This window comes from Theropithecus gelada, chromosome 3 (assembly GCF_003255815.1).
Source record: "Theropithecus gelada isolate Dixy chromosome 3, Tgel_1.0, whole genome shotgun sequence".
Taxonomy (NCBI): Eukaryota; Metazoa; Chordata; class Mammalia; order Primates; family Cercopithecidae; genus Theropithecus; species Theropithecus gelada.
Window position 1 is genome coordinate 107,355,171 of NC_037670.1, and position 72,089 is coordinate 107,427,259.

Sequence of the window (72,089 nt, forward strand, 5' to 3'; positions counted from 1 at the left end):
TGAAAAAAATAACTAGAACTTTTTAAGACATACGCAGTATAATAAGATATACATAGAAACAATAAACAGTTAAAAAGTGGGAGGATAAAGTTAAAGTGTAAAGCTTTTATTCGTTTTCTCTTTGCTTGTTTATGCAATCAGTATTAAGTTGTCATCAGTTTAAAATAATGGGTTATAAAATACTATTTGCAAGCCTCATGGTAACATACATGGTAACATACGATGGCTACAAAAAAATAAAAAGCAAGAAACTAAATTATATCACCGGAGGAAAAAACTTTCACTAAAAGAAAGACAGGAGGAAAATTAAAAAGGAAGAGAAGACCACAAAACAACTAGAAAACAAATAACAAAATGGCAGGAGTAAGTACTTTTTTTTTTTTTATCAATAATTACATTGAATGTAAATAGACTAAATGTACCCAATGAAAAGATTCATTGATCTGTCACCCACAAGAAACACAAATAAAGACAACTATAAAGACACACATAGGCTGAAAATAAAGAGAAGAAAAAAGATATTCCATGCAAATGGAAACAAAAAAAAGGAGTAAGAATAGTTATATCAGACAAAATAGATTTCAAGACAAAAACTATAGGAAGAGACAAAGAAGGTCACAGTATGATAAAGGGGTCAATTTAGGAAGAGGATATAACATTTTAAGAGGACAATAAAGTTGAAAACCTAGAAGAAATGGTTAAATTCCTAGATGCATAAAACTTACGAAGATTGAACCATGAAGAAATCCAAAACTGGAACAGACCAATAACAAGTAATGAATTCAAAGGCGTAATAAAAAGTCTCTCAGTAAATAAAAGCCCAGGATCTAATGGCTTCACTGTTGAATTCTATCAAACATTTAAAGAAGAACTAATACCAATTCTACTCAAATTATTATGAAAAATAGAAGGGAAGGGAATACTTCCAAACTCATTCTATGAGGTCAGTATTGCTCTGATACCAAAATCAGAGAGATACATCAATAAAAGAAAACTAACAAAGGGCTAATATCCAGAACCTACAAAGAACTCAAACAAATTTGTGAGAAAAAAACAAACAACCCCATCAAAAAGTGGGCAAAGCATATGAACAGACATTTCTCAAAAGAAGACATGCATACAGGCACATGAAAGAATGCTCATCATCATCGGCCATCAGAGAAAAGCAAATCAAAACCACAATGAGACAGCATCTCACACCAGTTAGAATGGCAATCATTAAAAAGTCAGGAAACAACAGGTGCTGGAGAGGATGTGGAGAAGTAGGAACACTTTTACACTGTTGGTGGGATTGTAAACTTGTTCAAACATTGTGGAAAATAGTATGGCGATTCCTCAAGGATCTAGAAGTAGAAATACCATATGACCCAGCCAACCCATTACTGGGTATATACCCAAAGGATTATAAATCACGCTGCTATAAAGACACATGCACATTTATGTTTATTGCGGCACTATTCACAATAGCAAAGACTTGGAATCAACCCAAATGTCCATCAGTGACAGACTGGATTAAGAAAATGTGGCACATATACACCATGGAATACTATGCAGCCATAAAAAAGGATGAGTTCATGTCCTTTGTCAGGACATGGATGCAGCTGGAAACTGTCATTCTCAGCAAACTATCACAAGAACAGAAAACCAAACACCACATGTTCTCATTCATAGGTGGGAATTGAACAATGAGATCACTTGGACTCTGGAAGGAGAACACACCAGGGCCTATTATGGGGAGGGGGGAGGGGGGAGGGATGGCATTGGGAGTTATACCTGATGTAAATGATGAGTTGATGGGTACTGACGAGATGGTGGGTGCAGCACACCAACATGGCACAAGTATACATATGTAACAAACCTGCATGTTGTACACATGTACCCTAGAACTTAAAGTATAATAAAAATAAATAAATAAATAAATAAATAAAACTAACTACAGGCCAATATCTCTGATGAATATTGATGCAAAAACCTCAACAAAATACTAGCAAATCAAATTCAACAAAACATTGGAAAGATCATTCATCATGACTGAGTGGAATTTATCCCTAGTATTCAAGGATGGTTCAACATATGCAAATCAATCAATGTGATACATCATATCAACAGAATAAAGGATTTAAAAACCCATATGATCATTTCAACATCCCTTCATAATAAAAATATTCAAAAAACTGGATACAGAAGGAATATACCTCAACATAATAAAAGCCATATATGGCAAAAGCAAATTAAGTGTTCATTAACAGATGAATCAATAAAGAAAATGTAGTACTCACATACAATGTAATACTACTCAACCGTAAAAAGAATGAGATTCTGTCATTTGCAACAACATAGATGGAACTGGAGGTCATTATGTTAAGTGAAATAAAACAAGCACAAAAAGACAAACTTTTCATATTCTCATCTATTTGTGGGATCTAAAAATCAAAGCAATTGCACTTATGGACATATAGAGTAGAAGGATGGTTACCAGAGGCTGAGAAGGTTAATGGGGGGTTGGAAGGGGTGGTGGGATGGTTAATGTGTACAAAAACAATTAAAAAAAAGAATGAGTAAGACCTAGTATTTGATACCATAACAAGGTGACTATAGGCAAAAATAATTTAATCACACATTTTAAAATAACCAAAAGTGTATAACTGGATTATCTGTAACACAAAGGATAAATGCTTGAGGGGATGGATCCTCCATTTTACATAATGTGATTATTACACATTTTTTGCCTATATCAAAACATCTCATGCACTACATAAATATATACACATATTATATACCTATTAAAAGTTAAAAAAATTATGATGACCAGGTCACACTTAAAGGCAAATAATGACCTCTGTGGCATCAGTCTTATTTGGCACACCACATGTAAACCCAAAAGGTAGCCAAATTTAAGAACTGCTGTTCTACACTCCTGCAAATCAAAGTATGGTCTGTGGTTCAGCAGCATTGTTATAACTTGGAAGCTTGTGAGAAAAACTGATCTCAGATTTATCATATATGCAGATGACTTTGTTACATTAAAGTTTTAGTAGCACTGCTTCCACAAGGGGTTTCAGCCTTGTAGCTTAGATCCTAAACTTTGAGACTTGTTATTTTGCTTACGATTTTAATTCACGTAGTGGGGAGCAGTGACAACCCTAGGGAGTAATTCCAAAGATTTGTTTCAAAAAAGCATCTGGACTTTTCAGGAAGCCACATGTCCCTGCAGGGATGTCATTTCATCCCTTTTGCTCTTGCTAACTTTATTTTTACGTTTTTGTTGTAGTTCTTTCATTTATTTTGTTCCTGGTCTTGCACATGTTTGGTGACTACAACAGGTTGAGGGAAAATATGATGCTAAGTGAGATGTGAGGCAAGTGAAAGCCTTCATGCACTTAATCTAAAAATGAAACAACACCCTATATATAAAGTGTGAATTGCTTGTAGATGCGCTGACACCCTGAGGTGTGGGAGGAGAAGGAGGCAGTAACCACAGTACTCACCTGAGCAGGCTGGCTCAGCTCCCTGTTGAAACAATGGGATCCCCTAATGGCAAAATCACACCTGAGCCTCCTCTAACACTCCAAAAGCAGCAACCTCCTCATGAGCAGGGGGAGTTGTTCTTCAAGAAGCATAGAGACCTGATAAATAATGTTTTCATTTAGGTTGAGTCAGTCATTTAGCATTGAAATAGCTTTCTAGATATGATAGGTATTTTTAGAATTTGCATTAATTCTATCAGCATTATGGCTAAGAAATGGGCTTAGCAATAGCTAGTAGAAGATTGGCTAAAAGTCTACAAGGATTTCTCCTTGCTTTTAGAATCTCCCTATCTCCCCAGTTGCAGCCCCAGGTTTGTCCTGCATCCATGTGACCTGTGTAAATGCCTTACACCTTACATCCCTTCCTGCCCCCACTCCCAAACACATGCATAAACTGGGAATCCCCTGTGCCCCCTTTCTAAGAGTATCTCTCCTAGCTAATAGTGGAATGTTGGAAGGGGACATCCTGAAAGACTCAGCATAATTACTAATGTGGCTAATATTTATCAGGTCCTTTCAATTTGCCAAGCACTTAACAAGCATTATTTCATTTCATTCTCATAACAATTGTCTGAATTTAGTATTACTATTTTTATCCTGATTTTGTAGAAGAAAAAACTAAGTAACTGACCTAAGATCCCACAGCTATTCAAAGTCAAACCTGGCAGGATGCAAACTCAGGCATTCTGTCCCCAGAGCCCATGCTCTGACCCACTTGACCCACTACACTAAAATAGCTCCCTAAATGAGACTCTCTTGACAAAATGGGGAACTTAAACTTGGCTTATTATGAAAATCCTAAGCAAGAAATTTTAGACTAATACAATGTACTCCCATATGTCTACCACCTAGATTTAGCAACCATTAACTTTTCGTCTTATTTATTTCATCCATATTTATTTTTACTGAGTCACATAAAAGTAAATTTTAGATCTTCTTATATGTCACCCCTTTAGTAGATAGAATGGTGGTTCCAAAAATGTATAGCCATGCCCTAATCTCCAGAACCTATGAATATTACCTTATATGTTAAAATATGGTATATTACCTTATTTGGAAAAGGAGTCTTTGCAAAAGTAATTAACTTAAGAATCTTTAGATGAGGAGATCATCCTGGCTTATCCCAGTGAGACCTACATCCAGGGATAAGCATCCTTGTAAGAGAAAGCCAGAGGGACATTTGACATACAAGTTCCTTGGCAGCTGTGAGCCAAGGAATGCCAGGAGCTAACACAAGCTGGAAAAAGCAAAGATAGATTCTCCCCTAGAGCCATCAGAAGGAGCACAGTCCTGCCAACATCATTTCAGTCAAAATTCTAGTTTCTAGAAGTTTGAGATAATAAATTTCTGTTATTTTTAAGGCACCAAGTTTGTAGTGATTTGTTACGGCAGCCCTAGGAACAAGTACAACCTTTCAATGATTGAGTATGCATCACCAACAAAGTCAGGATATTCTTCTATATATAGACAATAAAATGATCATATCTAGCAAAAGTAACATGGATTCCATATATATTTATATAAACAAGTATATACAAATATATATTATAAACAAGTACATATTTTGTATAAAATAATATATTTATATAAACAAGTATATACTTATATAAAAATATATTTATAAGTAACATATACAATATACACATATAAATATGTTATATGTATCTATACAAATTTATATATTTAATAAATTTATATATTTAAATATATTTATTTAAATATATTTTTATTTTATTTATAATTAATTTATATATTTAATATTTAATATATAAATTCATGTAATTTAAATATATAGATAGAAGAAAAAGAAGATGATTCAATTCATTATTATAAGGAATTGGCTCATGCAATCATGCAATTATGAAGGTGATGTCCTACAATCTGCTCTCTACAGTTGGTACCCATGAAAGCTAGTGGTGTGGTTTAGCCTGAATCAGAAAGCCTGAGAAGCAGGAAAGTCAACGTTAAAGTTCCAGGATGAATCTGAAGGCTTGAAAACCAGAGAAATTGATGGTATAAATCCTAGTCCAAAGGCAAGGGAAGACTGATGATCCAACTCAAGCAGGTAGACAAAGAAGAGAAAATGTTTCCTTTCCTTTGCTTTTTGTTCTGTTCAGGCCCTCAGTGGATTGATGATGCCTACTCACATTGGGGAGGTCAGTCTGCTTTACTGAATCCAGCAATTCAAATGCTAATTCTATCCAGAAACACCCTCATAGACATACCTGGAAATAATGTTTAGACAAATACCTGGCACCCTGTGACTCAGATGAATTGAAATAAAATTAACCATCACAGATGTCAAGACTGGACTGACCCCAAAGCATTCGTATTCCATGCAGAGCTCACTGTGGCTGGAACTTCACCTTTTGAAATGTCTGTATTTATGTAAGTTTTCCCTGCTTCCTTTGAAAATGCCACGTTTCTAGACAGGTGCATTAGATGACTAGCACAGCGGTATTAATTGATTTCTTGATCTACATGGCTTTTCCACCGATCAGATAGTCAAAGGGGATTTGAGGCTAATAGGTGTTTGACAAAGAAAACCTTCACCTACTTTCTAATTTTTCCAAGACTGATGCAATGAACTGGAGGAATAGAGGGGAGAATTGCCAATACTCAGGAGTCAGGCTTCACATTGATCATGCAGCTAATAAGAAAGAAGGCAAAGGTTCCAAGCCCCTTGCCATATGAGAGCTTCCATTAACTTTGGCAGAAGATAGAAAGGAAAGTAATACTACTATTTAGAAACTGCCACTGATGTTTCTTGACTTCTGAGTCGACTACTATTTTCCCCTCAATGATTCAAATACAAGAGAAATTTTTCTCATCACTCTGTGTCTCAAAGCTCTGAAATAAGGCATCCTTTCCTGCCTTTTATTTGATTTAAGGCCAGCTTCAAGCATTTATTGAACTGATTAGCACATTAGTTTTATTATTTTTTTTCCATGTCCTTTTATGTTCTGGTGAGTTTATTAGGTGAGGCCAGTTTCCTTCAGAGAATTTAATCCAAAGGCCTTTACTAGAAGGCTGGCATGTTTCCTTTTCTCATAAAGATAAGGAAACATCAATAGGCATAACACATAGCAGAATGTCTAGCCTAAGTTATGGAAAAGGCTCCATCCCATGCTCCCTGGTGAGGCTGACTTCACACTTACTGGCTTACTTCTCCCAGTACTTGGTTTACAAGTAAGACAAGTAATCCCCTCTGGGGGTGTCTGGTCATGTTTCTTTGTTTACTCTGGGGGTCATTTTGCCACTAACAGCTATACTGGCTCTATGCAGAACTTCAAACCTGAGCCTGTCTACCTGAGCTATAGGGAAGAAGAAGCTACAGAGTTCCCGTTAATAAGACATCAGCAATATGTTTAGTGGCTAGGGAAGATGGGTCACACTTAGGAATACATGGAGAATCTGTTTTAAAAGAGAGAGAATCCAAATGTATTGTACTCCTAATCAGAGGTCCCTAGACTCCAAATCCATTTCCTAATACAGTTTCTCAAACTTTTTATTTCAATAATGTATGTATTTGGTAATGTCTGATGAATACTTATACTTCATTTTTTTGTTGTCCACTCGTTCATTAACATCTGCAGTGGTGTCTTGGATGGAGGGCGAACTGGAGAAGCACTGAAAAGGAAAGAGAGTGATATTACAAAGTCCCTGAAGTTGGAAACACACAAGCAGCCTGAACACACTTCTGTCCTCACCAATGGAAAAAGCTCAGCTGCTCTTTCATTTTGCTTCTACATTCCCCAAACCCCAGGCTTCCCTACAATCCTTTTTTATATCTTTTAAGACAATCTTTTACATTGAGGAAAGATTGAACAAAGGTATTGAATCATCCAGAACAAAATGGAAACTTCCAATTTTGGAATTGTGAAGCCTACCAAAGCTTCACAATTCAACTCATCAATTATGTAGATGCTGCAAAGACTAATTTTTAAAGAGCATTTGATATTGCTTACTTATACTTCATTATTACTTATCTGCTGCTGGTGCTTATTATCATTAAAGAAAAAGAAAGCAACTTTCAAGTTTTCCTGGACAGCTCTTCCAGGACAATCAATCTACTTCTATTCCATATTTTCTTAATTATAACAAGACATAATTATGTACAGTAGATTCCCATTGGTGGGAACATAATGAAAACAAATTTTATACTGGTCATACTTAGTGTGTTCATGTAAGATGGGTCAAATCTGGAGCAGACCTCAGAGGGTGTCCTGGAAGATGATGACATGTGGAGTGACACCACCAAATCCAACTGCCCCAAAACACAAAGCCCCAAACTGTCAAAATCACTCAACATGTAAATAGATACATACAAATATAAACAGGTAAATAAATAGGCCTCTAAACAGGTATGCAAAAATATAAATTAAAAAAACATAACATAGAGTGAGCATAATAGATAATGGGAGGGAAGAGGAATCAAGGAGACTGACTAGATACAAAGAGTACATGTGCCCTCCATGGAGAGGAACCAGAATAGTAAGCAGATACTCACACTTCAAACAGATCATCGAGGAGAGAATTCACGGAAGACATGGGAAGCACCAGAAGTAAGTAAGAAGAGGGTTTGGTACAGCTTGCTGGCAGGGGGCTGAGAGCCAGGAGAGGCTCCTGGGTGCGGGGAAACCCTCAAGGCTCTGAAATGGGTTTTTACAATCTTGGCTGCAAGAGAATCCCTCAACCCACTAGGGCCTCAGGCCTGACACACAGAGGTGCCTAACGATTGCTCAGAGACATTGCTCCAGAAAGGGAACCCCACATGCCTCCAAGCCAAGAGCAGCCTCAGCTGGGCACCATTCTGAGAGTGTAGATACTAGGGATCTACAGACATGGCTGCTGCTGCTGCTGCACTGATTCTAGGAGACAGACGGAGAGGCTGGGTACTCCCATGCACCCCCTGGGAGGGTCCCTACTGCTCTGCCACAGGCTGCTGTTGAGACTGAGATGTGAGTAGACTACACTTGCACTCCCCCTAGCATCTTGCCCACACTGCTTGCCTAGGAGGTCGCCACCCTCCCTGGACCCTGGACCCAGGCCCAAAGCACCATTTTGAGTCTAATGCTGGGTTGTGTCCTGCCCTCAGGCTAAGTTCAGGCTGCCATGACTGCAGCTGCTGCTAAGGAGGATCAGGGAAAGTAGGCTCTCGTATGCATATCTAGAATAATACCACTGTTCTGGAATGGGTGGCATAAGGCTGAGACACAAGTGGACCACACTCCCCACAGCTTCTTGCCCACGCTACCTGCTTGGGAGAGTCCTCATTGCCCTCACTAGTTGCAAGACCAAGGTGCCATTTTGAGAGTTTAATGCTAGGCTGCCCTCTGCCCTTGGGCAAAGTTTGAGCTGACATGGCTGCACCTGCCACCCATCTACAGGAAGAACATGGGAGACCAATCTCTCCTGAGCACACTTAGGACGATACCCACTGCCCTGCTATGGGTGGCTGTGGGATTACGGACTAGGCTTCTCAGCCTGTTGCAGCTTCCAGCAACACCAACACAGACTGCTTGGGTCCCGGTGGTTTCTTTTCTACTGTTACTTTCATCACCCACACCACACTAACTGCCCAGAGGTCTGAGAACCCACCCACATAGCTGGCCCACTGCTCCCACTACTAGCTTCTAAGCAAGCTTCCTGGAGGCTAAGAATAAGCCCTCTAGAATCCAGTAACATGGTGCCAGTGTCAACTGCTCTGGGGCCTAAAACAGGCACACTCACTCCACTGCTGCCAACAATGGAGCCCAAAGACTGACTCATGTGCCATCCAACTCCCTGGATAAACTTCACCACAACCTCAGCTAATAGCTATACCTTAAGTCACTGAGGAAATCACAGATATCACTGATCCTGTGTACCGCTGAAGAAGTTATACAAAGACAACACCACTGCCGGCACCCAAAGCCAAAACCAAAGTATCTGAACAACATACATACATACTTAGGAAAAAATTCTTTCCTACAAAAACAATTTCAAAAAAAATAGAACAAACAACTGCTACACTAGATGTGCAGATATCAATGGAAAGACACAAGAAATATGAAAAAGCAGGGAAATATGATGCGACTAAAGGACCACAACAATTGTCTGGAAACAGTTTCCAATCAAGAATTCCTTGAAATGCCAGAAAAAGAATTCAAAATATTAATTTCAAAGAAGCTCAATTAGATGAAAAAGAAATCTGAAAACCAATACAAAGAAATCAGAAAATCAATTCAGTATATGAATGAAAAATTTACAAGAAGATAGATAGTTTGTTTTTTTAAGACATGGTCTTTGCCCAGGCCAAAGTGCGGTGGTATAATCATGGCTCACTGCAGCCTTGAACATCTAGACTCAAGCAATCCTCCCACTTCAGCCTCCTGGGTGGGTAGGGTGAAGTGGGATGCCAGCCACACCTGGCTAATTTTTTAAATTTTTGTAGAGATAGGTTTCACCCAGGCTAAAATAGATATCTTTTAAAAAACTGAGCAGAAATTCTAGAAATAAAAGATTCATTGGAGGAAATACAAAATAAGTGTAAAAGCTTCAGTAACAGACTGGACCAAGCAGAGGAAAGAATGTCAGAAGCTGAAGACTGGTCTTCCAAAATAATCCATTCAGACAAAAATAAGGAAAAACTAATAAAAAAGAATGAACAAAGTCTTTGAGACACTGGGACTACATAAAGTTGCTGCACTAATGAGTTATTGGTTTTCCTGAAGGGGAAAAGAGATCAAAAAGTTTATAAAATCTATTTCAAAAAATAATTGATGAAACTTCCCAAACCCTGTCAGGGAGTTAGACAGCTAGATACAGGAGGCTCAGCAATCCCCAGGCAAGTATAAAAAGTACTTCCCTACAGCATGTTATATTCAGAATATCTAATGTCAAAGTGAAGAAAAGAATTTTAAGAGAAAAGCATCAAGTCACCTGTAAAGGAAATGGATAAATTCTGGGAAACATGCAACTTCCTGAGATTGAAGCAGGAAGAAATAGAAACTTCTGAACAGATCAACAATAAATAGCGAGATTGAATCAGTAATAAAAAAAAAAAAATCTCCCAGCAACAACAAAAAAGCCCAAGATCAGATGGATTCACAGCTGAATTCTATCAAACATACAAAGAAGAACTAATAATGATCCTTCTGAAACTATTTTTAAAAAATGAGGAGGGGGAAACTCTTTATAACTCATTCTATGAGGCCAGTATCATCCTGATACCAAAACCAGACAAGGACACAAGAAAAAAGAAAACAAGAAACCAATATCCCTGATGAACACAGGTACAAAAGTCCTCAAAGTAACACTAGCAATTTGAATCCAACAGCATAATACACCATGATCAGGTGGAATTTATCCCAGGGATACAAGGATGGTTCAACACATACAAATCAGTTAATGGGACACATCACATAAACAGAACTAAGGGCAAAAAATATAATCTCATATATCATATATTCTGCATCTGGATAGCCACATGCAGAAAAAGTATTTGATAAAATCTGGCATTCCTTTATGATAAAAGTACTCAACAAACTAGGCATAAAAGAAACATACCTCAACATAATAAAGGCCATATATGACAAACCCATACCCAACATCATACTTAATGGTAAATGTTGAAAGCATTCTAAGAACTGGAACAGGACAAGGATGCCCACTTTCACCACTCTTATCCAGCACAGTACTGGAAGTCCTCACCAGAGCAATCAGGCAAGAAAAGGAAATAAAAGGCATCCAAACTGGAAAAAAGGAAGTCAAAGTATCCCTGTTTATAGATTCGGTGCTATTATATCTAGAAATCCCTAAAGACTCTACCAGAAAATTATTAGATTTGATAAATAAATTCAGTAGTTTCTGTCCAAAATTAATGTACAGAAATCAGTAGTGTTTCTATACAACAATGATCTAGCTGAGAACCAAATTAAAAAGGTGAGTCCACTTATAACAGCTACAAAAAAAGAGGAAATACCTAGGAATTGATTTAATCAGGGAGGTGATAGAGCTCTATAAAAAGAATTATAAAACACTGATGAAAGAAGTTGTAGATGATATGAACAAATGAAAAATCACGCCATGCTCATGGATTGGAATAATCACCATCATTAAAATATCTAACTGTCCCAAGCATTCTACAGATCCTATGCAATTCCTATCAAATTACCAATGACATTTTTCAGAGAATTAGAAAAAAATCCTGAAATTTGTATGAAACCAAAAAAGAGCCTGAATAACCAAAGCAATCCTGAACAAAAAGAACTAAGCTGGAGGCTTAGTAACCAAAGCAGCTTAATACTGGTGTAAAAGTAGACACATAGACCGGGCGCGGTGGCTCACGCCTGTAATCCCAGCACGTTGGGAGGCCGAGACAGGCGGATCACAAGGTCAGGAGATCGAGACTATCTTGGCTAACACGGTGAAACCCCGTTTCTACTAAAAAATACAAAAAACTAGCCGGGTGAGGTGGCGGGTGCCTGTAGTCCCAGCTACTCGGGAGGCTGAGGCAGGAGAATGGTGTGAACCCAGGAGGCGGAGCTTGCAGTGAGCTAAGATCCAGCCACTGCACTCCAGCCTGGGCGACAGAGCCAGACTCCGTCTCAAAAAAAAAAAAAAAAAAATAGACACATAGATCAATGGAACAGTAATAAAGACATATGACTACAACAAACTGATCTTTGACAAGTCAGTAAAAATAAGTAGTGGTGATATGACATGCTATTCAATAAATGGTGCTGGGAAAGTTGGATAGCCATATGTAGAATAATGAAACTGGACCCATACCTCTGACCACATACAAAAATTAAGTCAAGATGGATTACATAGCTAAACATAAGACCCAAAGCTATAAAAATCCTAAAAGAAAACCTAGGAAAAACTATTCTAGACATTGCCTAGGCAAAGAATTTATGACTAAGTCCTCAAAAGCAAATGCAACGAAAACAAAAATAGGCAAATAGGACTTAACTAAACAAAAAAACTTCTTCACAGCAAAAGAAACAATCAACATAGCAAACAGGTAATCTACAGAACAGGGAAAAAATTTTTGCAAACTATGAATCTGACAAAGGGCTAATATCCAGAATTTTCAAGGAACCCAGACAACTCAACAAAAAAACAAACACTGAAAAAAAAAAATTGAAAAGTGGGCAAAGGAAATAAACAGATATTTTTGAAAAGAAGACATACCAGTGGCCAAGAAACATGAAAAAACGTTCAGCAGCACTAATCATCAAAGAGATGCAAATTAAAACCACAATGAGATACCATCTCATACCAGTTAGAATGGCGATTATTAAAAAGTCTAAAACCAAAAAATGTTGGCAAGGATGTGAAGAAAAGAGAATGCTTATGTACTCTCGGTGGCAATGTAAGTTAGTACAGTCTCTATGGAAAATAGTATGGAGGTTTCTCAAAGAGCTGAAAATAGAAGTACCATTTGATCCCACAGTCCCACTACTAGGTATGTACTCAATGGGAAAGAAATTATATCAAAAAGATACCTGCACTTGTATGTCAATCACAGTACTATTTTCAATAGTAAAGATATGAGATCAACCTAAGTGTCCATCAGTGGAGGATTATACAAAGAAAATGTTCATATTTCTTACTCAGCCATAAAAAATAATGAAGACCTTTTTGGGCTGGAGGCCATTATCCTAAGTGAAATAACTTAGAAACTTAGCACTTATAAGTGGGAGCTAAACAATGTGTACACGAAGGCATACAGCATGGAGTAACAGACACCTGGAGACTACAAAAGGTGGGAAGGTGGGAGCGAGTTGAGGATTGAAAAATTACCTCTTGGGTACAATGTTTACTATGTGGGTTATGGGTATATTAAAAGCCAAGGCTTCTCTACTATGCAATATACACATTTAAGATATATGCACTTGCACCTCCCAAATACATAAAAATTTAAATAAAAAATTGATGATGGACTCTTAAAAAATGTCATATGACTTGGGCTGGGCATGGTGGCTCATGCCTGTAATCCCAGCACTTTGGGAGGCTGAGACGGGCAGATCACCTGACATCAGGAGTTCAAGACCAGCCTGGCCAACATGGCAAAACCCTGTCTCTACTAAAAATACAAAAATTAGCTGGGCGTGGTGGTAGGCGCCTGTAATCCCAGGATTACTCAGGAGACTGAGGCATGAGAATTGCTTGAACTTGGGAGGTGGAGGTTGCGGTAAGCCAAGATTGTGCCACTGCACTCCAGCCAGCCTGGGGGATAGAGTGAGACTCTGTCTCCAAAAAAAAAAAAAAAAAAAAAGAACAGAACAAAAAAAAAGAAAAGAGATGACTCAAAAAATAACCCAACAGTCCACAGAAGAGGATGATGAAAAGTTACGGAAACCGGTAAATGCAATCAAATCCCTTGTGAAATCACCTGTTGAAATCTTTTCATTTTATGAGATTCAGAAAGGCAATAGGATTTGTCCAAATTCTTAGTTAATACTAAGTCAATTCTGCCTTTGTCACATGGAAGTAGTCATATGCAATATGCAAAAATGGATGTGGCTGTGTTGCCACAATGCTTTACTTACAAAAACAGCCAACAGGTCAGATTTTGTCCTTGGGCTGTAGTTTGTTGACTATTGATAGAGACTCACAAGAAAAAACAATAAGAATTATGACCTTATACTATAAACTTTCCTCCTCTTCAAATAAAGCAATTATGTGTGTGTGTATGTGTGTGCGTGCACATGTATGTGCACATGCCATATATTTGTGCAAAAGGCAATATGAACACTTCTGTAGACCAGAAATGGAAATAGAAACCCAGAGCTATCAGTTGGGTTGAAGTATATACACTAGGTATCACATGCAGAAGGAGATGAAGACAGTAGTGTAACTATGAGATTGTAGAGAATCCAAAGCTTTCCACACCATGGTGAGAGACCTGAACTGGACTCATTGTGTTACACCAGGAGCTAAAGAGTGTTTCTCTGTCCAAGAAAGGAAGACTGAATAAACTGATACTACTGTTTTTGACTATAGCTTGCATAAAATATAAGCTGTAGCAAGAAGCAGCAGCAAAAGTCAATCAGAACGTTAGGTCTGGAAAGAGCTTCTTGCTGGCTGAGTGAATGGATCTTTACATTCACAGTTCATCTTGAAGCTGGAGCTAATTTAGGACCTGGTTCTACTTCTAGGTTGAGGAACTTTATCTAGAAAACTGCTTAGAGCAGAGTGAGACCAAAGACCAAAACCACAAAACAATAAAAACACTTTCTATTCAAGATGAACCTACAAACTGAAATTTAAGAGCACATTAGAAAATTTAACGTTAAGAATGAAACTAAGAAAACAAAGTCTAGGGAGATAAATAGATAAATTCACACATGGCAAAATGTAAACAATGGAACAACCTCGATATGACTTTAAAATAAGAATATTTAAGATCCTCAAGTAGATACAGATAAGAATGTTACCCAGCAAGATAATTTTGAAAATACAGTAGATGGATATGAATAAAAAACCAAGCAATCCCACTTGTGCACATATATCCAAAGGAATTGAAATTCGTATGTTGAATAGATGTCTGCACTCCCATGTTCACTGCAGCTCTATTCACAATAGCCAAGATATAGAAACCACGGAAGTGCCCACTGATGGACAAATGGATTTTTTAAATGTGGTATAGCTACAAAATGGAGTATTATTCATCCTTTAAAAAGCAGGAAAGTCTGTCATCTGTGGCAACATGGATAAACCTAGAGGACATTATGCTAAGTGAAATAAGCCAGGCATAGTGAGACAAATACTGTATGACATCACTTATATGTCAAATCTATAAATGTCAAACTCAAAGAAGTAGATAACAGAACAGTGGTTACCAGAGGCTGGGTGGGAGTGGAGAAGGCAGAGAACGGAGACAGACTGGTTAAATGGTACAAAGTTTCAGCTGGACAGGTCTTCCTGTTCTGGTGATTTACTGCAGAAGACGGTGACTATAGTTAATAATAATGTATTGTATATTTTAAAAGAGCTAAAAGCAAGGATTTTAAATGGTATTACCACAAAGAAATGATAAATATTTGAGGTGATGGATACGCCAATTAGCCTGATTTAATTATTTTACAATGTTTACACAATTATATGTCAATTAAAAATAAAATTTCAAAAAAACCTAAGAGAATTTTCAAAACAAAATGAATTCCTAACTCTCAAATACATATAAAATAAATGTGTGTTAAAGATTTTCTTTAATGTATTAAGAAAACTAGGCAGATGTTACACTGAGCTCAAAAGAGAATCCATGAGCAGATACATTTATAGATCAAGAATATTAAAATGTGTGCAAATTTTTTCTGGGATAAAAGAGACAGAATTTTTATGTCTATAGACAAGAATTATTTTGCATAGCTATCAGTTATCTACAATATACAGAGTCATAAAATATCTCTATAGAATCAGAATTTAATAACCCCAAGAGGTCTCCCCTAGAGTCTAGACAACGCAACTTTTTCTCTCTACGACCATGATCAAATGTTAACATTAGCTCACTTTAGTTTGCAGGTACAGATGGCTTTAAAAAAATACTTTCTTGTGTACTTTTCTTCATTTAAAAAAGTTTTAACTTTTTAAATTAAAAACAACTATATTCTCACCACCTCTCAACTCAAGATTCTGATTCCATAGGTTTGGAGATAGGGCTAAGGTTTGTAATTTTTTAATTACAAGGTTATTCTGACGTGCAGCTGGTTTGGGAACCTTTTACTAGATGGTAACTAACATTCCTCCCAACTCTGAGATTCACAGAAAATGCCCTTGTTTCCTAGTTTGGTGGCAAGGCTGGGATCAAGGCCTAGGTTAGCTAAGGGCTAATGAAAGGTTTAGAGTCTTAACCCAGGGAAGAAAGGCACAGCAGTCCATTCTATGCCTAGGTTGGCAGGATGCAAATATCAGGTGCCAGACATTTTTTGTAGATGAACTTACCATTTCCCTGGAGCAGAATTAGGATAACAGTCATCCAGTGCAATGTCTGGGCAGGCCTATTAATTGCTCTGAGCCTCATTATGTGTGCCCTGTCTACATCACAGGCTACTATGAGAATGTATTTGGAGCTGCTTTACAAACTGTGAAGTGCTATTCAGTGATAAAATGTTGCAATAATGCTTATTAGTGCTGGTCATTATTTTGGCAAATCAGTTATACATAGCAAATTAGAGATATGCTAGAAATTATACTATGCTTTTTTTTTTATTTGATGGGGGGTAAGGAAAAAAATGAGGCTCTTTCCTGTCAGCATAAAAATATGTTTGGAAAAACCTAGCCAAACCTAAGAGTCATGAATTACTTTTAGATACTAAATCTGATCAGCTTAGGAACCCAATCATGTAAACAAGATAAAAATTTATATTAAAATACAGTTGGACCAGCTAGCACTGGATGGAAAACTCCAGACTGTTAGGAGTTGTTCATGAGTATAATGGGATCCATTTGCTTTAAAGGGGATTCTGTGATTGCTTGGTATGTTAGGCTGACCCAAAAGTTCCTATGAAAATAAACAAGTGAAATTCTCAAAAACACATGGTACTCATCAAACTCATCTCTATGACTTTTCATTGTCGTCCTCTATGGCTATCTGAATCCTACACATTTTCCGATTCGCCTTCTTCCTCCATGGATCTTTCTTTTATTGCCCATCACAAGTCACAACTGCTTCTTCTTCCTCTTAACTCGCAGCAAAACTTCTGGTCTTCATCACTGATGTAACTTTTGCTCATATTGCATGGTATGACTGTCGTGGAGGATTTGCCAGCCCTTTTTAATAACTTTGTCTCTTCCTTCCTAGGTGATGTAGTAGAGGGCAGACTTTTCCTCTACCTTCCTAGGTTTGATAGCTGGGTTTGTCCAATAAACTGTCAACAGGCAGATGAATAGGAGAAAAGGTACACAAATTTATTCATTTTTAACATTACATGCACAGGGACATCATGGGAAAAAACACGTGAATCTCTGAAAGAGTGATGAGATTTGAGAGCTTCTACACCATCTTAATGGAGAAAAGGGAGGGAAGCGTGTAGGTCATTCAGGAGAGAGTAAATGATTTTCAGAAAAAATGAGAGTCCTTAGAAGAATACATGGGAGATATGATGGTTTGTAACAAAGCTTGTCTGGGCGTTGTGTCGACTTCTAATTTCCTCTCCTGTGATGAGTCAATCTTCCCTGGGTGATGAAACTCCTGGGGATCAGGGGAATTAAGACAATTGATTTCCTTTTAGAGTACCCGGACCTACCTTTAGGCAAATAAGGGATGTTTAGAGAAAGTCTTTCCCAGCATTTGCTGCTTTTCAAGTGCCTTCAGCTCAAAATAATCAATATACCAAAGCAGCATATTTTAGGATGACATGTCTTGAACTCCTTCAGTGATAAGCAGTCTAGGGCCAACAGCAATGCTGTGAACATTTTTGAATCTCCACTGCCCCCAGGCTCAGTATTTTATGCAAAAGATTGTAGACTCTGCTAATCTTTCTGAACCACTTAAGCCATTGACCAAGACTGTAGAAACTTCCAATTCTATATTGGAAGAGAATGAGTCTTACTTTTTTGCAAGGTCTATGGCATTGATTAATTTTAGAAATTCATTTTATCTTTCATATTTAAGATACATTGTCACTGACACAAGTAGCTGAATCTGAAGAACAATTAAAGCCAGATATTTGAGCACAGCAGGACTTTGCCTACCTCTCTTGTCTCTTACCTAGCGTATCTTTGGTGTCTACATTATTCACCTTCATAGCAGATAATTCTCCCCCTCAGGATGGGAAACCTGATTATCAAAAGCTGCTGGAGGCCGGGTATGGTGGCTCGTGCCTGTAATCCCAGCACTTTGGGAGGCCAAGGCAGGTGGATCACCTGAGGTCGGGAGTTCAATACTGACCTCACCAACATAGAGAAACCCCATCTCTACTAGAAATACAGAATTAGCTGGGCGTGGTGGTGCGGGCCTGTAATCCAAGATACTTGGGAGGCTGAGGCGGAAGAATCGCTTGAACCCAGGAGGGGGAAGTTGCTGTGAGCTGAGATCGCACCACTGCACTCCAGCCTGGGCAACAAGAGCAAAACTCTGTCTCAAAAAAAAAAAAAAAAAAAACCTACTGGAATTTATAACTTATACTTTCCATCTGTGGGGAGAGACTGACACACTTTTTTCGTTCTCACTTTCACAATTACTGGGAAAGCTCTCTAACTGGTCCAGCCTGGATCAGGTGATCATATCTGGACCAATCATCTTTAGTCAGGAATGAGGGTAAGATTACATTAAAACACAGATTCTTCCATCTAAACCGTGTGGTTGGAATGGGAGGAGAAACAAAACAACAGGTATCAATCATACTTGCACATCTCATCTTTCACCATTCCCAATTAAAATCCGTCCTCATTATTTCCATACACATCTTGCTTCTTTTTGTCTCTATCCCTTTCCTCACAGGCTACCCTCTTGATTTATTTATAAGGCTTTGAGGCTTCTCTTACGAGAATATTGAAGGCTTCTCTTACAAGAATATTGAATATTTACATTCCCCTTACCATTTTTGGTCAAATGCTGTATCATAATGGCATGCATGGTATTGTAGTTAAATTAAGAAGACTCACATTCAGGTTATTATCCTAAGATCTGCTAGCTGTATGACTCTCTGCAAATTCTCTAACTTCTCTGGGCCTCAGTTTTCTCTTCTTTTTTTTTTTTTAGACGGAGTCTCACTCAGTCGCCCAGGCTGGAGTGCAGTGGCACGATCTCGGCTCACTGCAAGCTCCGCCTCCTGGGTTCATGCCATTCTCCTGCCTCAGCCTCCTGGGTAGCTGGGACTACAGGCGCCCGCCACTACGCCCAGCCAATTTTTTTTTTTTTTTGTATTTTTAGTAGAAATGGTGTTACACCGTGTTAGCCAGGATGGTCTCGATCTCCTGACCTAGTGATCCGCACCCCTCGGCCTCCCAAAGTGTTGGGATTACGGGCGTGAGCCACCGTGCCCGGCCAGTTTTCTCTTTAATCTCGATAAAATGATTATAATGTCTACCTCACATATATATTTTAACATCCAAGTGAAGTAATGCATTACTTTGTAAATTACCGTAAAGATAAAAAGGTATTTTCATATCTCAGTGCATGGTACCAGGAGGGGCTTTGACCTTACACTGGAACATTGATGAACTATGTTTGCCCTTAATGCTAGGCTGGGCCCACAGAACACCACTACCATCTATGTCATAGCTCAGATAATGTTTGCATCACTGGACGAAGAATCTATGGCACACTAATGCTCAATAGGCACAGGCAGATGCTCAATATCATGAGTCTTTAAGGAAAGGTCAACAGAAACTACAATGAGACACCTCTTTATGTCTTGGCTGGCTATAATAAAAAGATAATAAGTGCTGACAAGGATGTGAAAAAGCAGGAACCCTCATATATTGCTTATAGGAATGAAAAATGGTGCAGTCACTTTGGCAAATACTTCATCAGTTACCCAAAAAGTTAAATACAATTCGGTATTTATGCAATTTCTGTTTACCGTGTGAACCAGCAATTTCACTTTTAGGTATATACCCAAGATAAATGAAAACATTTGTACACAAAAAATGTGTACACAAATGTTCACAATAGCATTATTCACAATAGCTAAAAAGTAGAAACAACTAAATGTCCATCAATTGATGAAAGGATGAACAAATGCGATATGTACATACTATGGAATATTATTCTGTCATAAAGAGTAAGGAAGTATTGTACATGCTACAACATGGATGAACCTTGTAAACATTATGCTAAGTAAAAAAGCCAGTCAGAAAAGACTACATATTGTGTGACTCTATTTATCTAATATGTCCAAATATTTGGAGACAGAAAGTAGACTAGTGGTTGCCTAAGGCTGTATGTGAGGGAAGGAAAATGGAGACTGGTTTCTTAATGGGTACAAGGCTTCTTTATGGATTTATGGAAAGGCTTTAAAATTAGATTATGGAAATGGTTACACAACCTTGTAAATATTTTAGAAACCATTGAACAGGTGAATTATTGTATGTAAGTTATCTCAATAAAATGACTTTTTAAATACAAAAGGATCATTCTTAAAAAGAAAAAAAAATGGAAGTAGTGCCTTGTGCCAACAGGTGGGAAGAGCCCTGATGCTTGGAAGTAAGGTTCCAACCAACACACTCAAATTCAGAGTTAGAACCTCCAGTCTCCCTGGTGGGGTACTCACAAGAGCTCTTTCACAAATCTCCATTCCTCTGCTTATATACTTCCCTGGGCTCAACATGTCCTTTCCTTCTTGCCTACCAAGTAACTTCTTATTCCTCCTTTGAGAGTCATCTTGGGTATCCACTTCTTGTGAGTTATTTCCTATGCTATCTTCTCTTCCAGATGATGCTAAGGGCTTTCTCCTCTTCAGTTCCAAAAGCACCCCATACATACCATCATCAGAGTGTTTATATCTGGCTCATCAATACTTTTATAAATATACCTCCTTATCAGCCTCTGAGTCCCTCAAGGGAAGAGGCAATTTCTTTATCATTTTAATATCTCCAGCACTTGACAAGATGTCTGATCCAGGCAGACACTCAATTAATGTTTGCTGAATGGATAAAAAGGGAAGGTGCCCCAGAAGTAGACTGGAACACTACCTAGAGATTAAGATCAGGGGACTCAGAAACTAAGTCCAAAGTCAAAGTCCCATTGGGAAGGAAAGCTGTGTGGAAGTCCCCTCCCAATGCAGGGTCTATGTAGGGAATGGGCAAAAGTGACTCAAGGAAGAGGCTGTCTCCATGACCAGCTGCTGGAAGTTCAGTGGGCCCAATTATGGGCAGCTGGGGATGCCACAGTCAATGTATATGAGATGGGGGTGGCCGACTACTATTATCATCTAGTTGTTTGTCTACTTTATTCAATTGAATTATAAAGTCCTTAAGGGTAAGCGCTAGAATTTCTTCTTTTATGTGTTCCATAGATACTCTGCAAAATGTTTGTTAAATGAGATAATTTTACCCTAAACCTTTCTTCCTCAAAAAGAGTGAACAGTCTATTTCCTTTTTGCTGATTCAGTATATTCTAAACTCTTAAAATGAAATGTAAAACACAGGAGAGTGGCTCCCTTCCAATTTGAGATAAATCCTGTGGGTTTGAGAGAAAATATGTTATCATTGAAGAACTAACTCAAATCATGAAACTAAGTGAAGACAAAACTGCCTATCATGATAGCAACATGACATATTAAACATCTATTTGTTTATTTGTTATTGCTGTAAGATGCAAGCTCCATGAGAGCTGAGAATTTTATCTGTTTGTTTCACCAAAGTATCCTCAGCACCTAGAACAGTTTCTGGCACATAATAGGTACTTAATAAATACCTGCTGATAAAGAGAGGCAAGGAAAGAAGAAAGGAGAGATGGAGGGAGAGAAAACTTTGAGGTATGAAAATGTGTAAACACCAGAAATTAGTGCCAGATAAATCTTACTTAACATTGTTATAAGTGATACAAAGAAAATGCCTGCTAGAATAAAATTTTCCACAAAGCTCTTCTGTATAGTGACATAGCAAGGCAATAAGAATAAACTGTAAAAGAAAATAACATGGACATGTGAGTAGGCAGAAAAATAGCAAATAAGCTCCATGCAGACTGATGTAAGATGATATAATAACACATTACGGGAAAACGGTACAAATGTGCCTACAAGATAATGGTTCCTGACAATCAGATCAGAACCAAGAGAGAATCTGAAGGAGTTGTTGAATGTAGCCTACTTTATGCCCAAGAGTTATGCTTCAATGTCAATGCAGTGAAAGAAATAAGTCCCATATTATTTTAATTATGCAACTCTGGACTTGGATGAAAATATCTCTGAAAAATAAATACATTTTTTTCTTTCTTTCTTTTTTTTTTTTTTTTGAGACGGAGTCTCGCTCTGTCGCCCAGGCTGGAGTGCAGTGGCCGGATATCAGCTCACTGCAAGCTCCGCCTCCCGGGTTTACGCCATTCTCCTGCCTCAACCTCCCAAGCAGCTGGGACTACAGGCGCCCCCTACCTCGCCCGGCTAGTTTTTTGTATTTTTTAGTAGAGACGAGGTTTCACTGTGTTAGCCAGGATGGTCTCGATCTCCTGACCTCGTGATCCGCCCGTCTCGGCCTCCCAAAGTGCTGGGATTACAGGCTTGAGCCACCGCGCCCGGCCTAAATACATTTTTTTCTAATGGTTGTGTCACAATTTTGTTTCCTCTCGTTCTATGTCCTCCATTCAAGCCTGTTGTGTATGGATGTGGGCCCATCTTCTTGCCAAAAAGGTAGGCATAGCCTAAGTTTAGGTGACACAGTTAGGGTGTCCTCTCTGTGGGAAGAGCTTCTGCAACTCGTGCTATGGTAGGCTCAGCTGCTCTGAGTAAGACAGACCCAGTACCCTTCTGGCTATAGCTAAATAGAATCTGAGCAGTATTCACTATCCATATTTTTTGCCCTTGTTCTCTGTATAAATCTAGTTTACTTAAAGTTGGCTTGAGTAGGCTTCTATTTAGAGTAGTCCTCCATTATCCATTACCCCCAGTGGATGCCTGCAAATGCAGACAGTTTTGAACCCTATGTATAGCATGTTTTTTCTTATGCATACATACCTATAATAAAGTTTAATTTGTAAATTAGGCATAGTAAGAGATTAACAACAATAACTAATAATAAAATAGAACAAGTATAACAATATGTCAGCATTGCTACTTTTGCACTGTTGGTCCTTTATTAAGTAAAATAAGGGTGACTTGAACACAAGCACTGCAATAGCGCAGCAGTTGATCTGATCACCAAGATGGCTACTAAGTGACTAGTGGAAGGGTAGCATGTACAATGTGGATACCCTTGACAAAGAGATTATTCACATCCGAAGCAGGATGGAACAGGATAGTGTGAGATTGCCTCACACTACTCAGAAGAGCATGCAATTTAAAACTTATGAATTGTTTATTTCTGGAATTTTCTATTTAATATTTTTGGATGGTGGTTGACCATGGGTAACTAAAACTGCAAAAAGTGAGAGCACGGATAGTGGGGGACTACTGTATTGCAATCAAAGAAACCCCAGGTATCAGTAGGAACTGTATTTCAAGAGAAAAAAAAAATGCCCCATCCCATCCTGCATAAAAATAGATGCAAATCAATTCAACTGGTAAAAGGACTTGAAAACAGATCCTGGAAACAGATGAATACTTACCCAAAGTTGGAAGCAGTCCCAATCCAAATGTACCTTGGCCTATATCTGGAGAGCCTTTGTCTAAAATTCAACTCAAGACAGAGTGAGGTCAGAGGGTAACTCCTGGCCAACTCCCCAAATATTGCTATCTAATACCCAGTGCCAAAAATAGAGTTACTTTTGTGTCACTAGACTATGATCTGAAAATCTATGCTTTTATATGATTTTCCTATTGTTTTTCATTGTTGGCTTTCCCAGGAAATATTTATTTTGGGGGAAAAATCAAGACGCCATATTTCGTTGGATTTAGTTCTGACCTCTGTACCTCATAAATGCCAATATAGGGCCAAAGGTTGAAGAGCAACTAGGATGACTGCAGGAACTGATGACCTTCCTCACTGGGTTAATTGTCTTTTAAATTAGGATTGTAACATGGAAAAGCAAGAGTTTAGAAGGGTTGTTAAAATGAATGAATTCATGAATTATATGTAATTTTTATGTTAACTTATTTAACCCACATAACAATTCCATAAGAAAAATGCAATTATTATCCCCATTTCACATAGGGAGGTTGAATACATTGCTTAAGCCTCACAGTAGCGAATCTTGGATTTGATTCTAGCTGTTTTTTCTGTTTGTTTGGTTGGTTGGATTTTTTTGTTTTTTGTTTTTGTTTTTGTTTTGTTTTGTTTTGTTTGAGACAGAGTCTTGCTCTGTCACCCAGGCTGGAGTGCAGTGGCACAATCTTGGCTCGCTGCAACCTCTGCCTCCCAGGTTCCAGAGATTCTTCAGCCTCAGTCTCCTGAGTAGCTAGGATTAGAGACATGCGCCACTGTGCCTGGCTAATTTTTGTATTTTCAGTGGAGATGGGGTTTCACCATGTTGGCCAGGCTGGTCTCGAACTCCATACCTCAAGTGATTCGCCTACCTCAGCCTCCAAAAGTGCTGGGATTACAGGCATGACTACCGCACCTGGCACTGATTCTAGCTATTCTGGCACCAGAGTTCATGATCTTCACCATACACTAGATGGCCCCCAATGTATTAAACTCAGCTTGGAATATAAGTTGGAGCATCTTATAAGTTGGAATACTTACAAAACATATAAAACTCTTTACATGAAGGTGTGGCTACAAATATAAATAGGCAAGACTGCTAAATTCATGAATGTTAAATTCATAATATTACACGAAATGACACTAGGGACATCAGAGGTTATCAACCTATTGATGTTGATGAAACGGAGCAACCATAATGTCTTCCTAAACTCTGCTTTAGAGACCCTGTTCCAGACAAACCAGAGACATGTGGAAGCCAGCTTCATTCCATACAAAAAGTCTCATGTCCCTATCATATGTCATAATAGTTACAGAAGTAATATTTTAATGGTCATTAATAGGTCTTCACAGCTGGTGGCTCCTACTGCTGGTGACAGAAAGTGCAGAATGGTCAATAGATTCTGGTCCCACTGGCCTTCCCATGCAGGTATTCATGCTGGACTGTCTCCATTGCATTACTTCTTTGCTCATGTATTGATTTTTACACCCCATCTGTCCTCTAATGAATATTTTGAAATCAAAATTTAAAATGGGAAAATAAACTTAAAATAACTTTTCTTTAATATTTTTATTCTGTTATGAAGTGTTATCTTACAATTTCACATGCAGCCACAAATACAAAATTTATGGTAGCTGGGCCTGAAGCCTCTCTATATTAAGGAAAACTATCCGGTAACTTGCAATGTTCATTAAATGTGGGAAATGTAAGTTTAGTGAATGAGTTTTGAAATCTCTCTGTGGGAGATTTTACCTAAACACATTAATGTAAACTACTGAAAAGATAAAAAATGTTGAGGTGGGGTTGGAGGGAGGGAGGAGCACTGTTGGGAGAGATTTCACTTGGTGACTGTTGCTATAGGAACCATTTACCAATTGCTCAAGATATCAGTTCCCAAGAAAGACAGGAATAGCAAACAAAATAAAAACAACAAATGGAGAAAGCAATGGGGATTTGGCACCAGGAAAAAAACTACCTTTTTATGTGCATACACTTGAGAAGATGATATTTTCTCAGGGAGGAGGTTGGGTGGAGAGTAGGGAGGTAGATTCCAAAAATGTGGTGACCATTCTCTCTCAATGAGCAGGTGGTCATGTGTTAAACAAGAGGGAGGTCCTGACTGATAGCCACATCTTCCTCCATAGCTCACTGCCACTCCATGAGTCAATCTTGAGAATGATCATAAACCTTGACTGCAATTCCTTTTTTCTTTTGAACTAGCCTAAAGAACCACATAGTAGGTACTCAGTATGTTTGGTGACTGGTCAACCATTCTTCCACTTACAAGTTCCTTATCATTGCCTTTAAGACCAATGAGCACAAAATCTCAGTACAGGAGGGTATATTTGAAATCCCAAATGAGAAAAATATGCCTTGCTCAAAGCCAGGCAGCCCAGTACATTGCTTTAAAGTTATGGCTCATTTGCAAGTTCTATTCACTCAACGCATAGAGCTACCTTCCAAGTGACCTGTCAGGTTAAAAACTAAACTTATTATTTTTTATGTTCCAGTTAATACACATTTTTATGCTGCTATGAAGGCACAGTAATCATGATTGATGCCTGGGACCTCAATCCTTCCAGATTTAGCGGAGTACTTTATCCTGATTTTTTCTCCATCCTTCTCCCCTTGATTTATTTGCCTTCTCTCTGGCTGTACGTCACCTTCTATTTGACCATTTGTAAAATGTTTGCTACTATTTCCAAGCTGAGCAAGACTGAGGAAGTTTCCACTAATTTCTTAAATGGAAGAAAATGTTGAAATACTCACGAATTCATTTTTTTAAATTTCTTTGTCATTCTCAGTACCATCTGTCCCCTTATTTCTCCAGGTGAGAAAGTCAGATTCAGGAAAAAAAAAAAAAAAAAAGAAAGTCAGATTCAGATTTAACAATGAACCCAATATCATCTCATGAAAATGCTGGCTGAATTTCCCAAATACAGTTAGGGGAAAAACTAGATTTGCTCAAGGCAGAGGTTACTACCCATCAGTGAGAGGCATAAATATTGGTAATATCTGTATGCATGGGCGTCTACCGGGACTGGCAAACTTGAATGCCTTTGGAGTATAGGCAGGTGATATGAATGAGTAAAATCAGTCTGGCGGAGCTATTGGTGAGCGGGAGAGTGCATAGCATGACTAACCGGATCGGGTTAGGGAGGGTAGAGTACAGGGAGGAGAATATAAATCAATTATTCAGCCCCAGCTGCTGATGCCATGCAGAAATGTGGGGTCATATTTTCCACACCATCCCATTTTCAAGAGAGGACAGAAATCTGGATATTCTAACACTTTCTTATTTTCCAAATTTCTTAACATTCAAGTCTGGTCCTCTGTTATCCCCACTCATTCTTTTGAAATGTTATTCAGGCTCACGTCATTAAACACCTCTTCTTACCAATGGCTTCCAAATTTACATCTTCAGCCAAGAAGCTTTCCTAAACTCTGACTTGCATACCCACTGTCCTCTTTGACATCTCCACTGAGATGTCCAACAGACACTGCTAATGTAACATGGGTGAAACTGAACTCCTGATCTTTCCTGAAAACTTCTCTACCCACAGCTTTCCACATCTCCCCGATGGCAGTATCATTCTCAGGCCAGAAATTCCAGAAACTCCGCAGTCATTTGTCACTTCTTTCCACATCCAATGTAATAGACCTTTTTGTGTTTACCTTTTGAAACACTCCCACTCCCACAATTTTTCATAACCTTCACGGATACCTCCCTAACCAGCATCATTTTCCATTTTGCAGTACTTCAAAAGATTTCTAACTGGTCTGCCTGAGTCTATCCTTATCTCTTTCCCTACAGCCTATTTTCAACAAAGAAACCAGAGTAATTATATTTAAATATAAGTTAAATCAGGTCATCTGCTATATACCTTGCAGGGTTCCCAATCTCAGTAACAGTAAAAGTTGGCCCTTAGAAAAGCTCATAAGGCCCTACACCAACCAGTCCCTCATCAATTAACTCACCTGACTTTTTACTACCTTTTCAGTTGCTTACACCACTCCAGCCCCATGGTCTCCTCGTTATTTCCCAAACAAGCACCCGTACTCCCACCTTAGAGACTGGGCACTGGCCATTCCCTCAGCCTGGAACATCCTCACTGCTCATGTTTATACAACTGACACCCTCACCTCCTGCAAGAGTTTGTTCAAATTCTTCCTCCTCAACAAGGCATCCCATAGCCCACCCCATCCTCCTTCTAAACCCCTGTAACCCCAGTTGACTTTGTTTCTTAGCACTCACTTCCTCAGATACTATATCTTAATCATTTAGTATGTCTATTATTTATTGTTTTTCTCTCCCTGCTAGAATATAAGTTCCATGAATGCAGCTTTGTCTGGTTCCTTAACGAATTCCAAGTTCCTGAAACAGTCAGTACCTGGCACATGCCTAATAAATAATTGTTGAATGGATTTTTAAAACTTGGGAATTATTTAAACAAACAAATACAAAAGTGTGTGGGCCAAACAAAAGAACCCACAGGTCAAGCCTATGGACAACCTACTGGTGATCTCTAGTTATGAGTAGCAGAGCAGCCCCTTCATCCTTTCTCCTCCAATATACCTGGTCTACCCAATATGTACAAGCATCTCTTCTTCTATTCCAGATTTCAAAAGCAAATAGTATACAAAATTAGTGTGTGTGGAGTGTTAGATCTAGACATATCCTTGACTTCCTCTCTGCCTCCTATTTCTTCCACTGCTCTCTCCAAACTTGCTCCATCCAGAAAACAACATTGCAGACTCCATCGTGGAGACAGGGCTGAGGGAGAAATCCATGAAGAATGCAGTGTGCCCACTGTAATACTTGCCTACCTAGCTCCTCTGTTGTTCAGGCTAGAACTGAGCATCAGTAGCCAGAGCACTCACCTGTCAGGATGTCATTACAGTTACTTTAAATCATGTTTCACCTTCAATGTTGAAAACCGAGGTGACATGGCATGGTGAATTCCAGAGCAAACAGACCCAGTTGAAATTCTGCCTCTGCCAATCACCATGGACACCTTACTCACACTCACTGAGTTGTAGATTCCTCGTCTGTTTGACAGGAGTCATCATGGATGAGGATTAAATGGGATAATAAATGCCAAATGCTTGGCATATAGTAGATGGGTGATATTTTCTTTTCTTTCCACCAAACCAAATGTTTGCTAACTCATTCTGGAGAGTTTGGTTCCTCCCCTTCTGCTAAATCACTTTCAGCAAAATTATAGCTTTCTTTGAATCTACTGCCCATATCATAAATATTTCCTAAATTCTGGAGTCTATTCTCAAACATTTCTCTCCAAAACACTCTAAAATTCTGTTTCTCTCCCTCACTTAAAAACATTGCTGTTGCTACATAAGAGTTAACCTTTTCAGAGACTTTCATGGCTTCTGTATATTTGCTATCTAAGACTTCAGCACAAAGACCAAATATATAGACTGATTAAAATAAAGCCAAATCAGAAATGGCATTTAAAAGTATGTAAATTCACATTTTTAAAGTTCCAGACTAATTTTTAAAGCACTCTCTGTCCCACCCCAAAAGGTTTGGTTGCTGGTTTTTGTCTAAATTAATCCAGTAGCAACAGACTCACGTGTTCCTGTGTGACCTGGAAATTCCCAAGTAATCACTTTTGAGTAGCAGATGTTTAGATAAGCTAACATGTTCTTAGGGAAATAAATCCTTTTATGATTATTTCAGAATGGATCTGTATGTTTGGCTCAATACTTTAGGGGAACTGCATTCTCCAACAGGTGAAAATAAATACATGCAGAGCCAGGGTTTAAGTCAAAAGAAGAGAATCTGGCACCTATTTTCTAGTGACTATATAAAGACAGGCCAGGGCGCTGACCCCAGGATGGGTATGGGTCAGAAGGGCAGGAAGGGAATCTGCTAGTCCTCTTGTTCTCTTTTAAAGTCTTGTAAGAGCTAAATTCATGTCATTTTTAAAAGAGGGCTTGAGAAAGGAAGCATTGTCAGAGATATAACTTAGTACTTACAATACGTATAAATATGAGATATTATCATGTTGTGTGTAGAAGCAAGTGGGGACATAATACAACCTGATACAAGTCTCATCAGCAAATATTTGTTAGGTATCCTTGGGAATGAGGCAAGCAGCCGACAGGCAGATGGACACATAGAGGAGTGTTGGAGTGACCCCAGACATTTAGGTAAATGTGTTGGCAGGGAACTATTTATTATGGCTCTGGGTTTTGTTTTGCTGTTTGTTGTTTTGGTTTGGTTTTTGCTAGTTCTCTGTCCCTTCAGTTTCTGCAAGAAAAGGCTATCAGTCACTAATACCTTTGCAGAAAGAGAGAGAGAGAGAGAGAGAGAGAGAGAAAGGCAAAAAATAGTTTTTCATTAGCTTTTTTCTTCAGGCAAAACCAAGTGCTATGCTTTAGCGCTCCACACCTGATAAAGTCCTAAACCTTCCATTTTGACAGGCCACAAAGAGAAAGGCAAGTGATCCCAGCTCTAAGAGAGTCCCTTCCTTTCCTTTTTCCTTCCTTTCCTTCTTCCTTCCTTCCTCCCTCCATCTGCCCCTCTAGTTCTCTCATTTCTTTTCTATTTTTCTCTCTTTCTGCTGGCACAGCTTCCCTCTTGGTTGTGTCTCTCTTTGCTTGAACTTTTCTAATACTTTTATTTTTATCCACAAACCTCATGCAATTTTCTCAACAAGAGAGATTATGGAGGCACTGCACGTACCTACACAATTTTGCTCACATCAGGATGGAAGTTTTTAAAAATTTTTAATCTAATTTTATTTGATAGGCAAACAACAACTTCAGTCAAGATACAGACCCAACGTTTTCCACAAAGTGAGCATGTAAACTCAGTGGTCTGGGGCCTGTGGTCAAAAAGACATGGTAGTTCTACACTCTTCAGATCTTTCCAATTAGAACTTGAAAGCCCATTTTCCTCCCAGAGAAATGCCAGATGCATTCTTCTTTAATGAGCTTAGGCCCAAAACTGCAATATGATCTCCTGCTTCAGGTGGAACATGGATAACAACTTGGAAAGAAAAGAGAATGGGGTCTGCAAGAGGATGTAGATTGAAGGATTACCTTAATTAAATGTAAAAGTAGGATCAGAGAGGTTGGAAGACCTTAAAGAAACATTAGTTCTGTGGTCTTAGAGACAAAGCCATGGAAGGCAGCTGTTCCTCTATCTGGGAAAAAAAAAAAAAAATCCAAATCTGAATGTTTATACAGTATTTTAAAAAAAAATAAGGTAGCCATGACAAACATCCCATACAATATTTAGTTCTCAGTTGACTTTTCCCTCTTCTGTGTTCTAATGCTATGCATTCTATCCAGCTCAAACTCATAAATTAGGTTTTTCTTTCTAATAATCCCTGACTCTACTGGTTCCTTATATTTTTTTCAGTTTTAAAATTCAGGCTGCAGGTAGATAAAAATTTAAAGTTTAATTCAAATGAAAGTAGTTATAGTTTGGCTCAGCATATTTTGTATGGTGTTTCTAAGAGTGACCAGGACTTAAAAATGTTGCAATTTGGATTAAATAAATTGTAATTCATTCAAACAACAAGAAATTATGCAGCTATGAAAATGACTGAGGAAACCATGTACTGAGATAAATTTAAGTCGAAGATATGTTTCGTGACAAAGTAAGATGCAGAAGAGTATGCAGAGAATAAAATAAGCGAGAACTCTATATATGCATTAAAATAAGTGAGAACTCTATATATGTGTCTGTTTACTTGGATATACAAAAAGAAATATAAGAAAAACACACAAGAAACCAATAACAATATTTAGGGCATGAAGAATGGGCAGAAAATAACTAGGTGAATTGGGTACAAAAGTGAGGAGACATTTTACTGTATACAGTTTTAGATCCTTTAACCATGTGACTACTTGTGTGTGCATGTGTATGTGTATGTGTATGTATGTACATATATATACTATATGAGAAATTTACATATAATTGTAAAGTTCTTCACTAAACCAAAAAATAAGTGCAGAAGTCCAAAAAAATTACAAGCTGATGAATCTATGGGAAGAGTATATAATACTGACCTGCATTTTAATTGCAGACCCTGTCATTTTGTGTCTTGCTAATATCTCAAGGGTAAGCTACCAAATGCCTACAGTTTGACCCCTAGGTAAAAGGAGAGATCAGGAAACTTCAGAAAACACAACCACCTGATAATCTTCTTAATCTCAGTGATCCACGAATGTCAAGGCAAACTTCTGATATACCTTTTCAAAGTTCCATATAAATCTCTTTATCTAAGGTAAACTTTGGGTCAGTGAGAAATACCAGGGACCTTTGTTTTATGCTCCTGAGTGTTTTAGATGCATTATTTCACATATACTCCTAATAGTTCAAGAAATATTCAGCATTTCTAATACCTTTTCATAAGCAGAGATGTTAAGGTGTTGAATAATCCGGCCCTGACTGTGAGAGTATGCTCAGTGGTAAAGGAGAAACCACTTTAGTTTGATTCCCAGCCATAGCACTACAAAGATTCAAAGCCTTTCGCCTCCTGTCCATTTCCATATTAGTTTTCGCCCAAAACACTCCCCATTCTCCTGTTACAATACCAGCTTCAGTGTCATTTTAGAGCTCATTTCTTATGTACCTAGATCTCTTTCTTTTCTCAGATGGCAAATTTGCCTCTGATATCTGCGGAATGCTCATCATTGGAATTATTAAATGTACAAGCTGACACAACAAACCACCAATTTGTTACTTTGATGAAAATATTTTTGTATTTTTAGCAGATGGCTAAAAAATGTTGCCTTTGTTATACAGTCTTTGTTTTGACAAAGACAAAAAAGAGAGAGAAAGAAAGCTCTGGATCATTTTTCCAGATCATTTTTTTTTCTGGATCATTTTAGAAACTTAATCTAAAACCAAACAATTTGGCACGTGACTTCTGAGTGTGTTCCATGTGTTTCTAGAGCCCATTTCCCTGGCAACCTCCACACTCTCCCAGCTGTAGAGGTCAACACAATAGACTTGTCACAGGTTTTAAGTCGGGTAACCACTTTTAATTTGGAGAAATTATTACCCGGGGAGAAAATAAGCTGCTCCTGTACTTCAAAGAAAAAAAATAGAAATCAAGATGCACACGGCCTCCTGAATTGGACTGACTTAATGGTGCTGTGTGCCTCATAAGCAGCTGTTCAAATAAGTAGCTGCCCGGAGGAAATGTATATTCAAATACTTCTTGTCATTTGCCTCTCCTTGCTTCACACCTAAAAGCCAGATGCAAGCTCTTCCAGGGCTAACAAATAGATGCCTTCTGGTGGCTCATTATGGTAATTACTGGCCATATATTACTGCCATGTGAAAAGGGTTGTAAGGCAGGCCAGCCCAGGGGCATTTACAAGTGGTTTATTTGTGTTGAGCTATTAAGAATCCGCCAGTTATCAGATCAACCACTGCTCTTTGGGTTTTGCAAGCAAGTTGTTCCCTAACAATCTGGTCCTTCATCTGCTACCTTTGTGATATGTTTAAGCACCACTTAGAGACCTAACATACCGCTTAGGAAACGTACTTTACCTGTTTGCAAAGAATTTACAAAGTCCACTGCATCCTATGAACAGCTTCTGCATGAATCCTTCCCAAATCCCTCCCCTCCACCCCATGCCTGCAAAGGCTGCATAGCTTGCTCTATTCTTTGATCAAAGAGGTGTGTAACAGGGCTACACCCCTCTTTGTTGGCCACAAGCACCTTCTTGGTGTAAATGAACATGGATGCAACTGACTTTTATGAGTTTGGACAACCTCAGCGTTGACTTCAGGTTATGATGAGTCTGAAGCTCATACAAGTTGGGGGGAATGTCTTCTTTAACAAAAATAATAGAACACTTATGAATATAAAATTAGGCACAGAAATGAATATTTGGAATAAGAAACATTTTTTTTAAAGCTGAAAATCTACAAATATCTGGTCCTAAAAAATAAAATCTAAAAATCTAAAAACAAAACAAAAAAGAATAACATTACTTTTAGAAATTAACTTCCCGACTCTCCTATAATTTTGTTGTTCTTACTTTGGGGACAACAGAGTCTTTAATTGCCTTTTAATATGACAATGATTTGTTTGTTTGTTTTGTGTTTTTGCGAGACAGGGTCTGACTCTGTCTGGAGTGCAGTGACGCAGTCATGGCTTACCACAGCCTTGACCTCCTGGGCTCAAGTGATCCTCCCACCTCAGCCTCCCAATTAGCTGGGACTACAGGTGCACACCACCATGCCGAACAGTTTTTAAATTTTTTGTAGAGATGGGGTTTTACCATGTTGCCCACATTGGTCTCAAATGCCTGGACTCAAGTGATCCTTCCACTTTGGCCTACCAAAGTGCTGGGATTACAGGCATGAGCCACTGTGCTCAGCCTAACTATTTTTATAGAGAGAAAAGAAAGATAATTCAGACTTTATTTAGCAGCATTGATTAAAAAAAATTATTACCTAGTTTAAGAAAAGTTCCTTTCAGCTTCATGATATAGAAGCTTCATGTAAATTCTAAAAATTTTTAGAATTCTGTTAAATTTGGGGAAATGTTTATTAAATTTTTTATACATGAGCTATAATATTTCAGGGCATTTTAAGTTTTATTTTGCAGTAACTAATCTTAAGTACACTTTGAATTGAAATATATTCATTTTTATAGATGACATCAGTGAAATATATCTTTCTTAATGAACTACTTTTGTTTTCATCTGAAAATTCTTTTGTTTATGTTGCTGCTCTGTATCACAGTAATTTCTATTGATTTCATCACTCATTTTTAGTGTTTTTACTTTCATATTCCATTTTTTTTTCTGAATTTTCTTTTAGTTTTTGTAATACATTAATAGATGATAAAAATGGTACCCTTCAAAACCATTCAAATCAGGAGAATACTGAAAAGAAATTCTCACTTCTTTTATTAAAGCATTTCAAAACATCTTACCAAATTTGTTTCTCAATGTTAGAAAAATTTGGCCAATTAACAAAAAACACTTAATAATTGGAAGGTGCCCATGCAAGCGAGAGACCATGAAGCTTCAGCTTCATTAGAGTTATAAAAACAATCTTCTTTTGGGCCTTTAAGAGATAAGCTGATAGACAGGACTCACCTATGCATCCTTGCTCCATACAGTCTATTGCCAAAGATATAGTCATTCAATTTAAATTTGGAAACAGGAGCTTCAAGCTAATTTTTTTTAATGGTGGGGGGTTTTCATATTCCTAGAATCCTCAAAGGATGTGGGATGGGGAATAGAGTGCGAAGGAGCTCTTGGTGTGGGAGGTGGGTGGCAGAAAAATAAGAAATGGCTCTTGGACACTGTCTACTTTTCAGCCTAGTGTCAGGACCTACAAGCTTATTTACACTCTGCTTCTAATGGCAGGCATTTGGTTGTTGCAACTGCATAAATCTGCTTCTCACAGGAGGCAGAATATTCAGCACATTTTGGGGAGGCTGACATTATCTCACTAATTATAACAGCAAAATTAGAAATAACCTAAATATTAAAAAGCCAAGTGTTGGTTAGATGACTTATTACATATCCACATAATGGATGCATGCAACGTCTTAAAATGTTCCCTAATAGTATATCTATTGATTTGGAAATTGTTAATAATATATTTTTCAAGAAACAAAATGAATACAAAGCAATATGAAGGATAAAAATTACAGTTTAGCTTATTTAAAAAAACCAACTATTTATCTACATAGTAGACATAGATGTTATAAGTACCAAAGTGTTGAGAGTAGTTGTCTCTGGGCAAGTAGAATTGTAAAATTTGAAACTTCTCTTTAAAAAAAAAAATGCTTATTCATATTAGTCATTCTTTTTCCTAATGACCATCTTTTATTTTGGTAATGGTAAAATATTTTTAATGCAAAAAGAGGAAAATGTCCCTATGATATTGGATTTCTTTAGTCTTTGCCAATAAAATAATAATCTGAAATTTAAATTTATATATGCAGTTTGATATTCATGTTAAAGCCCCATTTTCAAGAGGTCTTAATCTATTTCTAAGAAGAATTACTCTCCAGCATTTACTATAGCAAGAGGAGGGAGGTCAGTCTCACATATGGCACACTGGGTTCTGCAAATTTCATCTGATTGGGGAATAGGCCAACATACCAAAAAATTAGTTCCAGGTGGCTGTAAGAGAAATGTTTTACGTTTAATTGAATTTTTCTAGGAGGTATGTATATGTAAAGTATTCTCTGGAAAACATTATATTTAGTCATTCACACTTATATGTATAGTTAAGAAAATATAGTACTCCCTAAGAAATGTGAGGTATGTTTAGATATTCTGCAGTGATTTGAGTTGCCATCAAGCAACACTGGTTGCTATGAATGCAATATCAACCAGCACTTAGAATCTGGGAAGCTCAGAATGCGCTCTTTTACGTAACCTTACTGTATCCTTGGAAGAAAATGCAAAAGAAACATTGAGGAAACTTCTTAAAATGCATATTCCAAGGTCTCTCACAGATATTCAGGTTCAGTAAATCTATGATGTGGCCTAGGAATGGACAGTTTGAATGGGGGCCCGTACTTGGAGAAACGACGTTTTAAGAAAGTGTGCCTGTTTTTTTTTTGTTTTTTTGTTTTTTGTTTTTTGTTTTTGTTGTTGTTGTTTTTTTTTTTAATATGGGGAGAATTACAGCAGGAGCAGGGAAGAGCCTTCTCTAGAGCTTCAAGGATGGTGATATGTGGAAAAGAGACAAGAAGAGTTGCTTTTGGTCCTAAACTTTCTCCATCCCTTCTTTACCAGCTGACAAACATGCCCCCTGAGTTGTATAATGGGAAACCTTCGACGAAATTAATCAATGCCTCAAAACTGGTCCTCTGGCAGTTACTGAAACCATGCTGTGTGGAAAAACAATCCTTTTCTCCTTAGAGGAGCTTGAAACCCTGTTAAGATAATGGCTTAGGCTGTACTTAAAAACCTGCCACCTTCAACCTTCTAAATCTCTGCTCCTACAGATTGCTGCCCCGAATACGTGTGCTTTGTCTCTGCTTGTGCTAATGGGTTTCTGTGTTCCGTTGGAGACACGTGACAGCTGGTGTCATGGTGCTGCTGAAAAATGCATTCTCTGTGCCCAGGAAGAACCTGTATAAATATTCTCAATAAATAAATAACAGTTGTCATTTTCAGAGTATGACAATCTCCAGCTGCCTGTGCTTAAAGTGAGCGACGTGTCATTTATCCTAATAGATGTGAATGCATGTATTGTACATACCAGTGAGTCACCTAATTCTTATTCATTTCAGCCTTGGTCTCAGTTGGGGGCAAGTGCCTCTAACAGGGTTTGGCTGGATCAAATCACAAGCTGAAAAAATCTTGGTCAATTATCGAAGCCCGAGGCTAAGGAGGGAGTTGTCTTTTCATACCTCCTCACAGACCCCTCCTCTTCCCGGGCTTACCTAAGATGCCAGTCAACCTCCCATTGACTGCCGTCTTAGGTAAGACAGTCATCCCATCTGTGGTATTTCTGGGAATCTTTCTCCCCCCTGTAATTTAATGTGACTCAGTTGTTCTCTGTCCTGATAATACAAGTGGTGAGAAAGTCGCTTAATCCTACAGGCATCCCCTCTTGTCAGCACCTCTTTATTTCCCTCTTTAAAGGCTCAACATGTTTTGATTTACAATACTCACCAAGATAACTGCAGGTGCCCTCTCTAAAAAGCAAGGTTAACTAACCTGAGATGAATTCTTTTATTGTAAACAAAAGCAACACATGAGCAGGAAATACAATTAATACAGGTGCTTCTCTGAAATTTAGCAAATGTCTGTTGTTTTTGAAAGGAAAAAAAAAAAACTCTATTGCCTGGAGGTTTGTTTCATGCTATTTCAGTGAAGAAGGGATTTGAATTAGAATACATTTGAAGGAAAAAGGAATAGCAGAGGCCCCAACAAAGATCCCATGTAAGGAACTATAAATTGTTGAAGGACTCAGGTTATTCAGGGGTAAGCAAAGTGTTGACCCAAACTGACGCTAATGTGTGAATTTCTGGGTAGAAGCCGTCCAATGAAATCATCAGTTTTATATGACATGCATGTGTAGAGCTAGCTATATTCTTGTGAAGTAACTTTTAAAAGTACTCCAGTTAAGGCAACCTTTGTAGAACCTGTCATTTGACTCTCCTTGGAAATATATAATGAATATATTAATTCAAGGAAAGTGTTTTTAACTCTGTTAGAAGGAGGCAGATGTGCTAGCTTTCTCTTCAGTTTGCTTGAGGTTCAGAGTTCGCTATTCTAATACAGTTCATTGTTTTTTTAAACCTCAGAAGTTAACCGAAAGTCTTTTATTGTGAAGTGTAGGTAAATCTTTTCAGGTGGTGCTGAAGAGATGTGCTGTTCGCGTAAAGAAATGATCAAAAAAGGAAATCAGGCAAAATAAATACTGCAGTCCTACCAAACAGCTTAATTTTGTGAATCTTGTGTAGTTAGAGAAAATTAAGATTAAAAGCCATGAAAAACAAAAGGTAGAAATTGTAGACTTAACAGGAACACCTGACAAGCAGTTACAATTAAATTGCCGAGTATATTACATCTAGTTTTAAAAATCTTCATCATTTCTCTAAACAGGTAATGTTTCTTCTGCCTTTTAACTCTTGGTCGTGATATTCGTTTACTTTAGACAGTTTCATCAAGAAAAGTGTTACTTTTCACCACTGGCTGGGGTCCTTTTTCATATGCATTTGCCTAGGGGACCACATTCCTATGTTTGTAACCCCGACCCTCCCTCTGACAGTCTTCTTCCTCCACAGAGCACACACATAAAATAAGGTTTCTACACATGATTTTGGCATAGCCACACTTCCTCAATGGCGAATCTACCTGCTCTTGGAATGACAAGATGACAAGGCTGCATGCTCAATTACACCTGCTCCTCTTTTTAAGTAATTGCCTTAGATCTTGCCAAATGATGTGCTAGTTTTCTCAGGCACTCTAATTTAAATTAGAATGAAGCTGCTAAACTTTTATCAATTACTACATCCTAAGCAATGTCTTTGTTTTCAAGAATTCTATCTTTCATGACCCAATTACAAATGGCTAGAGAATCCCGCAGTTTCAGACCCCAGTATATATAATCACTATGTTTCCTTAAGCATAGTCTGTATGTATAACTGGTTTTTCTGTATCTGTATTATTATATCAAAAAAAAGAGTGTTTGTTCGTGGAGTTTCCTGTGACTTGTAGAAGTAACAACGACAAAGGAGTTAAGTTGCCAGATTTAGCAAATAAAAATACGACATGCCTAGTTGAATCTGAATTTCTAATAAAAATGAATTATTTCTTAGTATAAGTGTGTCCCCTGCAATATTTGGGACATAATTATACCAACAAAAATTTGTTGTTTATCTGAAACTCAAATTTAACCAAGCACTCTGTATTTTATCTGGGAACCCTAAAGTTGAGTAAAGCCAAAACTGATTTATATTTATGTGTTTCTATGAGTAATATTTTACCGGGAAATGAATGAGTTATATTTCAATTTTGATATTGGGGAAATATGAGATGATTAATTTAAATAATAGGTAAAAAATAAAATATAATTGGCAAAAAATATTAGCCTAAATGGGGGTTTCATGCCTTTTTTTCCATTCTAGTAAAATATAAATTTTCTCTGTATGCATAAATGTGAAAACGCCATTGTTTTCTGCCTGAATTAGCATTTGTTATTTTTGTGCGTGACCCTCTAAAACACTTTCCATTACTCAAGTCATCTGCAGTCACTCAAAACTGGTGAAGCCTTATGAGAATAGCAAATGGAGAAATAGTAGTCTGATTAAAATTAGCTCAGTTTGAGGAAGAAGGGACTCTGCTTTAAATTGGGACTGTCATAGGAAAAATATTAGGAAACAAATACCTCAGGTAATTTTCAGAGTCCAAGATAATTTATTTTCAAAATCATAATTTCAGTACAGAATGTTCTAATTTTTACCTTTTTTAGTGGATGGGAATTTAATACCTGTAAACACTATAAATTGTAAATGTAGGTTGTAAATGACCTCATGTCACTGGAGATGGGAGAAGGAACCAGGGCTGGATGTCTCAGCAGTGGCAGCAGGTGGGGGACACACAATGGAGTTACACACGGGGAGTGCTAGGTTCTTTGAAAATGGTTCATCCTGTGGTCTCACTTCAGCCTTGGGGGTATCCCTAAAAGGTAGTTACTTATGTGGTCTTACACTTGAGATCAACTCAGCAAGAAGCACACACAGTGACCAAGCAGCACAGCCTGGATTCAAACCCAAGCCTCAGTGTGTGCTCTAATCTGGGACTGGGCCATTTCCCCTCCCAGGGGGTTGAGTCCCGGAACCACCTGGAGGGCCTGGTAGCAGGCACCACTCTGTTCAGGCATGGAGGCAGCCAAGCAGAATGAGTCACCCTACTCCAAGTGCAGGGGAGGATAATGGGAAGGCAGCAGAGGGCAGGTGGAAGGAGCTGAGAGGCCAGGTCAATGGGCCTCCCAGCCACAAGCCCTGAGCAGTGTGGTTCCCACTCCTGGGTGCAGCCTTCAGGCAGGCAACAGCCACCATCAGAGACAACAGTCATCATCAGAAAACTTTTACTTTTACGGTTCATGATCATTAGAAAAATACTGTAGTTACAAAATCAGTTGAATGCATTTTCTCATGACTTCTTTCCTCACAAATTTTATACTATAAGCCAATTTAAAAAATAGTTTTCATATAGTTATGTGCTGCAAATATTTTGATTATTAGAGTTTTACACATTTCAAGTTTTATCATCTGTGTGCTAATATTTACTCTATGTATGAATTGGAATGTTTCTTATTTATTTTTCTTTCTTTCTTTACTATTACTTTTTGAGACAGGGTCTTGCTCTGTCACCCAAGCTGGAGTGCAGTGGTATGATTGTGGCTCACTGCAGTCTCCACCTCCTGGGCTCAAGCAATCCTCCTGCCTCAGCCTCCTGAGCTCCCACATCTGGCCTATTTTTTTCTTTATATTTAACATCTGTCTCTTAATAATCCTCACTGTCTTTTTTCCTTCCTTATTCTTTAAATACACGGAGTTCAAAATAGAAAGAAAAGAGAGTACTGGGACTTCTATTAATATGATGAAATGAGCTTTTATTATCAAATAATACACCTATCATATCAAACCTAATGTTGTTGCTATACTTTTGAAGTCCCCAAAATGAAATACCTTTCTTCTTTCTGTCTCTCTCGTGTGTGTGTGTGTGTGTGTGTGTGTGTGTGTGTGTGTGTGTAGACATGATCTTGCTCTGTCGCACGGGCTGGAGTTCAGTGGTATGATCATGGCGCACTGCAGCCTCAACTTCCTGGGCTCAGCTACGATAGCCTCCCAAGTAGCTGAGACTACAGGCATGCACCACTACACCTGGCTAACTTTTAAAATTTTTGTAGAGATGAGGTCTCACTATGTTGCCCAGGCTGGTCTCAAAGTCCTGGGCTCAAGCGATCCTCCCACCTCAGCCTCCAAAAGTTCTGGGATTACAGGCCTGAGCCATCTGACCCAGCCACCTTTCTTCTTAGTTGGCTTGATGAGGTGTAAGGCAATGAAAAAAGTATTCCTTTTAGGTGCTCTAAGGGGTGAACAATGGGCATATAACATATAATACTTCGTTGTTAACATGACAAAATATAGGTACTGGGTCTACTGTACAAAGTTTTTCTCAACTCATTTTATCTAGCTTTCTACAATGTTCAATAGTATGCATTAAATATCTCTGCAGTGTCTGTGGGAAGATGTCAAATTTATTGAACAAGGTTATAATATAAGTGAGTATATTACATGTATGTGTACATATGTATTCTAATATTTAAAAATCTGTTATTTTACCGTAAACTATCCTACTCTGTAATGTTATCAATATCAGTAAAATCACCTATCAGTTGCTTTAGAAGAGTTCAGAATGTCCATTTTCCTGGGGGGGTGGGGGGAACAAGAAAGTCTTAATCGTAAAGCAATAGGAAAACATAGCCAAAAAAGTTCAAGATGCCCTGTGAGAACAGATCTGTCACCTGGCTGTGCACCAACCAGAAGCAAGGCACACACTGACTGCTTGCTGAGGTTGTCTGAAGTGGAGAACTGGATAAATATTCCCAACATGGGGGAAAGAGAGAGCAAGAAATGAAAAGAAAGAACAGCTCAAAGCAGATAGTGGAATGCAGGAGTGGTAATGGGTCTGAAGCACTGATAGCACAAAATCAAGACTACTCCAAGGAAGAGAACAGAAGCCTTTTTCAGAATAGAGGGAGAATGTTATTTTTCCGAGATCTATGGAAATCAGTGTCTAAAATATGAAAGGTACCATGGGAAAAAGAAGGTTCTGTGGTCAAATATACTTGAGAAATACAAATACTCTCATCTTGGAGATTTACAATGCATACCTAAACATTATAATTTCTGAGAGTGCCTATTTTTTAAAAAGTATCTTTAATCTTGTTAATAAATGTATTCATGTTTCATATTGGTGTCCTTACACTTATTTGACTATGGTATTGTTTTTTTCAGACCACCTGGTAACATTCCCAATTGTGTGAATGGATGAAGCTGTGAACTCTTGTGTTTTGCGGTTAGTGGTTGTTTGGAAACCTGAATATGGATAATATCAATACCTCAATGGTACCTGAAGACATCCATAATGCACTGGTAATGGGCAGAATAGCAAAGTGGTTAAAAACAGGAGCTTTGGATTGGGTAATCCCCGGGCTCAAATCTCAGGTATTCTACCTGCCTTGCCAAAGTCCCTGACTTCTTTATGTCTCTATTTCCTCATCTGTCAAAAAGAGGGGAAAAATAAAGATAACAGGACCTATTTCATTAGTTTTGGGGTGGTGTCAGATGAGATATTTCCTTTAAAACATATAACATTCTGCCCAGCACATGGGAAACAAAAAACCTAAAGAATCCGGCACTCAAATCTCCTCTTCTGTGAATTCTCTAGGAAGAGTTTTTATCTGGCTACTAAAGTGGTTTTTGGAGAATAGAGATTAAATGAATACCGCATCTCTGACCAAGGCAACATGATGTCTGGGACTACAGTCAAATGTAAGTATGATCTTACCAGACCCATGGTGGATTGAGAGGATTCTGTGAGATTACATGTGTGAAGAACTTTGTGGTCTAATGGCTAGTAGCAGGTATGGCTATTTCATTGTGGGAGGGAATGAACGGACAGGCAATATAAATAGGGTGAGTTGGGTCTCTTACCCATTTTCACACATTTTCAATATCTTCTTTGCTGGGACATGTACAGGCTCTGGGATTTGTGTCTGTGAGCTCAGGCAGGAAGAATCCTTCTTACCACTGACAGCTAGAATTCTGTAGGAAAGAAGGAAAAATCTCAGAGAGGTGGTAAGCTCTTGTAATGGAGACCAGAAAGTCAAGCGTACACTGTATTTTTCCTTGAGTCAGTGAAAAATTCCCATTTTCATCCTTTTTAAAATTGAGAGTTGGCCAGACGTGGTGGCTCATTCCTGTAATCCCAGCACTTTGGGATGCCAAGGCGGGAGGATCACGTGAGCCCAGGAGTTCAAGACTAGCCTGGGCAACATAGCAAGACCTCATCTCTACAGATAATTTTTTAAAACCGAACTAATTTAAAAAATTGAAAGCTGAGGAAATAGGTTTAAATTTTTTTTAATTTAGTAACAATTATAGATCCACAAGAAGTTGCAGAGATAATAGAGAGGTCCTATGCACCACTCACCAATTTCCCCTATTGCGTACACCTTAGGTGGCTATAGCTCAATATCAAAATCATATTGGTATAAAGCATGCACATAGTTCTAGGCTATTTAATCGCATGTGTACTTTTACCACCAGAATTAAGATATAAAACAAAACACTTTATTTTACCTGTTTTACTCTTTTCAAGAGGCAGTCTTATAAAAAGAGTTCACATTGCTATGAATATTAGTTTTAGTAATTATACTTCAATTTTCACAACTGGAGGCAGGGTTTTGACATCGTAATTCAGGATTTTTATAGGATTCTGAACATCTCTTCTATGACTACAATGTGCTTCTCCTTTCCTCTTTGTAAATCTGGTCATCATATGTAAATACTTTAGGAACTAGCTTTACATTCTAATTCAGTTCTTCTCTGTCATCATTTATGATTGCATTGGAGGAAATGTATGTGTTTTACAAAAGGCAAAATGTGCTGAAGAAAGAACCAAATGGTGAAACAGATCCCATTTAAAAAGCCATAAACAAGCTTACAGCAGTAAGTGGTGACATGAATAAATTGCTTTTGCAGGAAAATTCAGACTTAATATCATTACTAAGCCACAGCTGAAAGGCATAACTATATTTCAAATGGTAGTAATGACTAGAACCATTGGATTAGAAATGATTTCATGATGGCATCATAATGATTTATTTTTTTTTTTAAAGAGAGAAACTTGGAATCTCATCATGGTAGTTAGAAAAATAAAAATTCAATGATGATATGACTCTACTGTATTTTTTGCCAGGTTTTCCTCTGGTCTTTAATACAAATATGTCAAGATTTAAGAGACCAATTCTCACAGTTTTAGTGTGGTTACAGTTCCTAGTTTCTTATAGGGCATAATTGTGACATTCATAGTTCAACAAAATGTTGAACTTATTAGACCTGCAGGCTAGTGACTGCTATTATAACCAATAATTGTATTCATAAAATGAATTCTTCACAATAAATAGAGAACAAAGCTTTGTTGAAATTGAGAGGCTGGGTGGGCATCTGTACTCACTAACTATACTAGCAAAGGGTCTGGCTCTGGCACCCAGCCTAACATTAATTAGCAGCATTTTGCTGAGTGTGTTTCATAAAATAGGATTGTCTCATAAGATGCTTTCTATGAAAATAATTCTGTTTTTTACACTACGACCAAGACATTATTGCTGTTAATACAGATTTTCCCATGTCTTTACCAATGTCTTAGCATTCTCCCTTACGTACAAGTTCTTTTAGGGATCATTTTTTCTTTGCTTTGACATTCTTCTCTTAGAATTTTTTTGGAAAATAGATCTTTTAGTTTGTTGGAAATGTGCTAATTTCACACTGGAAGATGTTTCACTGGCTATACAACTCTAGGTTGACAGTTATTTTCTCTTAGCATTTTGAAGATATTATCCCATCTTCTGATGGTCTCAATCAAATTGTCATTTGTTTTAAGCTATCTGGTGTTTTTTTTTCTCTATCCCCTTTTAAGAACCTCTCTTTTCTTTGGCAATCTGTAGTTTCATTGTGTATCTAAATGTCTTTTTCTTTTTTCCTTTATCTTATTTGTTTCTTAGCAGGATATTGACTCTAAGGGTTTGTGTTTTTATTTTTTCTGCAAAATTCTCAGTATCATTTTGAATTGTGTCTTTCCCCAATTCTATTATCCCCCTCAGGAAATTTGATTAGAGATTTGTTAGACCTACACTCCATGTTCACTGATTTTATTCTGTCCAATCAGCTGTTAAAGTCTAATCTACTGTTTAGTCCATTGAGTTTCTAATTATTTTTACAAGTTCTTTGGTTCATTTTTTATTTTGCCTGGTCATTTTTCATAGTCTTTTATTTCCTAATAATACTTAAAGAGTCTCTTATTTCTTTAAGCATATTAAAAATACCTATTTTATATCCTGCATGTAGTAATTTCTATTTCTATAGTCTTACTGGGTCTAACATGTATTGGTGGTGTGTTTTTTTTCTCTTCCATTCTATTGACTCTTGCTCATGGCAGTTTATTTCCTCACTGAATATGATAGTTTAAATTTTGATCTCACATTCCTTGGAATTTGGACTGTGGAAACTTTTTGAAGCTCAAGTTTAAAGTGTTTTTCCTTAGATATGATTTATTTTTGCTTCTATCAGTCACCTAGGAGCACTACATAACCAGACCAGTTCAAATTAAATCCTGAATTCTGGGTTTTCCAAGGGCATTGAATTCTTTGAAATCCATCCCCAAACCCATGTAAAGGCTTCTTTGTGGTTTTGAATTCTCAGGGAAACATTTTCCCAAACGCATCCACCAAGAGCCAAGTTGAAGACAGCAAACATCTGTTTTATATTTCTCTCTGCTGGATGTTTTGTTATTTAATCAATACATTATGAATTATAAATAATTTTATAATAAATAATTTTATAATTAATTGTAACATTTTTACCTTTTCACCCAAAGAGTCACTTTGAGAGGTTTTGGGTTTATACAGGAATCTCTGATCCAAACCTTCTTCCTTGAGCAGGCTTAGCCTTCTTTGGTCCTCTAAACAGATATGGTCCATTAAGGCCCAGACTCTAGGACACCAGCAGATGTTGGATGCTCTCAAAGCAGCTGCCAGTGATAGTATTTTGTTTACTCTATGCGGCCATACCTTCTCATGGTTAGGGCTCAATTTCTTGCCAGCTCAGTTATTTACTTAAAGACCAAATATTGCATCCATCATTTCTTTCTTCCTTTTTTCTTTCCCTTCCTTCCTTTCTTTCTTTCTTTCTTTCTTTCTTTCTTTCTTTCTTTCTTTCTTTCTTTCTTTCTTTCTTTCTTTCTTTCTTTCTTTCTTTTCTTTCTTTCTTTCTTTCTTTTTTCTTTTTTTTTTTTTGAGACAGAGTTTCGCTCTTGTTGCCCAGGCTGGAGTAACAGTGGTGTGATCTCAGCTCACTGCAACCTCCAACTCCTGGGTTCAATCGATTCCCCTGCCTCAGCCTCCCGAGTAGCTGGGCTTAGAGGCACATGCCACTATATCTGGCTAATTTTGTATTTTTAGTAGAAACAGGGTTTCACAATGTCGGTCAGGCTGGTCTCGAACTCCTGACCTCTGGTGATCCACCCGCTTTGGCCTCCCAAAGCACTGGGTCTACAGGCATGAGTGACCATGCCCAGCCTGTATCCATCATTTCTAATTGTTCTATATTAGGAAGGTTTTTATGATGGCTTCTTTGCCATATTACCTAGAACAGAATTCGGAATTGCATTTAAACATAGAAAGAAAACTACATCAGGAAATAAGGACAATAAAATAGCCAAGTAAATTGAATGGTAGAATTGAGGAAAGAGAGGTAGAAGCAAGTATATGTATTTATTGTTCATACTAGAAAACAAGATGATATGTATTTAAAATGGAATTAAACATATGTGAAATTATAAAGATAAGCACTGTAAACCATAAAAAAGATAATAAAGCTTTCAAATTATTAGGAGGAAAATGCATGCACAAAAGCAAAGTAAAGTGGACAGAGCCTAAAAGGCAAAAGAATACATAAGTTTAAGAAAATACTTGCAAATAAACAAAGCACAGTAAACCAGACAAAGTAATAAAACATAAAGGTAAAAGGTAACTAAATGTCAGAATTAAGATGTGATGGCAGAACTAAAATACACAGTAAAGATAAATCTTATAGACTCACCTATGAAAATACTTTCAGAATAAGTCACAAATAAAAATTCAACTTTCTTCTGAACTGAAGAAATGCTTCTAAAACAAAGTGTCTCAGATGATTGAAAGGAAAAAGATAAATACACTGTAGCATGCCTATGAAAACACAAAATTACGTAGGGTCTGTAATATCAGACAAGATTGAATTCACAGCAAAGAAATATTACATAAAACTAAGAAGGCATTGTATGACAAATGCTATTATTCACAGGAAGGTGCAATAATCATAAATACTTATCTACTAAATAGCATAGAATAAAGATTCCTAGGGTAAAACTTTAACATATACAAAGATAAATGGATACACAGAATATAATAATAGATGTACATGTGTCATCTTCTTCAAGTAGATCAAAATAAGAAAAAAGGGGTATTTCCTTTTTTGGTGAGTTATTTGAGTTCCTTATAGATTCTGGATATTAACCATCTGTCAGATGCATAGTTTGCAAATATTTTTTTCTCAGTCTATAGGTTGTCTGATTACTCTGTCGATTGTTACAGAATGGCTATTATTAAAAAGTCAAAGTGGGCAGAGCCCACCACAGTGCTACAAAGCCACTGTAGCCAGACTGCCTTTCTAGATTCCTTCTCTCTGGGCAGAGCATCTCTGAAAGAAAGGCAACACACCCAATCAGGGGCTTGTAGATCAAACTCCCATCTCCCTGGGACAGAGCACCTGGGGGAAGGGGTGGCTGTGGGCATAGCTTCAGCAGACTTAAATGTCCCTGCCTACTGACTATGAACAGAGCAGTGGATCTCCCAGCACAGTGCTTGAGCTCTGCTAAGGAACAGACTGCCTCCTCAAGTGGGTCCCTGACCCCCATGCCTCCTTACTGGGAGATAGCTCCCAGCAGGGATCAACAGACACCTCATACGGGAGAGCTCCGGCTGGCATCTGGCAGGTGACCCTCCAGACAAAGCCTCCAGAAGAAGGAACAGGGAGCAATCTTTACTGTTCTGCAGCCTCCACTGGTGATACCCAGGCAAACAGGGTCTGGAGTGTACCTCCAGCAAAATCCAGCAGACCTGAAGCAGAGGGGCCTTACTGTTAGAAGGAAAACTAACAAACAGAAAGCAATAGCATCAACATCAACAAAAAGGACATCCACATGGAAACCCCACTTGAAGGTCACCAACATCAAAGACAAAAGGTAGATAAATCCACAAAGATGAGGAAAAACCAGCACAAAAAGGCTGAAAATTCCAAAAACCAGAATGTCTCTTCTCCTCCAAAGGATCACAACTCCTTGCCAGCAAGGGAACAAAACTGGAGGGAGAATGAGTTTGCCAAATTGACAGACGTAGGCTTCAGAAAGTATGTAATGACAAACTCCTCCAAGCTAAAGGAGCACATTCTAACCCAATGCAAAGAAGCTAAGAACCTGAAAAAAGGTTAGAGAAATTGCTAACTAGAATAACCAGTTTAGAGAAGACTGTAAATGACCTGATGGAACTGAAAAACAAAGCACAAGAACTTCATGAAGCATACACAAATATCAATAGCCGAATCAATCAAGAAGAACAAAGGATATCAGAGATTGAAGATCAACTCAATGAAATAAAGCGTGAAGACAAGATTAGAGAAAAAAGAATGAAAAGGAATGAATAAAGCCTCCAAGAAATATGGGACCATGTGAAAAGACCAAACCTATGTTTGATTGGTGTACCTGAAAGTGACGGGGAGAATGGAACCAAGTTGGAAAACACTCTTCAGGATATTATCCAAGAGAATTTAGCGAGACAGGCCAACATTCAAATTCAGGAAATACAGAGAATACCACAAAGATACTTCTCGAGAAGAGCAACCCCAAGACACATAATCATCAGATTCACCACAGTTGAAATGAAGGAAAAGATGTTAAGGGCAACCAGAGAGAAAGGTCAGGTTACTCGCAAAGGGAAGTCAATCAGACTAACAGCAGATCTCTCCACAGAAACCCTAAAAGCTAGAAGAGAGTGGGGGCCAATATCAACATTCTTAAAGAAAAGAATTTTTCAACCCAGAATCTCATATCCAGCCAAACTAAGCTTCATATGTGAAGGAGAAATAAAATCCTTTACAGACAAGCAAATGCTGAGAGATTTTGTCACCACTAGGCCTGCCTTACAAGAGCTCCTGAAGGAAGCGCTAAATATGGAAAGGAAAAACTGGTACCAGCCACTGCAAAAACATACCAAATTTTAAAGACCATCACCACTATGAAGAAACTGTATCAACTAATGGGCTAAATAACCAGCTAGCACCATAATGACAGGATCAAATTCACACTTAACAATATTAACCTTAAATGTAAATGGGCTAAATGCCCCAATTAAAAGACACAGACTGGCAAATGGGATAAAGAGTTGAGACCCATCAGTGTGCTGTATTCAGGAGACCCATCTCATGTGCAAAGGCACATATAGGCTCAAAATAAAGGGATAGAGGAATATTTACCAAGCAAATGGAAAGAAAAACAAAAAACAAAAAACAAAAAAAAAAAACAGGGGTTGTAATCCTAGCTTCTGATAAAACAGACTTTAAACCAACAAAGATCAAAAAAGACAAAGACAGGCATTGCATAATGGTTTAGGGATCAATGCAACAAAAAGAGCTAACTATCCTAAATATATATGCACCCAATACGGGAGCACCCAGATTCATAAAGGATGTTCTTAGAGACCTACAAAGAGACTTAGACTCTCACAAAATAATGGTGGGAGACTTTAACACCCCACTGTCAATATTAGACAGATCAGTGAGACAGAAAATTAACAAGGATATTCGGGGCTTGAACTCAGCTCTGGACCAAGTGGACCTAATAGACAATGACAGAACTCTCCAACCCAAATCAACAGCATATACATTCTTCTCAGCACCACATCTCACTTATTCTAAAATTGACCGCATAATTGTAAGTAAAACACTCCTCAGTAAATGCAAAATAATGGAAACCGTAACAGTCTTTCAGACCACAGTACAATCAAATTTGAACTCAGATTAAGAAACTCACTCAAAACCGCACAACTACATGAAAACTGAACAACCTGCTCCTGAATGACTACTGGGTAAATAATGAAATGAAGGCAGAAATAAATAAGTTCTTTGAAACCAATGAGAACAAAGGCACAACATACCAGAATCTCTGGGACACAGCTAAAGCCGTGTTTAGAGGGAAATTTGTAGCACTAAATGCCAATAGGAGAAAGCAGGAAAGATCTAAAAACTGACACCCTAACATCACAATTAAAGGAACTAGAGAAGCAAGAGCAAACAAATTCAAAAGCTAGCAGAAGACAAGAAAAAACTGAGATAAGAGCAGAACTGAAGGAGATAGAGACATGAAAAGCCCTTCAAAAAATCAATGAATCCAGAAGCTAGTTTTTTGAAAAGATTAACAAAATAGATAGATGGTTAACCAGATTAATAAAGAAGAAAAGAGAGAAGAGGTAAATAGACACAATAAAAAATGATAAAGGGGATATCACCACTGATCCCACAGAAATACAAACTAACATCAGAGAATACTATAAACACCTCTAAGCAAATATACTAGAAACTATAGAAGAAATGGATAAATTCCTGTACACATACACCCTCCCAAGACTAAGCCAGGAAGAATTCGAATCCCTGAATAGACCAATAACAAGTTCTGAAATTGAGGCACTAATTAATAGCCTACCAACCAAAAAAAGCCCAGGACCAGACGGATTCACAGCCCAATTCTACCAGAGGTACAAAGAGAAGCTGGTACCATTCCTTCTGAAACTATTCCAAACAATAGAAAAAGAGGGACTCCTCACTAACTCATTTTATGAGGCCAGCATCATCCTGATACCAAAACCTGGCAAAGACACAACAACAACAACAAAAATTTCAGGTCAATATCCCTAATGAACATGGATGTGAAAAACCTCAATAAAATATTGGCAAACTGAATCCAGTAGCACATCAAAAAGCTTATCCACCATGATCAGGTCAGCTTCATCCCTGAGATGCAAGGCTGGTTCAATATATGCAAATCAATAAACATAATTTATAACATAAACAGAACCAGTGACAAAAACCACATGATTATTTCAATAGATGCAGAAAGGCCTTTGATAAAATCTAACACCCCTTCATGCCAAAAACTCTCAACAAACTAGGTATTGCTGGAACATATCTCTAAATAATAGGAGCTATTTATGACAAACCCACAGCCAATATCATGCTGAATGGGCAAAAGCTGCAAGCATTCCCTTTGAAAACCAGCACAAGACAAGGATGCCCTCTCTCACCACTCATATTCAACATAATATTGGAGGTTCTGGCCAGGGAAATCAGGCAAGAGAAAGAAATAAAGGGTATTCAAATAGGAAGAGAGGAAGTCAAATTGTCTCTGTTTGCACATGACATGATTGTATATTTAGAAAACCCCATCATCTCAACCTAAAGCCTCCTTAAGCTGATAAGCAACTTCAGCAAGGTCTCAGGATACAAAATCAATGTGCAAAAATCACAAGCTTTCCTATACACCAATAATAGGCAAACAGAGAGCCAAATCATAAGTAAATTCCCATTCACAATTGCTACAAAGAGAATGAAATGCCTAGGAATACAACTTACAAGGGATGTGAAGGACCTCTCCAAGAAGAACTACAAACCATTGCTCAAGGAAATAAGAGAGGACACAAACAAATAGAAAAGCATTCCGTGCTCGTGAATACGAAGAATCAATATTGTGAAAATGGCCATACTGCCTAAAGTAATTTATAGATTCAATGCTATTCCCATCAAGCTACCACTAACTTTCTTCACAGAATTAGAATAAAACTACTTTAAATTTCATATGGAACCGAAAAAGAGCCCACATATCCAAGACAATCCTAAGCAAAAAGAACAAATCTGGAGGCATCACACTACCTGACTTCAAAATATACTACAAGGCTACAGTAACTAAAACGGCATGGTACTTGTACTCATACCAAAATATATATATATACACACACACAGAACAGAGGCCTCAGAAATAATGCCACACATCAACAACCATCTGATCTTTGCCAAACTTGACAAAAACAAACAATGGGGAAATGATTCCCTATTTAATAAATGGTGTTATGAAAACTGGCTAGCCATCTGCAGAAAACTGAAACTGGAACCCTTCCTTACACCTTATACACAAATTAACTCAAGATGGATTAAAGACTTAAATGTATGACCTAAAACTATAAAAACCCTAGAAGAAAACCTAGGCAATAACATTCAGGATATAGGCATGGGCAAATACTTCATGACTAAAACAACAAAAGCAATGGCAACAGAAGCCAAAATTGACAAATGGGATCTAATTAAACTAAAGAGTTTCTGCACAGCAAAAGAAACTATCATATATTGAACAGGCAGCCTACAGACTGGGAGAATATTGCTGCAATCTATCCATCTGACAAAGGGCTAATATCCAGAATCTACATGGAACTTAAACGAATTTACAAGAAAAAACAACCCCATCAAAAAGTGGGCAAACAATATGAACAGACACTTCTCAGAAGACATTTATACAGCCAACAAACATAAAAAAACAGCTTATCATCACTGGTCATTAGAGGAATGCAAATCAAAACCACAGTGAGATACCGTCTCATGCCAGTTAGAATGATGATCATTAAAAAGTCAGGAAACAACAGATGCCAGGGAGGATGTGGAGAAATAGGAATACTTTTACACTGGTGGTGGGAGTGTAAATTAGTTCACCCATTGTGGAAGACAGTATGGTGATTCCTCAAGGATCCAGAACCAGAAATACCATTCGACCCAGCAATCCCATTACTGGGTATCTACCCAAAGGATTACAAATCATTCTACTATAAAGACACATGCACACATATGTTTATTGCAGCACTGTTCACAATAGCAAAGACTAGGAACCAACCAAAATTCCCATCAATGATAAAGAAAATGTGGCATACATACACCATGGAATACTATGTAGCCATAAAAAGGATGAGTTTATTTCCTTTGCAGGGATATGGATGAAGCTGGAAACCATCATTCTCAGCAAACTAACAAGGAACAGAAAACCAAACACCACGTGTTCTCACTCATAAGTGGGAGTTGAACAATGAGAACACATGGACACAGGGAGGGGAACATCACATACCATGGCCTATCAGGGGGCTAGGGGCTAGGGGAGAGATAGCATTAGGAGCAACACCTAATGTAGAGGACGGGTTGATGGGTGCATCAACCACCAAGGCACATGTATACCTATGTAACAAACCTGCACGTTCTACACATGTATCCCAGAACTTAAAGTATTAAAAAAAAAGTCAAAAATTGCACATGCTGGCACGTATGCAGAGAAAATGAAACACTTATACTCTCTTGGTGGGAATGCAGATTAGTACAGTCTTTATGGAAAATAGTACGAAGATTTTCAAAGAACTAAAAATAGAACTATTACTCAATTCAGCAATCCCACTACTGGGTATATACCCAAAAGGAAGTAAATCATTGTATCAAAAAGGTATCTGCACTCGTATTTCTAGCACAGCACTGTTTACAATAGCAAAGAATCAACCTAAGTTTCCATCAACGGTAATTGGATGAAGGAAATGTGGGATATATACACCATGAAATACTACTGAGCCATAAAAAAGAATCATGTCTTTTGCAGCAACATGAATGGAACTATGGTCCATTTTCTTAAGTGAAATAACTCAGAAACAAAGTCAAAACGTCATGTTCTCACTTGTAAGTGGAAGTTAAACAAAGGATAAACATGGACATCTAGAGTGGAATAATGGGCACTGGAGACTAAAAAAGATGGGGAAGGTGAAGGTTGAAAAGTTACCTATTGGTTCACTATTCAGGCAATGAGTATGCTAAAAGCAGACTTCACCATTAGGCAATACATACATGGAAGAAATCTGCACTTGTACCCTCTTTATCTATAAGAATAAAAATACATTTTAAAAAAGAAAAGTGAAAATATAAAATATTTAAAAATCAATAGAGTAGATATTATTGATACAAATTATACATCATACAGGGATTATGCCTTCTTTTTAAACACACATAGACTTTTTAGAGGGAAGTATTTTACTTCAGAATGAAAAATGAACAGCTTCCACACCGTTCACTGCAAAGTACACAGTATTCACAAATACAATACTGGTTATTTCAGGAAATGTAGTCACACCTCAATTTCTCCTTCATGGTGTTTTCGTTTCAAAAGATCTGTTTACCAAGAAGAAACAGTATATTTTTCCAATAAACTTATAAAAATCTAAAATTTCCAAAGGAATCAAGATTGACTTCCCACTACCACCACCACTAATATCGTCACATCCTTATTGGGATGCTAATATTGACATCCAAAGCATACACTTACTTTCAACAATGAGGTTGCATCTTAAAAAATCTAGATCTCTGCAAGTATTCAGTGTCTGAAATAGACAGCTAATACAGGATTTAATAGTATTTTATAAAAATAGTCTCCTTAGCAGTAAATTAAGTCTGCACATTCACAATAGTCCTAGAAAATAAATACTGTAATTATTACAATATGTCATGACAAACTAGTTTCAAAAAACAAAAGTTTGACATCTTGCTAAAAATTCTGATCAGAATAAAATGAATACACATTGAACTTTTTAAGGAATGAACATTTATTAGGCCATAAAAATCATAATACACTTCAAAACACAAGTTTTGTTTTATTTATTTTATCCACGGTAAAATAAAACTAGTAATAAATACCTATATTATAAAAATTTTAAAATGTTAGGAGCTGAATAAAAATTTTAATCTCTTTTACAACACTCTCAGGTGAGAGAAGAAATCTAAACAAAATACTACAAACAATACATACTGAAACCTGTATTGCAAAAAAGGTGATCAGAGTAAAAATCAAATTTCAAAGAAAAACTGTCAAATAAGAAGGAATAAGAACAAATTAAATATTCAAAATAAGAAATTGTCATCATCAATAAAAGAAACTTGAAGAAATCAGAATTAAGAAACTAGTAAATGAAGTGGGAAATTTCTGAATAGCTACAAAAAAGAGTGAAATGAATAAATTTTAAAAATTGTCATTTTTAAAAGGTTAATTAGATAGGTAAACCATTAACATAAGTTTTTAAATGGCAAGAGATGGAGAAAGCAAAAATATTTAAAATGAGAAATTAAATTGAGAACCTTAGTGCAGATATTGAGGGGAAACTAAAATTTAAAATGTGTCTTTGCTTAACTTCATGCATATGGATTATAAAAATCTTAAAAAAATGGTTGACATTTCTAGGAAACTTAAATCACCAAAAGTGACTTCAAAAGGGATAGAAAATCTAGGGTATTTCAGAGAAATTATAAAAGTTGTTCAAAAGTTGCAGGCATCTGGCCCAGATTATATTATACCTGAAGCCTACCCAAAATGTCAATGCAATGTTCAGAAAATTTCAATGCTGTTAAAATGATTCTAGCAGAGATAGAAGAAAAACATTTATTTTTTTGTATGTACCCATCAAAATAATTATATCAAAACCTGACAGGATACTTAATGTGTGTGTGTGCATGTGTGAGTATGTGTGTGTGTATGTGTATCAGTCATTTTGTGAATACTGATCCAAAATAATATATTAGCCAACAGAATCTAACATTGCTTTAAAAGAATACATCATAACCAAGATAAAAAATTAAGATTATTAGAAAAATTACTAATATAATTTATGTTTCTATTATATCAGAAGAGAAAATTTATATTATTATGCCCAGGAAGGGTATGAAGGTATTTAAGTTCAAAATCCATTGTTGATTTTAAAAGACTCTTGATAAAACAATAATAAATAGATATTTTTAATATCCATCTAATTGACAGCCAAAACCTGCATTGTGCTAAGTGGTGAAACTACTCAAAATATTTTCAACAGGAGAAAGACAATGATATCCACCATTACAATGATTACTTATCGTTGCTTTAGCGGTCATAAATGTGGAATTGGAAAAGAAAAATAATTAAATGCAAAGGTTTGCAGAGAGACATAGAATTATCATTATTTACGTATACAATTAAATTGTACAACTGGAAAACACCACAAACAATAAAATAACATTAATGCACAAAAACCAGTTATTTTCCTATGTATAAGTGAAAGTTACATTAAAATATAAAGGAATAAAGGTAGTATTTGTCATAGGAACAAAATGATAAAATGCAATAGGAGTAAATTTAAGAAATGTTCAAGATATATATAAAGGGACTTTAAAAGAATGAGGGATAAAACAAGAATTGAAGAAATATAATGATATACCTTGTTACTGGATAAGAAGACTCAATATTTTGAAGGCAACAAGTCTCCCTGCATTTACCTATACATTAATTTTATCCCAATAAAATTACTTCACAGATAATTTTTAGAGTAGGCAGCAATTTAGAAGCACATAAATTTCTGACATGACATTAATTCTACAAGGTACTACGTGCTATATTAATTAAAACACACTTTTACTGGCACATAGAAATGAAACACAATAGACCAAATGAAGAGTTGAGATGTATACCAAAATCCTCATGGTAATGTGGCTTGTTATAAAATAAGTATTTCAAATCCATGCCCAAACAAATTTACTTAATAACTAGTCATGAACAATTGCCCAGTCTTCTGGAAAAATAATGAATTAATTCTTACTCCAGATGGATTTATACCAAGATGAAATCAAATAGGATCAGAGATTTAATCATTACTAGAAGAAATTCTAAAAGTACTGAAAGAAATTATGTGAGAATTTAAAAATTGAGTTTGTAATGAGAGAAGCCTTTCTGAGCATGGCACAAAGCTTAGAAGCCATAAAAGGTGATAAATTTGTCTACATAAAAAGTAAACATTTTCTGCATAGTAATAGAATACTATAAATTCAATGGCATTGACAAAGCAGGAATAATATTTGTAATATGCTATATATAATAAAGGGCTATCTTTCTTATTATACTAAGAGTTCTTATGAATCAATTAGAAAAAATATTTTAAAAACAGTAGGAAAATGAGACGATGACATGAGCAGGCAGTTTATAGAAAAATAAGTTCAAACAACTTTTAATGAATTAAAGTTGAGTAAAATGAAATGAAGATGTTTTCAGCCTTGTCAACCATTAAAGAAATGTTTATTAAAATAACAATAATATATAATTTTAACCTATCAGATTGATATACTAAAACATGCATGCATGTATGATTGTATTTGCATATTATCTCTCCAGGGTGAATCATCTCAGATGTTAACAGTATTTGTCTCTCTGTAAAGTAACCAGGGAACAAGGGTAAGATGAGCATGTACTTTTTACAGCATACTATATTGTACGTTTAACTTTTTAAACTATGTGTGTATCACTTTTATAGAATAAAATAGTATTTTAAAATATAAATTGAAGCCAGAAGAATTAAATAGATTAATTAATGTCACACAACAAACTGCAGATATTTCATTAAAGCCCAGGACTATATGATTTGAACTAAAGTGCTGTATGATTTGGACAAAAGGCATATTGTTGACATTAATTTGCATTATTATTTCTAAGCTTTTGTCAGAGAATCCAACATGACAAGGATAATGTGTATATGAGCTATCTTGTGAAAAGGATCTATGGGAACACTTGTTGAGAGGTTGATATTTTTATTCTCTGCACTGTTTTCTATTTTTGAATTTTACTAATAGAGATAGGAAGCAACTTGTGACACCTTCGTTTTTAACAAGCATCTCTGACAGATCCAGGGTTTTAAACAGTCTTCTTTTTAAAGCTCTTTAAAGCCTTTTTTCATCGGTAAAATTAGTGTTCTGTGTGTGAATAAGTGTGTGTAATCATTACTCAAGCTTCAGACTATTAAATTACAAAACCTAAATTGAGAGTAAAAGCATATCTTGTTCTATTTGGTTGTAGTGAACTAAGGGACTCAAGGAATTTACCTGTGGAACATAAAAAGCACCTCTGTTGAAGCTGAGAATTTACAGAGAATTTACTTTTTTCTTCTTTTTCTCCTTTCTTCTTCTTTTTTCAAATAACAGAATCCACTTACTAAAATTGTGCCTCACAGAGCATTGACCTTTATACTATAATAGCTTCCTCTGGGCCATTACAACTTATAGGGCAATACCTTCTAATCTTCCAACCTACAAGTAAAGGTTATAAAGTTTTAGAGCACAAAGTACCTAACTCTTTGCTTGTACATTCACTTTCTCTGCCAAAATCCAAAACCATTAGCCTACTTTAGGGACTTTTAGTATATGAAGTGATATTTTTTAAAAACCAAAATTATCTTTGAGTAGAAAAGGGGATTTTAAAAAGGTATAATATTCTAGGATAATGGTTTGACTGAAACCCTAAAGGCCACCAAATAGGACTTCCTACTCTGTTGAGGATTCCTGGATTGTTCTGAGTTTGTAGGGAGCGGACTGGAGGACTGGGTTTTGTCTGGTGTAATCTATCTTTCTTTGTGAAAATGTACATCAAAATTTAAGTAATTAAGTAGTGAGAATATCACTAATTTTTTTCTTCTGCTTGCATTTTCTAAAGTTTAAGTCAACAAACATGTTATATTTAAAGTTTAAATACAACTTTTTGTAAAATTTGGAAAATACAAACACAATAAGGATGAAAAATAGACTCGCCATATGAATTTTCATGTTTTTCTATCAATAACATATATAAGCACCTAAGTACTTTAAAAACTCCCAATAGCAGAGCCATCGAAAGGGTATAAGATTTTTCTCTCATGTTAAAATCCAGACATAGGGAGTCCAAGACCAGATAGTGGATCTGTTACATAAAGTACTTAGGAAATTGGGTCCCTTCCACCTTTTGGTTCCTCTATGCATGATCAATTCTCACTTAATGATCCAAGAAGGAAACCCTAGCCATCACATTCACTTTCCAGCCAGCAGGGTCAAGGAAAGGGAAAAAAGAACACGGCTCTTCCTTTTAACAAGTAAACATACCACTTCCATTTACTTGCTAATCTCCAGAACATGATCACATGACTACACATTCTTTTGCAATGAGAGCTGGGAAATAATATATATTTTTTTTGGATGCCATCGCCAACTAAAAATCCCATCTTACGTTTTCTGCTTGCTAAATCCCATTGCTTCTATTAGTGGTGCACATTCTCATACTACTGTTAACATGGGAGGTATATTTTTGAGATTTTCTCTTTGTTATACCCTGATTTATAAAATTGTAAGATGAAGATCAGCCTCAAGATAAAAACTTAGAAATAATGAGAAAAATTTTTAGAAGAATGTAAATCATCCAAATGGACTCAAAATGAAATAAAATATAATAAATTCTAATAAGTTTAATTTTTCATTGTCTATTTATCACCAACTTTCCTATGTTCAAGAAAAGACATTCAGCCCAAACAGGTAAACTCTCTGATTTTAAATAATCTCTATTTTATACACACTGTCTCAGACGCCAGAAAAAAAGGACTGTCATTCCACTCACCGTATGAGGCTAATAAAACCTCTATGCCAGAACTTGTGAAAGAGCATAACAAAGTAAAATCAGATTTGGAAGGCAGTTATGAATCTAACTGAAGCTTATAAAATGTCAGAAGAAAATGAAATTTTTACTGAATTTATAGGCTAATTCGGGTGGATTTCTCTTTATATACAAGAAGGTGAGTATTAACAATTTGAATTTTTGAAGTTTTTTCTCTTTCCATTTTTTCTTCTCCATTGTTTTGGGAGTTAACCATTCTGTATCTATTCATTTAATGGTTACATGTGCTGTTCTAACACAGATGCCTAACAAACCTTAATGTTAATGAGTCCTGTCTCCTATCCTCGCCCAATATTCCATGGTCCATCATTAAAATCACCGACTAGCATAAATCCTGAACTCTCTTGTCCCTCTCTGGTTTTAACAAACATCGACCCTGATAAACCCCAATATTTTTTGTATTCCCCATGTACCTCTGTATAGTTGAATTTGGCTGGAGAAAAATATAGTCATACTGACTGGTCTCATTTTATATTTATGGTTGTTAGCTTTAAGAATGTTGTTTGTGCTGCCTGGCAGTCATATGATACTTGTCATAACCATTTTCCTAGGTTACTATTTTATGTTTTCTCCTTTTTTTCCCCAAACCTCCAGCACATCCTTCCTCATCCTCACTCTCAATAATGACTTGCTTCCTATTTCACTGAAAAAATAGAAGCAATCAGAATATACCTTCCCAACTCTCCTAATGCCACTCTACCCACCTCCTTGTATCTAGATTAACCTGTTTTTCTTCCTGTCATGAATGAATAGTTTGTTCTAAGGCCATGCTTTTGCACATCACCTCTTGTCTACTCATGAACATTTCTCCAACAAATTTTCTCTCCCCCAGCATCATAATTTCCCCCACCCATGACTGCATCATTTCAATCTTGACTCTCTTAATCAATTCTCTGTTTAGCAATCAGCATGCTGTCTATTAAATCAGAACATTTTACTTACACCTCATCATCTTCCGATGGCTTTCCTTCATACTTGGGATAGCATTCAAACTCCTTCACCTAGCTTGCAAAGTCCTCTAGTTTGGATGTTATCCCAAGTACAAAGGAAAGCTATTGGAGGATGATTTGCACTAAGTTTAGAAAAAAATCTGCATCTATAGTAAATAAAACAGCAGAGCTACGCATGGTGGCACTCACCTGGTCTGGCTCCTACCTTTCTATTGAAATTCATCTTGCACCACACTCCCTCTGTTCACTATATTCTGGCACAGTGGTCTTGTGAAACTTACCAAACTTCTCCCCACCCTTATGGCTTTATTCCAGTTTTTATATCCACTTGTAAGGTTCTTTCGATGATATTCATATAAGTGTCTCCCTTGAATATGGAAATTCATATATTGGCTCAAGGCCAAGTTCAGAGAGAAGTTTCTATTGACCGTCCAATCCAAAGGAGGAAATCTCCATCATACCTCATTATTTTTAAATTTTTAGTATAGCACTTATCATATAGTGGGTGATATCGTTTTTACATATTATTTGTCAATTTTTATCTTTTCCTGCTAAACTTTTACTCCATTATAGCATAAGTTTTCCTCTGCTATAAATCCAGAGCACTGTATCCTTCATACATAGAACAGTACTTTATATTAGACATTCACTAAATATTAATGAATGAACAAATGTTGAATGAATGACTGAATGGGAAGCCTTCTAATCTACTTCTTTTTTTTTTTTCTTTTTGAAAGTCTTGCTTTGTCGCCCAGGCTGGAGTGCAGTGGCGCGATATCGGCTCGCTGCAAGCTCCGCCTCCCGGGTTCACGCCATTCTCCTGCCTCAGCCTCCCGAGTAGCTGAGACTACAGGCGCCCGCCGCCACGCCCGGCTAATTTTTTGTACTTTTAGTAGAGACGGGGTTTCACCGTGTAAGTCAGGATGGTCTCAATCTTTTGACCTCGTGATCCGTTCGCCTCGGTCTCCCAAAGTGCTGGGATTACAGGCTTGAGCCACTGTGCCTGGCCGCCTTCTACTGTACTTCTAACAAAGTCCTATAAAGGTAAGTCAGCCTTCTTGTTAAGACATACGTTCCATTGCCTTGTTTAAACAAATTAATATGATTTTTTAACGAACACTGTATGTATTTTAAAGTCACTGTGGCAAGAGAAGGATGGCTTTCCATTTAGCTCTCTCTAAACTTTAACTCGACAAAATGAATCACATGTGGTCATTGGAATGATAATTAGTGGAATTATTAGATCCACATTTGATCATTACCACAACTAGAATGTGTGTTCACTAAACAGTGAATAACCAGGCCTTCCTTATTCTGTGCTATAGTTGTAAAAAGAAACCAAAGGTAAGTGTTCTATCCTTTTTAGTGCATAATAATAATAATAATACAAATATTCTAGATATATAATAATAGCTAGAAGGGTGGATTCCTGTCTTTTCCACCTAGGTGTTAAGGACAAAAAGTAACTTGAGATATTGGGGCCACCACAGAACTTTCCCCTTTTACTCAGGGAAAGTAAGTCTCCACATATTTGTCACCTCTCCATCTGTAACACATCTTTAATGGGTCACATTTTATATTCCCTTCAGCTGAGTCTAGAAATGATTAGTTATTTAAATCATTCCAAGGCTACTGTTAAGTAAAAATATTTAAATATGGAACAGATGTTCAAGTATTGAGGCAATGAAGATATTATTTAGGGCAGCTGAAAAGTAGATACAAGGGTAGGGGTGATCAATTCATGATGCTCAGCACCTGCAGCCAAAGTGACTACAGGGAGAAGCAGCAGCAGGTTATAGGCGTCGAAGGTTTGGGAGCCTCTGCCATTTTGTGAGGGGGCCAGGGCATCAGTCTAGAAAAATGACTATAAGCCTCTGTTTCTTTGCTGATGGGTCAGGATGTCCATTAGAGCAGGAGGAATTTCTGGAGCAGCAGTTCCCTGAATTGTTCCTGACAAGTGGTCCCAGAGATCCAATTGGTGGAGAAGTAGGTGAGATTCGACCCTCACCCCCTTCTCCATTGCTTCAATTGCAGCAGTTCTGCAGATTTCATTTGAAACAATCAACATTTTGTCATGTGGAACTTTGCAAAATTATTCTAGTTATCTTGAATTAATATAAAAATATAGCTATGAATGTTCTAATTTTCTTACAAAAAGAGTAATGGTAAGAGGGGTCTGCAGTAAGTTTAATAAACTCAACACCTACAGTAAATAAACCTGCAGAGCCAGGCACAGTGGCACACACGTGAAGTCTCAGCTACTGGGGAACCTGAGGTAGAAGGGTGGCTTGAGCCCAGAAGTTTGAGGCTATCCTTGGCAATATAGCAAGACCCTGTCTCTAAAAAAATAAAATTAAATTAAACAGTATGTACTGGCTTAGGAACAGCAGCTAGATCAACTGAAAAAGGAGTGCACAAATAATATATATATGGGAATTTATTATATGATAGAGTGTTATTTACAATCAAGTGGAAAATGATAAATTATTCAACATATTTGATATAGGAACCCTATCACATAATTGCCGTAGGGGTTAATAATTTAAATATAAAAAGCAAAATCCTATAAGCACATGATTAAAATACAATTTTTTAAAAAAATTTGAGACAGAAAATATTAGAAAGCTGAAGTGAACACCAAAACCAGAAAGCATAAAAGAAACTCTTAATTTTAACTATATAAAAGTGGTTACCATATGACAAAAAAATTAAAAGTGAGATTGAAAGACAACATGTAAAAAACATATTTGGAATATATAGGCCAACAAACGGTTGATATTCTTATCCTATCCAGTACTGTTAGTACTATAAAACAAAATGCCAAACAGAAAAATATACTAAAAGACATTAATTGTAGTTTACTAAAGAAATTTAAATGGCCAATAAATTTATGAAAAAAGCTAAACTCATTAGCATTTAAGGCATATTTATTTTTAAAAATTTGGTTGATAAGAATGTATCATTTTGTCAAACACATATAATAAATGGTACTCTAATATACTCTGGGTGACTTTACAACTTGAGTGCAAATTCTGAGGAGGAGCAATTAATCAATATGTATCAGAAGTTAAAGTGTGCATACCTTTTGACCCAGATATTCTATTTTCAGGAACTTATTTGGAGGAAATAAATAATCAGACATATTTTTTAAAAAAAGATGTTCATTGCAGAACTATTTATAATAGGAATCTGAAGCAACCTATGTGCCACACGTGGATTATTGTCCAGTGTATTATTCAGAATAAGCTAGATTACACTGCTGTAACAAACAGATTCTGAAGTCATGGAGGTTTTACATCTACAAGTTTTTTGGGTTTTTCTATTGCGTGTCTGGTGACCTCCTCAGGGCAGCACCTTCTTCAAGCTATTTCTATCCCATAGCTCCAGCATTTCTGTATAATGCCACTGTGGCAGGACTTGCAAAGGCTTGTCACTGCCTCCACTTATAAGTGACATGCATCGTTTTCATTTAGAGCTAATTGGCCAGAGCTAGTTATTTGGCTCTGCCTAACTTAAGGGAACTAGGATGTGTATCCTTCTCTGTGCCCAGGAGGAAGAGAACAAGATATGGGTGAGCTCTAGTACTCTCTACCACATGTAGCCTTTAAAAGTGCTCTAGTCTTTGTTTACTAATACAAAAGATTGTCCAAAATACACCATGTAGACAGAAAAACAAAACATGTTTTAATAATTCATTTGGGACAGGTGCAGTGACTGACACCTATAATTCCAGCACTTTGGGTGGGTGGGTCGTTTGATCTCTGGATTTCAAGACCAGCCTGGGCAACATGATGAAAACCTATCTCTACTAAAAATACAAAAAATTAGCCAGGTGTGGTGGTGCATGCCTGTAGTCCCAGCTACCTGGGAGGCTGAGGTGAGAGGATCACCTGAGCCTGGGAGATTGAGGTCGGAATAGCCGAGATTGTGCCACTGCACTCCAGCCTGGGCCACAAGTGAGGCCTTGTCTCGAAAAATAATTGATTTGTTTAGGGGGTGGGAGTAAAAGCACAGACAGGAAAAATATGCAAATATATATCTCTAGATAGAAATGGAGAAAATATGGAAGAATTTATATACTAAAATGTTATAGTAATTGTTTTTGAGTGATGGGATTATGGATACCTAAGTCTGTTTAACTCAAATTTAGATGTTAACATGTGTATCCCTAAAGCATAGTAACTAGCACTGTGGATCACATCCCTAAAGTATAGTAGCTAGCTCTGTGGATCACATTAGAATTTACACTGCTCATTAACTATTCTGGCTCGTTTAATCCTTTTAATAACTCTGACATAAAGATTTTATTATATCCATTTAACATATGAAAATCTAACTCGGAATTTAAGTGATTTACCCAATATTAGTCCATAAGTAGGGCTGCAAGGGTCTACCAACTCAAAATACCATGCTCCTTTTTCATTCTTTACTAAAGGCAATAATTTATTGGATCCTGATGAAATGTTTTTCATTCCAGCAGACTAAGGCTTCCTGGATTCTTGCCATGCAGATCATGGTCTGAGTCTGAAATTACTCAGATGTCTTTTTTAAACAAAATTAACAAATGTGCGGTTTAGGAAGACCTTCTGCCTCTTTTATGTTTCTACCCACTTTTCACTTCATATTTATTCTCTGCCTTGTGAATTCCCTCTCTCCTTTCTTCCTTTCAACCTCTTCGTAGACCACTCTTTGAGAAACAACTAGGCCATGCTCTTCATTCTCTTCTTTAACTTTACTGTAGCTCCTCCCTTGTGTGCCTGTACCCCTTCCATTTGTTCTACCTTCTGTGCACTGATCTAAGTTTACTACTTTGCTCAGCTGATTAAACTCATCCCAGGTTGACCTTTTGATGGTTTTGGACTCCCTCAGAATCTTTGCATATCGTAATCCAGCACCATCACATGCATGCTTGTATTCCCACATGTGTAACACCCATTGATTTACCCAACTAAACTTCTGGAAGGCAAAGTCTGTATTCTCTGACCTTTACTTCTTTTCTGTTTCATAATGTGGCAGCCATGGACATGCATCAGCTGGTCTCCTTCAAGAGAAACTCCTGTAGGAAGTGTAGTCAAGTGGTAGCCCCAGCTCCCACCCCTCTGAATGTACTATGACCTTCATGGTGAGGCCACGCTTCCCCTGGGCTGCTCCCCACTAATGATGAACATGACAGAGTGCTGGTGCTGGACCATTCCTGTGGGATGTAGGACTCCTGCGAGGGGCAACCTCAACTCTGTGTACTAACTAGCTTTCTGTGACTGCTATAACAAATTACTGCATATTAGGTGGCGTAAAACAACAGAAATATAGTCTATCACAACTTTGGGACCAGAAGTCTGAAATAATGGTGTTGGCAGGGCTGGTTCCTTCCAGAGGCTCTGGGGGAGAATTCATCTCATGCTTCTTTCCTAGTTTCTGGTGGCTGTCAGCAATCCTTGTTGATCCTTAGTTTATAACTGTAACATCTACCTCTGTCTTCACGACCTTCTCTGTGTGTCTGTATTTTTTTTTTTTTTTTTGAGACAGAGTCTCACTCTGTTGCTCAGGCTAGAGTGCAGTGGCACTATCTTGGCTCACTGCAACCTCCGCCTCCCAGGTTCAAGCAATTCTTATGCCTCAGCCTCCCAAATGACTGGGACTCCAGGTGCACACAACCATGTCTGGCTAATTTTTGTATTTTTTAGTAGAGATAGGGTTTCACCACGTTGGCCAGGCTGGTCTTGAACTCCTGACCTCAAGTGATCCACCCGCCTTGGCTTCCCAAAGTGCTGGGATTACAAGTATGAGCCACTGCACCTGGCCTCTGTGTCTTCTTATAAAGACACTTATCATTTGATTTAGGGCCCACCTGGATAATACAGAATTATCTTGTCTTGAGATCCTTAATTATATCTGCAAAGCCCTTTTCCAAATAAGGTCACATTCACAGGTCTCGGGTGAAACATATCTTTAGGGGAATGGGTTGGGGAAGGATGCACCATTCAACCTATTATGCTTAGGGAATTTTGCTAAACATGGCCAAAACTTCCTCAAAACTGTACTGTCATCAGAGTCTTTCCTATCTCGCTTCCCTCTCTCCTTTCACATGGGTCAGACCTGCATTGTCTTAAGTGTTCTCCTGTATATTCCTAGTTTCTTTCCTTTTATTCTTCATAGGCATTTCCTCAAATAAATCTCTTGCATGTCTAGCTCTTCTTGTTGAGTGTTTCTCAGAGGACCTGAACTGATGCACATAGTATCTGGTGAATGCTTAACACCTGTTTCTGAATGAACATTAGTGCAAGGGTTTCTTCTTTCCATTACACTTCAAAACAGGAATAAACTGAATTTTGTAGACAATATCCTAATTTTCCTGCATCCTGGTTCTTCCTTTTTGATCACATAGACCAGTCATTCTTTTTTATTTATTTATTTTTATTATTATACTTTAAGTTCTAGGGTACATGTGCATAACGTGCAGGTTTGTTACATATGTATACTTGTGCCATGTTGGTGTGCTGCACCCATAAACTCGTCAGCACCCATCAACTCGTTAGTCATTCTTAATATTTTTCTACTTTCCCATGTGTCACACTCCTCAGACTGATGTACAAAAGCAGAGAAGGCAGGGCATAGCTGATCCTGCCCTACTAGCTCAAACCCCTTCCTTTTGCCTCTCACTCAAGGAAGCACAGCATAATAAAAAGACTTGGATAATCTGGAGCTACTCTAATTTACTTTTAAAAGCAAATAATTTGTAAATTTTGGACTATTTTCTTATTTCTAGTTATAACTTCTTTCAACATACTTCATAATTGATTCTGACATACATTGCATGTATGTGATATTGTGCAGTATGTTGCAATATCACAGTTAAGAATATTGCTGTAAATATAAGAAAACACAGCCTATAAGAGTGTCCAACAGATGAGTGCAAATAATAAAATCATGCTTTATGAATGGAATCATAAGCGATTTTACAATCAAAATAATAAATGCAGTTCAGAAAATATTAATGCACTTCAGTTGGTAATTGCATTTGCCATTATCAAGTGCTCAGTAATATAGTACTTAGATATTCTAAAGTCACTCAGGTATGTTAAACAATTAAACATGAGTCTGGGGAATAGCTTTGTTTAGCCTTTTTCAATTATGGAACCATGTATCGTGTTCAGTGTTTTCTGTATTAACTCTATGAGACAATAGTATTTTAAAGAATTGTATTACAACAGTTGTAATAGAACAGTTGTACTAAATGACTTTCCCTCACTATTTCTCAAACTTTCTATACTATCTTGCTGAACTTATTTTAATGAATAAATTAAAATATTTAAACCCTAGACATTTTTATTAATAGAAACCTAATTTTTAATTCAAGGAAGTCCAGCTTCCAACAATCCCGTGTTCTTTAAATAGTGACCACTGACCACCATGACAATAACTTCATGGCAAAAGTGTGAAACTCGCCATTTATAGATTAAACCATTAAGTAATGCCATTTAGTTACATAGCTGAAATACTACTGTGCATAGGTAAAAGCATTCTCATCAAACTAAAGCACTTTACAATGTAACAATCTGGATCTGCTTTTATAATGCCACAATCCCACCCCACCCTGTCCATCTTTTTATTTGTTTTTAGGAAGAAAAAAGAACTAAATAAGGACATTTGGAAATGGCAGTCAAATTATATCTGAAACTACTTAAGGCAATAACTCATGTGACTTTAATGTCTGGCAAGGTATGGCTCAGGTCCTAGAGCAGTGTACCTCCAAGACAATTCAAATATTAGCAACTTTAGAGTACAAAACTAAGATTTGTAAGATGGTGCTTTTAAGTGAGTCACCATCTTGTGTGGAAAAAGTCTGTCCCTGCTCATATTAATCTAAAGACAAAAATTAAAGAATGCTTTCATGAAATTAGTGGGATTTAAGCCACTGGATGAACAGAAGAGATCTGCCTCATGGTAAGTTTCTGTTATTGGGCATTCTTGATTGGATCACGAAAGTGCCCTAAAAATCTAAATGTCTGTCAAAGACCCCAAGTCCTCCACCTTTTTGGCAGGGGCTCTCAGCAGACATGGTGCTCTGGCAAACACTCAAGTAGGGAAACCACTTCAGTTTGCCTGGGACTGAGGGGCTTCTTGAGATGTGAGACTACCAGTCCTAAAATTCAGACAGTCTCAGGCAAACTAGAAAGAGTTAATCACTCTACCAACCCTCATGTTCCTGGACCCCTCTTACTGCTTTTCCAGCAGTATATGTGGGATAGTATTCTCAAGGAAGATTTTGATTCAACTGGAGTGGATTACATCTTGCAGCAAGACTAATAACCCTGCCACTTGCCAAATATCAGGGGAAAAATTTCAGAGCTGCCACTTCCCTAGACAGCCCAGGTGTCCTCTGTGACTATCAATACAGTAAGAGCTCTGAACTCCTGCACTCCCTATCTCAATTTCTGCCTCACCTCTTGCCCCAGGCACTGATGTGCTAAGGTTCTGAGTAAGCCCCATGGGATTATGGAATTTGATCTCCTTCTGGTTGCTGAGCACATATTTTATTTATAATGGATCATTTGTTCATTTGTTTAGCTCAAAAATATTTGTTGATTGCTAAATATGTAGTAGGCACTCTTCTACTTGCTACAGATACTTTAATGGGCAAAACAGGGAAAGTACCTGTGCTCAAAGAGCTTATATTTTAAAAAGGGAGAACTGGATAACTGAAAAATAAAATAGAAGAACCAGATAGTTCAGTTGATCATAAGTTCTCTAAATTCAGTAAAATTCAGTGATTTTCATTAACAATCACTACTAAGTAGCAATCAGGTTCTCAGACATAGCTGTGGCTTTGGAAGCAAATAATACAGTTTTAAAGTAGAGTTTCTCAGACTTCAGTATACGTATAGAGTTCCTGGGGATTTTGTTAAAATACAGATTCTAATTCAGTAGGCCTGGGGTGGGGCCATAGATTCTGTTTTCTAACAGGCTTGCAGATGATGTGTTACTGCAGGTCTGAGGACCATACTTTGAGTAGCAATGTTCTAAAGACGTTAATAGGGAATTATGCTTGTAAGGGAAAGCTCAAACTATTGGCTCCTCTTAGGAAAGATGGGCTCAGAATGGTCATTGCTGTAGATCTCCTGGAGAATTCTGAATGTCAGAAGAGACTTAGGATTAAGAATCAAAAATCATGGAAACTCCTGAGAGAATAGGATGTTCTTTCAGACAGCAGGAAAATCCAAAGCATATTTTAACACCCCAATTAACTACAAACATTATGTTCAATTTTTTTTTATTGTTCGTACACTGGCATTTGCTGCATTCAGGCTTCATTTGGAATCTTAAATATCACACCTCATGTTTAAAAGTGAACCAAATACAACAATACTTTTTTTTCTGCCAGCGTACCTCCCCATCTCAACCTTGACCTAATACATCATTTACAAACAGAATTTTTATAAACTACAGAATTCCAATGGTACAAATGGCCTGGTCACCAATCTTTACAGGACATGTCTTGCAAGGGGCAATTTCCTTTGTGACCCTCTTTTTAACTGAGCTGTGAGAAACAGCAGAAGAGTAGCAGTGAGTAAGCAAGAATCCTGCGTACAGGGAAGATCCGGGCCCAGTGTGGCTCATCTAGGTACCACTTTTCAACTCCTATCATCACATCAGCAGAACCACAACAAGCTCTGTGCAAGCCAAAGGGGAAAGTGCCATTGTAAAACTGAAGACAGCTGCTTTCATAATAGAACTAATTGCACACTGCATCACAGAACCAAATTAGTGGTGAAAACAGTTATACAAACTGACAGACAGTGAAACATGACTCACTTAGGAACTGCTGCCAGTCAGGCACATTGTCATTGGACACTGTTCAAAAACCCACACCTGCATTTTTTGAATAGTAAATATAAGATGTAATTACCAGGAAAACATATGCCACTTTTCAAATGTGACAACACTACATTTTTGCCTTTGGACCGTGAATGGCATGGGACTACACTGACCACAATACTTATTCATTCCCAGGATTCTTTGCAGATAAAGCAAAGCATAATCAAAGCTTACAACCCCCTATTCATACTTAAGAGACTATCTTTAGCCTAAGAAATTTTAAAGGATCTGTTCTGCTGGCAGAGATTCCTAAATGTCCTCTAGACCATCAATCAAGGAAACATCAACACTGGAGATACAAGAAACATCAATTCTAAAATGCATATGCTTATATAGGCTCAGCTTAAAAATTCAAGCTGCAGTGGGTTGGGGTGTCTTCCCTGGTTTCCCTCTCAGCTATACAGTAATTGCTGTCTCAATAACAAACAGGTGTTCAAAGAAGACTTCATCTGTTCTTGTAGCCTAAGCTCACATTTCTGCATTCTCAGCTGCAATCTGTATTAGAGAATTTGCAGGTTCCCCATGTGATACATATATATCCTCATGCCAGCTACAACCCAAAGGGTGATTTTTTTTCCCTCATGATGGGTAGGTGGCTACAAGTGATGACAAACTCCTTGGCTTCTAACCAACTAGGTGTAGAATAATGACCACTGGGAAAATGTGCTTTAGGCTGAAGCATGACAGTTTATCCTTAAACAACAGCTCACACTCGATGCTGTTTTTAAATATTTAAATTGTGTTGAACATCATTCATTCACAAAGAAGGGTGAGTAGAATTTCATTCCAAAACAAATCACAGAATAAAACCTGTTCAATATCCTCATGAAGATCGTGCCTGTGGAATGTTCCAGCTTTGGCTAATGGAGACCTGAAATTGCTGACGAATTGTAAAACTATATAGTGACTAATCCTTCTTTCTCCTGCTCAATTAATTAGTTAAACCTAAACATAAATCCAGAAATACTTGTGAGAACTCTGCTGGTTTTTGTTAACACATAAGAGGTAAGTACTGAAAATGATCAGCATTTTCTTCAGGTGAAAGATGTGGAGGATTATATAAATATTTTTCAAAGATTGTATTACTTCGCAAGTTCTAGAAATGCTTGTGTAAGCAAAAGAAGGTGTGTGACAATTGGTTTGAGAGTATAAGGAGTGTGTATTCAGTTCGAGATGAGGAACTGTGTGTAGCATTTTAAAATTTTACTGTAATTCTTTACATATTTGCTTCCCCTCAGATGGTGAGTTCCTTAAAGACAGGAACCATCTTATTCATCTTTGAATCTCCAACATTTAGCAGTAGGTGTTTGATCAGTCTTGGCAGTTGTTGGGTTCTCTTTATCTGAATTTGCCTCATGGATTGCTTCAAGATTCAACATGATTGTCAGGTTTGGCTAAGAAGCAGTCCCCTCCCCAAGAAATCAGAGCAAGGTTCTTCTGAGAGAAACAGAGAAGCCTGCAGAGCAGCTGCTTAGCTTACAGGCTGATTCAAAGGATGGGGTACAAATATGCAAGCAAATTAGGTTCTCAGGTCTCATTCTTCAGCACCATTTCTGAAGGAGGGAGGAAGAGAATCTTTTAGGCTCTTCAAAC